A 65,665-nucleotide genomic window follows, 5' to 3' on the forward strand; every position below is an offset into this window, starting at 1 on the left:
TCTTGTGTCTTTATTGATACTGTACCCAATAAAAATGTTTTTTATTACTTACCTGTTTCCTTGTACACTGTATACCTATGTTACTAGTACCGTAATAGTCCAATAATGGCCCAAACCCCCCCTTGTTGGCTCTTTGGTTCGGGGACCTCAGAGCCAAACTCTATTTATCTAGATTCTGGATGATGGTACGCCCCCCTTAAATGTTTTTCTATTTTATACCTTCAGAGGTTACATATCAATTATATTTTTCAGGGATATTAAGCCCTCTCACATTTAAGGAAGTAACCCGTATTTTATCCATCTATCTTATCACAGTAGTTCAACAGAGGGGGAGAGAGAGACAAGATGAGGAAGAGAGAAAAAAAAATTAAATTAAAATTTTTTAAAAGGGATTGAGGAGCACAAGTCTCCTCTTTAGGGGTCTGAATGAATGAATGAAAAATTTATAGAGCGCAACACATGCGAACTGAATCGCTTCTGGGCGCTAGTTGTTTGTGACTCATGACCTCAAAAGAGCAGAGTTTTGATCCGTCTTCTGAAAATCAGGTGGTTTTCCTCCAACCGAATGCTGGTTGGTAAAGCGTTCCATAGTCTAGGACCCTGGAAAGCAAACCTTCTTTCTCCTTTGGATTTGTATTTAGTTTTTGGTACCCTGACCAGATTTTGGTCGGTGGATCGCAGAACGCGATTCGAATTGTGAGGTTCTATCTTGTCGCAAAGATATTGCGGAGCCTTCCCATGGATGCACTTATGTGTAAGGCAGAGTGCTTTAAATGCAATTCTGTCTTTTACTGGCAGCCAGTGAAGGGTTCTCAGCGAAGGTGAGATTGATTCCCATTTTTTTTTCCCAGTCACCAGTCTGGCGGCCGTATTCTGTACGACTTGCAGACGGGAGATTTGGTACTTTGGGAGTCCGAGGTACAGTGCGTTGGCATAGTCCAGTCTGGAGTTTATGATTGTTCCCACCACGACTGCTACGTCTTCTTTAGGGATAAATGGAATAAGTCTGCGTAGTAGGCGCAACAGATAGTGCGCTCCGCTGACTACTGACCCTATTTGTGCGTCCATTGTCATGAAGGTGTCAAAGATGACCCCGAGACTTTTGACTTTGGAGCTAGGGTTGATGATTTTCCCCAAAATGGGCGGTGGAGTCCAAGTTGTTACCACTTGACTCTTTCGGCTGGCCTGAAACACAAGGAGTTCTGTTTTAGAACTGTTGAGTTTAAGATGGCTGTTGGTCATCCAGTTGTCAATCAAAGCAAGACATTTCTCTAAACTTGGATGATGATTCTTTTTGTTGCCGATGCGCAAGTACAGTTGCGTATCGTCTGCATAAGAGTGATAGAGTAGTTCTTGGCTACTGATAATATCAAAGAGAGGGCGAAGATAGATGTTGAAAAGCACCGGTGACAGGGGGGATCCTTGGGGGACTCCCCATGACACCGTGCGCCTCTCAGACGTGAAAGAACCCAATTTAACTGTTTGTGAACGGTTTTCAAGAAAGGAAGAAAACCATGGTAAATCACCTTCTGCAACTCCTGCTACCGAAGCTAGTCGCATCAGTAACAGTTTGTGATCTACCGTGTCAAAGGCTGCGCTTAGGTCCAGCAGAATTAGGAGACAAGATTCTCCTTCGTCTGCGGCCTCGAGGGCGTCGTCCCATATTTTAAGTAAGGCCGTTTCTGTCCCGTGTCCAGGACGGAAGCCTGATTGTAATGGATCCAGTAGGTTATGGGTATCTAGATGCTGTTGCAGCTGTTGTACCACTATTTTCTCCATTATCTTAGAGAGAACGTTTAGGCCTGTTATGGGGCGGCGGTGAATTGGGTCCTTGGGATCCAGATTCGGTTTTTTCAGGATGGGCTGGATTATGCCCTCTTTCAGCATGGATGGCACTATGCCTTCCTTAAAAGATTGATTTATAAGCTGTGTGATGGGTGGTGCCAGAATGTCGGCACAATCCTTCAACAGTTTAGTAGGGATGATATCATTGGGCGATGTGCTGTTCCGCAAGGCACCGATGATATTTTTTGTGGTATCGCTGGAAATAGGCTCCAGAGTGAATTTTGTAGAGTGCAGAAAATTTCTGCGGGAATTTTGTGGCTGATTGACAGCCGGATTGAGGTGGGTATTGTTTTGCAGAATACTTTCCCAGGTTCTTTCAATTTTGCTAATGAAGAAATCCGATAGTTCATTACAGAACTCTTGGGTGTCTGAGTTGGGGACTTCAAGACATCCCGGATTCATGGTCTGGGTGACCATTTTGAATAGTTCGCGGGGGGCGATTTAGGGAACTGTTAATCGCCATAGAAAAATGATGTTTCTTGGCTTTGAAAATTTCTTTGTGATATCGTGTTGTTATTGCTCTGTAGAAGATAAGATTATCCTCTGCAGGGTTTCTTTTCCAGGCGGCTTCCGCCCTCCTGCGCTCTTGCTTCAGAAGCGATAGCTGGTTGTTAAACCAGCCAGACTTTTTCCTGCGGCTGCCGAATTTGCGTTTCGGTGCTACTAAGTCGGCTGAGTGTAGCAAGGCTGCGTTTATGGCGTCCAGTGTATCAGCGGCTGTTTGCTGAGGCTGGATTGTTTTGATTTTGTTTCTCAAGGTAGATTTGAAGAGTTCCGAGCGGAGCTTCTTCTGAGACCTAGCCCAGTGTATTGTCACCGGTTTGGGTGCTTTTGACACTGGGGGGATTTTGGAGATTGTGAACTTGATTGCATGGTGGTCTGTCCATGGCAATGGTTCATTTTCTAAAATGCTTATTTCCAGATTTTGTCTGAAAATTAGGTCAAGTGTGTGACCTGAAGCATGAGTGGGCCCGCATATAAGTTGCTGTAGTCCTAATCTATCTAGGTGATCAATGCAGGCGTCCGCAATGGGATCCTGTGCGGAGTTAGCCCACAGGTTGAAATCCCCGAGTAGCAAAAGATGTTTGCTATTGAGGGTATAAGTGGATATAAACTCCGTTAATGATGGCAAAAACTGCGATTTAGGCCCAGGTGGCCTATAGCAGAGGAGAATGTGAACAGTCTCCTGGGGGGAAGTTTGGAGCTGAAGAGTAAGGGTTTCCATGAATGGAAGAGGATTTTGCAGGGCTGGTTTAGTGATTGCGATGTGATTCTTATGGATCACCGCAAGGCCTCCTCCTCTTTGCCCTATTCTGTTTTCTGTTATTAGGTGATAGTTTTCTGGCACCAGTTCATCGAGAATGGTGTTGCAGTCGTCTGAGAGCCAGCTTTCTGTAATAAAGAGGCAGTCTAGATCGTTTTGTAGTAAGAAATCGTGGATTTCTAAACGGTGTTTTACTGCCGATCTTGTATTAATCAAAACACATGATATGTGTTTTAGCTGTGTCAAGTGGTTAAAATTTTTGATGATCGATCGTCGATCGACTCTCCAGAGTTGGTCTATTTTTAAGGCCTTTTTGGTGACGGCTGGTAATGTAGTTGCGAATTGTCTCAGATCCCGAATGGAGTCCGCAGAGTAACGCAGATTACCCATTATTGCCTGTCACTATAGGGGGGGGGTTGATGATTTAATTTACAATTGGAGGGAGGATTCACAGAGTCCTTCCTCTTGATCTTGGTCCGGAGGAAGGCGAAAAAACCCCTGGCAGAGCTGAGCCAATATGCTGTCACGGGGAAAAATTCCTTCCTGATCCCCGAGGGGCGATCGGCTGCAAAGCCCTGGACCAAGTATCGTAGGGTAGAGGGAGGAGAGGAGGGTGACAGGTGTCTCTGTTCTGAGGGGGTACCAAGGCCCAAGCCTCAGATTTGTCTAGGCAGTGTTACCTTTTTTCTTTTATTAAAAAGTAAAAAATACTGCTGATTGCTAATCCCGGGAGGACGGGGTCCTCCAGGGATATGGGGGGGGGAGTTTCTTTCCTAGGCCTAGCGCAATTCCGGCTGGATTTGTTCCTGGCTGCGGCGCGCCGCTAGGCCGCGGCTGAAGCCGCGGTGTTTCCTGATTTCGGCGGCCGCGAAAGAGTCAGGCCTGGCGCGGATGCGGAGAAAAACGGCCGCCCGCGCAGTGCAAGAGACGTGCGAGATGCGGGGCGATCGTGGGTGGTTGTATGGGGACCGATGTGGGTTTGCAGTAAGCAGTGTCCACAGTTGGATCGCTGGGGTAGCTGTCCTTACAAGGACGGCTCTCAGCGATTCCGGGGGGATAGACCTGAGGGGGTCTGAGGGGATTATATATTACGACTCCTACTTGGGACTACTATTTTCCTGTAGGTGCCGAAAGATGGGGTACTGGCCTCCAATAGCAAGAGCGACTGAGCTCCCGTTACCTCCCCTCTCCTCTTTTAGCTCTTATTTTATTGTTTACCCTTTTATCCATTAATAACAAGCCTTTATTTTACACTGTCTTTTCCCCTCTACCCCCCCTCCTTCCCTCTCTTCCTTCCCCTACTCGACTTCCCCTCTAAATCTCCTCCTTCCCAGTATGCATACCCTTTATATATCAAAATTTTCTGTACTAGCTATTCACATTAATATCCCTTAAACTATTATTTCATATAGCCCGTTTACTTTTTATTCCAGGTTAATTCTTATCCTGTCCCCCTTCCCACGTCCCCCCCCCCTTCCTTTCAACATACATCCATTCTCTCTATGTTTCACAGGTTCTTCCTTATATTACAGGTACTGCATATAAGCTTTCTAAACCACCTTATTGCTTCACAACGTGTTGCCCTCTTCCCATATGTCCTTCTCCTTTCTATTCCCCCTTCCTCTCCTCTCCTCCCCCCTCTCCCTCACTTCCCTTTCCTCAACCAAAAAAAAGTGATTATTTATTCCCCTCCTCAAACCCCATCCCCCCAACCCCCAAATGTATCATTTTATTTCTGACGGATCTTGTGGAAAATGTGTATTCTATATTTTGTGTAATGTTATGTAATTTTGTGTGAAGTGTTGTTGTCGAATTGTGGTATGTGCGATTTGTATAATAATTATTCCCACATGTTTGCCCCCCTACCCCAATCTCACCCCCTTTCCCCTCCCTCACTTCTCCCTTATTAATGCTTAATCCTCCCCTTTCCCTCCCCCCCCCCCCGTGTTCAAAATAAGATTAAAAAAAATAAAATAAATTTAGAACCCCATGATCATGTTTAGAGAGGAGAGAAAGAAACAGAAACTAAACAGTCCCTGATAGGGATGACTCCAACATTTAGGTATTTATATATATTCCAAAAAAACAAAAAGGGGGGGGGGGAGAAGGGAAGAAAAGAAAAAAAAAATTCTCCCCCCTCTCTCTTGCTCTTAAAAAAGTACATTTCAATCTTCCCAAGCAAAAATAGGAGATCTGGGTACACGGAGCAAGAAATATCCATAAGATATAGTTTCCCTAGTGGGAGAAAAAAAAAAAAAAGGGGGGGGGCAGGGGATAATGAATTACATCTATATCCATCCTATATCTATTACATCTATATCCATATCTCCCCCTCCTCTCCTCCCCTTAACTCCCTATATTGAGCCTAAATAAAAAAATAAAAAACCTAGAAGAGGAAATGATGGAGGGAAGGGGAGAGGTAGATAGCCCAGCAAGGCATTCCTTGGACCAATATATATCTCTAATCACCTAATCGTAGTTTCCCTTTCTATCTTCTACTTTTTTAGTCTCTTTTTCTTTCCCGCCTGAGTTTTCTAATATAATTCTCAGTCTTTCGTTGTTTGTGGGCCCCCTTTCTGGTGTGTTCTCGCAATAGGTTGAAGCCAGTCTGGTACCTCAAACTGTTCTATACCCACAAATTTAAATAATTCCGGAAGCTCCGACGGTTCCGATAATAGAAATGAGACTGATCCTTTCTTCACTAGAAGTGCAAACGGGTACCCCCAGCTATAAGTTCCACCAGCGGCTTTAATTTTTTCCAGAAGTGGTCTTAATTGTGCCCTCTGTTGTAGCGTAGCCCATGAAATATCTGGTAATATTTTTATTACCATTTCTTGAAGTTTTATTGACTTTACTTCCCATGCCTTCCGACTGATCATTTCTTTATGGGCGTAATGATGAAAACGACCAATAACGTCTCTGGGCTTTATAGGATCTGTGGGCCGTGGCCCCAGAGCCCTATGTAATCTGTCAAATTCAATCTGCTTCTGTATTGATTCCCCTCCGAGCTGCTTGCATATTGTATTTATAACTGTACATAGGGATTCACCTTCAATCTCTTCCGGAATCCCTCTGAACCTCCGACTGCGATCTTCGATCTCTTCAAATTTCAAGTACATCACTGAGTTATGTGTGCCATGTAGGGATTGTTTTTTTTTCCAAACCCTCAAGCCTAGACACCCGGTCTTCCAACTCCAACATTCGCGTCCCTTCTGACGAGATTTTTTCTGATAAGGCTTGAACCTCTGATCTAATTAACTGAAGTTCCTTTCGATGGCCTTCCTCTAGTCTCGATACTAGCGTTTCCATCTCATCACGTGTCGGAAGCGCTTGCAAAATCGCCATTTCATCTCGTGTGGGGATGTGCCTGTAGTATAGCCATCAGGTCTATTTCAGAGGAAATTTTTTCAGCCATATTTCTATAGTCCTTGCTGCTTATTTCTACCGGCTCTTGCCCCCCTTGTATTACTACTGACGAGCTGAGGCTCATTCGAGGTGCTGCTCTTGGTATCTCCGAATACTCTGCCCCCCTTATTTTAATCACAGATGCCCTCGCTACAGCCGTAGCGGACCGTGTACATAGGAAATAGTCTTTTATCTCACTTTCAAGAATTTTTTATTAAGATTAAGAATAAGGTTACAGCAGTTACAAATAATATCAGAAATATTAATAGCCCTAATGGGCGATGCACATCTTTTTGTATAAGAAGAACAGCCAATATTGTAGAGGTAAATAACATTTTATAAACTATTTGGCATGCAGTCTGAGAGGGTAAATAAAAATAAAAAAAAATGGGGGGGGGGGATTTTTTTTTTCAAAAACTATTACATGCATCAGTTTCACCCCAATGAGAAGGACTGGAGCTAAGGGTAGCCCCGAACCAGGCCCCCCGGCACCCCACTTGGGATCAAACTGTGCCAAGAACATGGTCCCGGCTCCCCATGGCTCCCGCCCCACACCCAAGCTACTGTTACTGATGTGGGTGAGAAAAATATACTGTCAAAGAGGAGAGATTAAAAAAAAAAAAAAGGGGGGGGGGGGAATCTATATGCAGACAGTAACCTTGCAAAAAAAAAGCGCATATATTAAAAGGTAAGAACACACCAACTGACAGATAAGTTAAGAGAGGGATAGAGAAAAAAGAAATAGAAAGAGAATGGGAAGGAGGGAATGCTTAGTGCCTATCTCCCCATGAAATTCCGGTTAAACGTGTACAGGATCATGGTTAAGGGGGATATCAATATAAACAGCCCAAGAAATCCAAACCTCATGGAACTTAGTAACGGAGTCATCTAATATGCTGGATAATTTTTCTTGCATCATGATCCATGAGATTTTCTTTTTAACAAACAAAATGAGTGGCTTGGGCTGTTTCCAGGATTTGGCAATGGCTATTTTGGAGCCAAGTAAAATAAAATGAATTAGTTGTTGTGTAGATCTAAGAAGCGAGGGAGTAAGGGCATTTAATAAGGCTACGTCAGGGGTCCTAGGGATCCGAAATCTGGTCACTCTGTAAATCATGTTGAAGATGAGTCTCCAGAATGAGCGGATCCTAGGGCATTCCCACCAGATGTGGGCCATGGTACCTCGAAGCTGGCAACCCCTAAAACAGAGGGGATCAGCATCAGAAAACATAGCAGCCAACCTGGAGGGAGTGAGGTACCATCTGGTTATGACTTTTACATTTGCCTCTACCAAAGAAATATTCTGAATGCCCCTGAAAGATCTAGAGACAGCCTTATGCCAAGACTCCAAGTTAATGGATCTCCTAAAATCAGACTCCCAAGCCTTCATATAAGTTGTTTTATCATTTGGGTGAGTGAGGGCCGAGTAGATCGATGAAATGCCTCCCCTCCGCCCCATGGCTTGTCCACACCAAATCTCATATGAAGTAAAATCAGGGGGAGGGGTTTGGTTCTCCAGATGCTATGCAGGAAACTTGAAATTTGTCTAAAGTGGACCTTCTCTTCATCGGGGAGTTTCAGAGTGTGGATACAGTAGTTCAGGGAGATAGGACCACTAAAGGTGAAGTATTGGCCTATCCGATATAGCCCTTTATCCAGCCACATAGTCTTATCTCTGGCTGTACCAGTGGTATCTTTGTATGTGTTTTTTGCGGGTTCACTTGTAGATGTACTTCCGTTTTTTTCCTAACATTCATTCCTCAGCACTCCCCACAGTATACTCTGACCGGAGATCCTCTCCCTATGATAGCCTAGCTGAGACTGATGTTTGCGTCGATACTTGACGTTTAAATATGTCACGTGACAGGAGTGAGCCAATAGGATGTGATGGAGGCGGACCATCTCATTCCATGGCAAATCTCATTTCGTGGCAATGCACCGGCCCCCTGAGTTCAAGAAAAAAAAAAGTTCATATTTATCCTTTGTGCTCATCTCCAGCATACCCAGCATGTATAACTTATAAAACATACACCGCTCCTATACAGTTTATATAGGACACGTCTCTCGGTCTCTTAAGAGCTATTCAAAAGCATTTTCAGGCACCAGCTTCTTCCAGCATCTCTCTCTAGCACTCATTAACAAAATACTCCAACATAGTTAGCAGACCTCAGTCTAATCCAGTCCATGTACAGTCCTATCCATCAATACATACACAGTTCCCCAATGAAACTTTCTCTGGGACTCACCGATTCTCTGGAACTGTACTGAGCTTTCCGTGGCTGACCAAGTTAAAGCGGTTCTCCACCCTAAAGTGAAGTCGCGCTGATCGGCACCCTCCCCCGCTCCGGTGTCACATTTGACACCTTTCAGGGGGGAGGGGGGTGCAGATACCTGTCTAAAGACAGGTATTTGCACCCACTTCCGGCCCGGCATTCACGGGCAAAAGACGGGCATTGCGTCACATCCCGTCGCCCCCCCCCCCCGTTGTGCTCTGGAAACACTCGGCTCCCAGCATACAGCGGGAGCCAATCGGCGGGCGCAGCGCGACTCGCGCATGCGCCGTAGGCAGGGGTCAAGTCCTGGAGAAAAAAGTGTGGGAACTCACTCCCACCCAAGATCCACTCCCCCACCAAAGGAAAAAAAAATGATACGCTCATATGCATAATTACTAAACCTCATGTTTTTTCTAAATCCCGCGATAACTTGCGGCAGACCTCCGCAATGTCTCCTGGGAACCATGACAAAAGCTCCTAGGAGACATTGCGGCATCGAGGAAGTGACAGAATACACGCACACTACCTGATGAATCCATATACAGGAAGCAGCCAGTAACATAAAGGATTTCTAAGGTTCGCCTGCCCCTGATAGTGACTCGAGCTGGGCATCGCCGCTTAGTGAAGGATTGGCTCGGGCGGCTCGGCTGCCCCAGTCCTGCAAAGGGAACTGCGTTCCTGCTGTGAAAAAAGTGCAGGAACTCCGTTCCCATGCGTTCCCGCAGGACTTGAGCCCTGGCCGTAGGGAACCGGGCAGTGAAGCCGGAGCGCTTCACTTCCTGGTTCCCTCAGCGTGGATGGAGGGGGGAGTAGCAGGGTGACGAGCGATCGCTCATCCTTTGCTGCGGACGCCGCTGGACTCCAGGACAGGTAAGTGTCCTAATATTAAAAGTCAGCAGCTGCAGTATTTGTAGCTGCTGGCTTTTAATATTTTTTTTTGGCAGAACATCCAGTGCTGTGCAGATCTATCAGGACTGTACAAAAACTATACAGGGCTATCTGGTCTGTACAGGAGCATCCAAGGATCCTATGCTGTGCAGGACTGTCCACAACTATGCAAGACTGTATACTGTAATCTGTGCAGGGGATGCACAAAGCTGTTTAACCCTTCCGAAGGTATGCAGGGCTGTTTGGTAACACAGAAGATCCGAAGCTGTGCTAGAGGTGTGCAGGACTGTCCACAACTATACAAGACTGTATAATCTGTGCAGGGGATGCACAAAGCTGTTTAACCCCTCCGAAGGTATGCAGGGCTGTTTGAACAGTTTAACACAGGTCTCAGCTGTCGGCGTTGCATGGATCTATCCACTGTCTTCCATGGCTACTCTAGGTCTATTCAGCGGTGTGCTCAGTCTTTGATGTCTCGTTTTACCTCAGCATTCATGGGTATATCTGACATGCAGGAGAGGCTCGGTCAGGTCAGTGCTCAGCGTGTCTCCTCTACTCCTCCATTGCTAAGCCACACCCCCCGACGGACATGGTAATATACAATGGTAATAGGTCAAGGGGCAGGACACCAGGTGCTGGAATAGAGCGTGAGGAAAAAAAATGGGAATAATGTGTGAAGGTAAGTGAGTGGTCATAGCCACAAAAGGGAGCCTCCTTTCATTCTTTATCGTAACGAATTCTTCCCTCATTTAGTTAATACACTCCCTACACCCCTTCCCTCCTTTTCATTCCATTCCATTTTTCCTTTCTCCCCACACCCCTTTTCTTCTTTTCTCCCTTCTTCCCCCCCCCCCCATTCCTTTGTCCCCCATCAGGGGGTATTTTTCCACCTTTCTTCTGCTTCCATACTTTTTTTATTTTGGTTTCCTACCCTTCCTCCCATTTTCTTTTTCCCCCCCTTGTCTCCCTTTTTCATATCCTTCCCTTCCTCCCCTTTGCTCCCCTTTGCCCTCTTCTTCCCTTCTCCTCCTCTTTTGTCTTTTCTTTTCCCACTCTTTCCCCTCACTCCCCCCCTCTTTCTGTTTTTTCTCTTCTGATTTCTTTTAGCTTTCCTTTCCTTTATTATTCCTTTTCCCCCCCTTTTCTCCTTTCCCTCCTTTTTTTTCACATCTTATATTTCTATTTTATCAAAAAAACAATGCAGGATACATATTCCATAAAATTCAACGTCCAAATAATACAGGTATACAGATTATTCTATCTATCTATACAACATAATCGGACACTTAATCTATACTTTATATATCTCTCTCTCCTTTCTTTAACCTCTTCACCCCAACACACAACCCCCCCCTCCCAAAAAAAAAAAAACCCCTCCCAGTTCACACTACTCCTTGAGATGTAAGGCTTACGATCTTATATAGTCCCTTTATACACGTATGCAGATGTTCGATTTCAGAAGAGTTTACATTTCTCCTTGTATCTTTCTTCCAACATTCTCTTCCTCCGAGTCAGTAAATGCTTTCCATCTTATACCATTACTAATCAAGATTTGTTTTCATTCACTCATGTTGGAAGGAAAGAAATTTGCATGATCTATGGCCTTTCTAACATGCTCCTCCAGCCACACTAATGAGGTAGATGAATCTACCAACTGAGACACTTTGTTCTGATAGCAGCACCCATCGCTATCAGAATACACTGATCAGTGGTTGCAGCTGATTGATTTGCAGTCACTGATCGACAGAATTTTTTCCAAAATGTCCCTTTAATAGAAGTCAATAAATAAGCAACTTCTGTTAAGTGGGGGAGGCCACACAATTGAAATTTGGCCAGTGCCTGTTTTAGATCAATGTATGGCAAACAGAAGACGTATCTGATGAGTAGGAGAGTGGGCTTCCGATTTCCCAGGAATGAAGATCAGTGGCAGACAAATGAATAATAATGGTGTTCTTTACAAAAACATTTGTGTTGAATTTTATGACGAAGTAACAAAGTAAGTGACAAAGTAACTTTCACACTGAGGCGCTTTGCAGGCGCTATAGCGCTAAAAATAGTGCCTGCAAAGTGCCCTGCTCCTTTCACTCCAGTGTGAAAGCCCAAATGCTTTCACACTTAAGTGGTGCTCTGGCAGGACGCTCAAAAAAGTCCTGTTAGCAGCATCTTTGAGGCGCTATAGGAGCAGTGAATACATCGCTATTAAAAGCCCCCCTGCCCATTAGAATCAATGGGCAGCGCCAATGAACCGCCGACAAAGCAAATTTGCCGATGGTTTTAACCCTTTTTAGGCCACTAGTGGGGGTTAAAAGCGCCCCGTTAGTGGCCGAATAGCGCAGTAAATCGCTGCTAAAAATAGCGGCGCTTTACCGCCTCAGTGTGAAAGTAGCCCAATTAAGGTAATAGGATAAATCATTCCATATACGCACCTGAAATTTGTCAGTCTTGTGACATTAGAAATCTGTTGTCTTTTAGAAATAAATAACTAGAAACTCGATTATTATGAGCTGCTTAATCACTTCCCGTCCGGTCAATAGCAAATTGACATCCAGGAAGTGGTTCTGTTATCCTGACTGGACGTCTATTGACCATCAAGGCGATCGGTGGTGTGGCGTGCCAGTCTGACACACCGCTACACCGATCTCGATAAAGAGCCTCCGACGGAAGCTCTTTACCACGTGATCAGCCGTGTCCAATCACGGTGTAAACAGATAGAGCCATTATTTGGCTCTTCCTCACAGACAGACGCGAGTAGAGGAGAGCCGATCGGCAGCTCTCCTGATGGGGTGGTTCATCAGCCCAGCCCCATCTTGGATGCCCGCCCAGGACCACCAGGGAAGTCGCCAGGACCACCAGGGAAGCCTTCAACATGTGGATGGCCAAGTACATTCCCCATGGCCATCCACATGTTACAAAACATGCCCAACATATGCTAATCAGTGCCCACAAATCGGCACTGACTGGCACCATAGTAGCACATAAAAACAGTGATGCCCAGCAATGCCACCCACCAGAGTAACCAGTGCCACATACCAGTGCATATCGGTGCCCATCAGTGCAGCCATATCAGTGCCCATCGTTGAAGAAAACATTTACAAAAAAAAAAACAATAAAAACGTTTTATTTTTCTAAATTTTCTGTGTTTTTTTATTCGTTGCGCAAAAAATAAAAATCACAGGAGGTGATCAAATACCACCAAAAGAAAGCTCTATTTGTGGAAACAAAATGATAAAAAAAATTGTTTGGGTACAGTGTTGCATGAGCGCGCAATTGTCATTCAAATTGCAACCACACTGAAAGCTAAAAATTGGCTTGGGCAAGAAGGTGCACAAGTGCCTGGTATTGAAGTGGTTAACAACCCATTACTAAATAATATTTTCTTTGTTCTTTCAGGTCAGTAAGTTGCCAGTGACCATCACTAATGCTTGGTACAGGCAATCAGAAAATCTGAAATGATAATCTGATTGTTAGTAGCTAGTTAATTATGTTAGTTTGTTAGGAGTAGTTAATCACACTGCTGTCCACCTCCCTAGAACTTCACAACAATTGATCTCCCTGGAAGCATCTTTCACAAACCTACAGCCATGGCCAAAAGTTTTGAGAATGACACAAATACTAATTTTCACAAAGTCTGCTGCCTCAGTTTTTGAGATGGGAAATTGCATATACTCCAGAATGTTATGAAGAGTGATCAGACGAATTAAATTTCATGGCAAAGAGGAACTTTGCAATTAATTGCAACTTAATCCCATAAAAAAATTTCCACTGCATTTGTGAAGAAGGCTTCAGGGTGCCCAAGAAAGTCCAGCAAGCGCCAGGACCATCTCCTAAAAGGGGATTCAGCTGCGGGATCGGAGTGCCACCAGTGCAGAGCTTGCTCAGGAATGGCAGCAGGTGTGAGCGCATCTGCACGCACAGTGAGGCGAAGACTTTTGGAAGATGGCCTGGTGTCAAGAAGGGCAGCAAAGAAGCCTATTCTCTCCAAAAAAACACCAGGGACAGATTGATCTTCTGCAGAAAATATGGTGAATGGACTGCTGAGAACTGGGACAAAGTCATATTCTCCGACGAAGCCTCTTTCCGATTGTTTGGGGCATCAGGAAAAAGGCTTGTCCAGAGAAGAAAAGGTGAGCGCTACCATCAGTCCTGTGTCATGCCAACAGTAAAGCATCCTGAGACCATTCATATGTGGGGTTGCTTCTCATCCAAGGGAGTGAGCTCACTCACAATTTTGCCCAAAAACACAGCCATGAATAAAGAATGGTACCAAAACACCCTCCAACAGCAACTTCTTCCAACAATCCCAACAACAGTTTGGTGAAGAACAATGCATTTTCCAGCACGATGGAGCACCGTGCCATAAGGCTAAAGTGATAACTAAGTGGTTGGGGGACCAAAACGTTGACATTTTGGGTCCATGGCCTGGAAACTCCCCAGATCTTAATCCCATTGAGAACTTGTGCTCAATCCTCAAGAGGCAGGTGGACAAACAAAAACCCACTAATTCTGACAAACTCCAAGAAGTGATTATGAAAGAATGGGCTGCTATCAATCAGGAATTGACCCAGAAGTGGATTGAGAGCATGCCTAGTCGAATTGCAGAGGTCCTGAAAAAAAAAAAAAAAAAAGGGCCAACACTGCAAAATACTGACTCTTTGCATAAATGTCATGTAATTGTCGATAAAAGCCTTTGAAACGTATGAAGTGCGTGTAATTTCACTAAATCACAGAAACAACTGAAACAAAGATCTAAAAGCAGTTTAGCAGCAAACTTTGTGAAAACTAATATGTGTGTCATTCTCAAAACCTTTGGCCACAACTGTACACCTGAACTCTCCCCTTAATATCCCCAAGCCACATTCCTCCGGAAATCAGCCTCCACCCTTTAATAGGTCCTACCCTAGATTGCTTCCACCCAACGTGCAGAAAATCCTCAGTTTCCTCCATATCCGGTCTGCTGACCCCAATAAAACTAAACCCTGCCTTCCCGCCAGGCATGCACAGCTCCTTCCTCTCCAATAACTGGCCATATGACCATGTTAGATCCCAACAGTTCTTCCACCAAGGCAAACTCCTCTCCGCATCCCAAATCTCCACCCAGCTGGAACAGCCACCAATCCCAACCTGGACATACCTATTGCTCGCCCATTACCTAAAATCCTTAGATAAGGATTAACAGTGTTCGAGACAACTTACGCCCTTTGAAAGGCTTTGCACACAACAGTCGTCTCAACCTCATCTAATATCCTTGACACACAATCTTATCTTTGCTGACATAAAAGCCAACGAGAACGAGAAAGGGGGGGGGAGCTATGGGCGGAAGTGACATTTTGATGTCGCTTCCACCCTGCAATGGTATGGAGACAGGTGGGGGGCATCTTCCCCCTCACTCATCTCCATACCACACAAGAGAACAGACGCAATCGCTTCAGCCACTACTGACTGCTCCCGTAAGCGCCAGGGGACATCGGATCGCGGCAGGAGGAGGGCCCTCTCCCACCACTGATAAAAGTGATCTTGTGGCAAATCTGCCAAAGAGACCCCTTTTTTTCTGAAAGACTGCCCTCTGAAGAAGAGGATACTGGGGTTATGGTAGCTATCTGCGACCATAACAATGATATCCCTCTTCAAAGTACCGACGTGTAACGACGACGGCCGGTCCATAAGTGGTTAAACACAGCTCTGTTCAAACAGACACTAATGGAGGTTGTCATGACTGCTTAGGACTGTTCTAGCTTTTTTTTTATATATCTGTAGTAATAGAGCTCAGCAGTGATCTGTGTCTTGAGATGTACCCAACTTACCAGTATCAATGGGCATGTAAAGGCAGGCCATACATTAAGTAATTTTCTTACAACCATGGGTTGCAGGACAGAAAAGTGCTCAAATTCCCCTCATCAACGCAGTCAGTGTTGGAGGAATCCCTCCCGCAGTGGCATAAAGTTCTGCCAATGCGGTTCCTTCCCTACTTGGAAAACACAATTATTACTGCTGAAAAAAAGTCCCTGCTGAATGAGGCAAGATTTGATCCATCTATGGGTTGCTTAAGGTGCCCGTAATAAAAAATATAAATGAACAATCTCATATACCGTATTTATCGCAGTATAACGCGCTCCCGCGTATACCGCGCACCCCTAAAGTTGCTGTGAATCCTGTGGAAAAAAGTTTTTTGTACTTACAGTTTTGGCGTCTTGCGCGGCGTCCATCGGCGGCCTCGTCGGGTCCGGCGTCCGTCTGCGGCTTCGGGTGTCCTCTTCGTCGGGTCCCGGCGTCCTTCTGCGGCTTCGGGTGTCCTCGTCGGGTCCGGCGTCCTTCCCGCGCCAAGTTTGAATACTGCGCCGACATATACCAAGCGCAGTACACTCGTGTATCGTCGGGCAGGTTTGGCAACTCTCGCGCTGACGTCCTGTACGGTATATAATACAACACTGCATTACAGTGTACACCAAAACAAATAGGAATATGTGTATGATCTATATCAGGATCTCCAAACTTTTCAAACAAAGGGCCACTTTATTGCCATCAGGCTTTAGGAGGACCGGATTAGGGCCAGCAAGGGAAGAAAATGTCATGGGCCCGGAATCAGTAAGAACAAATATGGCCTCAGGGTTGGTGGTCAATAGGAAGAGGAGCATTCCCCCTATTAGTAGGAGGAATAGTATCCTATCATTGGCATCAGTGGTTATAGTGCCCCATTTTGGGGTCAATGGGAGGAATTGTGCCTCATGTCAGTGGGAGGAATTGTGCCCAAGGGCCGGATAAAGGCTAGCAAAGGGCCACATCTGGCCCTCGGGCCGCAGTTTGGAGACACCTAATCTATATGGCCACAATAGGCTGCACATAGTCTATTTAGTGTCCAAAAAAGTTTATTTTGTTATCAACCTTTTTTCCTTCTAAAGTCTTCCGTGCTCATAAAATTATTGAAAAAGGTGCTTGAGCTCTCAAGCACTCCTCTCATATCCTAATGCCGCGTACACACCATCACTTTCTGCGATTAAAAAAAACGACGTTTTGAAAAACGTCAATTTAATTGATCGTGTGTGGGCAAAAACGTCGTTTTATGTCTTCTAAAAAACGACCAAAAAAAAATTGAAGCATGCTTCAATTTTATGTGTCGTTTTTGGCCGACGTCGCTTTCTGTGTTCTAAACATTGACCGTGTGTACGTAAAAACGTCGTTTTAAGCACGCGCATGCTCAGAAGCAAGTTAGGAGACGGCAGCGCTCATTCATGTAAAACGACTGTTCAGAATGGAATAAGCACATTCGTTAGGTCTTTTTCAGCTTATATACAAGAAAAGAAAGCGCTTCTTTAACCCCTGCTTTTAACTGCTACCCAAAAATGGACGTTTGTTGCGGCTGATCTTGTTACATAGTTATGACAAGCTTTTAAGTAGTTCCTTTATTGTTTGATTATGTTTGTGTTCTGTTATTTAGTTGTATCTTCCATCTTCAAAATTTTAAATATATATATTGGGCAACCTTTTTTTTTTTTGATTTTTATTTTGTCACCAATTTTATTGGAAATCTCTATTTTGTGTTGATTTGGGAGTGTGTGAAGTGGCTGCAACCAGGGCTGTGGAGTCGGTAGATAAATGTTCCGACTCCGACTCCTCAGTTTTATGTACTTCCGACTCCGACTCCTCTGTATTAATATGCGAATGTGGAAAGTGATGGTGAAGCGCTGTGAACTAAAAATAGAAGGGGATCTCAATACCTAACAGGTAGGTAACCCTAAAGTGAAATACATAAATAAATAAATAGATACTAGGTGACTATTACAGAGAAAGAAAGGTGAATAAACAATAGGGCTGTTGAATATAATCGTAGCATCGATGCATCGAGATTCGACCGCCGGCGATTCTGCATCGATGCTACGATTTGCAATAATCGATTATGCGATGACGTCACCTGCGCGCCGCTATTTCCCCTGCCAAAGAAGTGAGAACAGCCGAAGGCCCCTTTTTTCCCTGCCCCCGATAAACTCAAAGCGGCCAAGTGTCTTAGGCGGTAGACGCGCCTCTTTTCCCGCCCCTCGACGAACTGGAAGGAGCCGTGGGCATCCCGCCCCCCCTCGCTGACAGCATCCCCAGCCGCCCAGCGCCGTCAACATGGGAGACACGTGGAGTGAGTGTCTGTGTATCCCCAACGATCGCTCCCGAGTGAACTCCCCAGAGCCTTCCTCCTTGGCTCACCTCACGCTGTGTGCAGTGTGCACACACAGGCTGCCTCAGCTGCTGCGGAAGACCCGAGATGCCAGACAGCGCGGTTGTCCTCTGTCCCATTTCCACTGACAGGCTGCTCGAGAGTCATCATCATCAGGTACATTGCACACTGGCAGAATTTAATGGGGCACAGTAGCGGCAATAGATGGGCACACTGGCAGCAATAAATGGGCACACTGGGAGCAGAAAAAGGGCACACTGGGAGCAGAAAAAGGGCACACTGGGAGCAGAAAAAGGGCACACTGGGAGCAGAAAAAGGGCACACTGGGAGCAGAAAAAGGGCACACTGGGAGCAGTAAATGGGCACAGTAGTGGCAGCAATAAATGGGCACAGTAGTGGCAGCAATAAATGGGCACAGTAGTGGCAGCAATAAATGGGCACAGTGGCTGCGTTTGGCACAGTGGTGGCATTTGATGGGCACAGTGGTGGCATTTGATGGGCACAGTAGCTGCAATTGATGGGCCCAGCGGTGGCGTTTGATGGGCCCAGCGGTGGCGTTTGATGGGCCCAGCGGTGGCGTTTGATGGGCCCAGCGGTGGCGTTTGATGTTTTTTTTTTTTTTGTTTGCGCCCCCTCAACATTGAGCACCAGCCGCCACTGACTACTAGTGATAACATAAAATATTATACAGTATATCATAAATCTGATGCACCATTATGTGAACTGAAAATTTGCCATATTATGAAAACATTAAAGTGACCAATGAGCATGACAATGCCATTTCCACATTAATTATGGTTTATGTATGCCTTATTGTCTTGGTGATTGATTATCATCACAACTTCATTGATTTGAAATTGATCCCCTTTTTTGTACACTTTTTTGATTTTTCACTGCATGTGTGGGGCAGTAATGAGCAAAACCAGGAATCATAAAACAGAAAAAAAGGGATCATTGAAGTTGTGATGTGAATCAATCACTAAGACAATTAGACACTATACATAAACCATAATTTATGGAATGGCATACATAGTCGTTTGGGGGGACGTTATGAGGACATTGTCTGCAGTCTCTGACCCTCTCTTGTATCATGTCTGCAGTCTCTGACCCTCTCTTGTATCATGTCTGCAGTCTCTGACCCTCTCTTGTATCATGTCTGCAGTCTCTGACCCTCTCTTGTATCATGTCTGCAGTCTCTGACCCTCTCTTGTAGTATTTTGGGGTCAGTCTGGAGCTCTTCTTTAAGTTGTCTGTGTTTCCACTTTGCTACATGCAGAGTTTTTTTTATTTTTTTTTTTAAGACCAGATAATTAAAAAAAAATCTGACTGCTTGAATTTTTTCGATGAAAACGCGTGTAGTAATCTTGATGCATCGTGATGCATCGCGGAATCGAATCGAATCGAATCGTGGACTTGATAATCGTAATCGCATCGAATCGTGAGACCGGTGAAGATGCGCAGCCCTAATAAACAACATATAATGTGAACATAAAGTGACACGAATGTACCAGGCTGGATGAACCAGAGACACAGTGGTAAAGGTGCACGGATGTGAACCAAACAGTAGCTTACACAAACTAAAATAACTGTGTACAGAAACAATGTATAACAGAAATACGTGAAAAATGGTCTATTTAAAAAAGTGACATCCCAGAAGACAGTCCGGTGTGGCACGAATGTACCAGGCTGGATAAACCAGAGACACAGTGGTGAAGGTGCACGGATGTGAACCAAAATAACTGTGTACAAAAACAATGTATAGCAAAAATGCGGAAAAAAAAAGTCTATTTAAAATAGTGACGTCCCAGAAGACAGTCCAGTGTAAAAGTAGGCAAACTTCGGTGCGCACACCTCTTGTGGTACTAGATGCTCACCTCAGAGCCATAGCACGGATGGCTCAAAGTACCAAACAATGTCTCCCTAGGGGGTGCAGTCACACGGATTGAGGTTGAGATGAAGGGGGCTCCTCATCAAATATTCATACAAACATGGAAGCAAAAATCAATGGATAATAGCATAATCCTGTGGGAAACCTTGCAAATGATATATAACGTATACATGCACTCACATTGAGGCTGTGAATAGTGGACCTATCTCCACGAACACCGCGTTCGTATCCGGAACTGGTATGCTGGAGGATCACTGACAGACAAAACAACTCTCACTTCCACCTTCTCTGTATCTTCCACCTCCTGTCCGTAGTATCAGCCAGTGCTCAGGGGGTACAAGATGGAAGAAAAGAGAGGAAGGCCCATGGTGCAGTATCTTGTGAAATTTATTAGAGTACAAGTAGCAGCAAAGTAAAAACTCACATTTAAAATTGGGGCAGAAGCAAAACACCTACGAGCGGTGAGCTCGTCTCATCGCCGTCGGTCTGTGTCGGCTCTGTAACTCCTATTCCCTTACGCGTATTCGTCACATCCCCTGAAGAAGTCATGTGATGTGACGAATACGCGTAAGGGAATAGGAGTTACAGAGCCGACACAGACCGACGGCGATGAGACGAGCTCACCGCTCATAGGTGTTTTGCTTCTGCCCCAATTTTAAATGTGAGTTTTTACTTTGCTGCTACTTGTACTCTAATAAATTTCACAAGATACTGCACCATGGGCCTTCCTCTCTTTTCTTCCATCTTGTACCCCCTGAGCACTGGCTGATACTACGGACAGGAGGTGGAAGATACAGAGAAGGTGGAAGTGAGAGTTGTTTTGTCTGTCAGTGATCCTCCAGCATACCAGTTCCGGATACGAACGCGGTGTTCGTGGAGATAGGTCCACTATTCACAGCCTCAATGTGAGTGCATGTATACGTTATATATCATTTGCAAGGTTTCCCACAGGATTATGCTATTATCCATTGATTTTTGCTTCCATGTTTGTATGAATATTTGATGAGGAGCCCCCTTCATCTCAACCTCAATCCGTGTGACTGCACCCCCTAGGGAGACATTGTTTGGTACTTTGAGCCATCCGTGCTATGGCTCTGAGGTGAGCATCTAGTACCACAAGAGGTGTGCGCACCGAAGTTTGCCTACTTTTACACTGGACTGTCTTCTGGGACGTCACTATTTTAAATAGACTTTTTTTTTTCGCATTTTTGCTATACATTGTTTTTGTACACAGTTATTTTGGTTCACATCCGTGCACCTTCACCACTGTGTCTCTGGTTTATCCAGCCTGGTACATTCGTGCCACACCGGACTGTCTTCTGGGATGTCACTTTTTTAAATAGACCATTTTTCACGTATTTCTGTTATACATTGTTTCTGTACACAGTTATTTTAGTTTGTGTAAGCTACTGTTTGGTTCACATCCGTGCACCTTTACCACTGTGTCTCTGGTTCATCCAGCCTGGTACATTCGTGTCACTTTATGTTCACATTATATGTTGTTTATTCACCTTTCTTTCTCTGTAATAGTCACCTAGTATCTATTTATTTATTTATGTATTTCACTTTAGGGTTACCTACCTGTTAGGTATTGAGATCCCCTTCTATTTTTAGTTCACAGCGCTTCACCATCACTTTCCATATTTGAATTTTTTCTGTGTAAGGCAGACTCTAAGGTGATTGCAGCAGTGCCCCCCGGTGTCCAGTACAGATAGCGCAAGAGTACTACCATTTCCTAATATGCAAATGTATTTTATACATTCCTTGAGGGAAAGAAACGCAACCTACCACAGGACTACTGGATGGGAAGCCAACAGTCTACTGTATTGCACAGTTTAAGCAAAAGACAAACACAACGAAAACAAAGTTTTTTATTCTAAAACATGATTTTCCTAGGAGAATCCCATAGTCATGTTTAAAGTTTAAGCTAACAATCAGAGTTTACAAGTTTTTATAGCCTTAGCTAAATGACAACAGTTTTTCCAATGGTTTACAGCAGGGCTCAAAATTTCAAGTCCTGAGCTACTAGCCAGGCCTCAAGAGTTACTCACCACCAGTTGCCCCACCTAATTCATACACTGCCCTGCGCCTAATTGCACCTGTAAACACGCCCTCGTAGATTATGTCATGGAATGACAATGTTTTATGCAGAATCAAGTTACAAAATTAAATATTACCAACAACAACTTTAACAAAATGGGACAGGGCACTGGGGGCAGACCAGAGGGACAGGGCACTGGGGGCAGACCAGAGGGACAGGGCACTGGGGGCAGACCAGAGGGACAGGGCACTAGAATTGGGTCTCTTCCCCATTCTCATGCTGTCTCCTCTGCAACTCCCATCCATCCTCTCTCTCTCTCCCTTTCATCTCATCATCAGGAGCCTGTAGGGGTGCAACGGATCAAAAAACTCACGGATCGGATCGATCCTCGGATCATTTTCGGATCAGCAAAAAAAAAAAAAAAAGACAAATCTTGTTACACCCACCAGAGTTTTAGATTTCACAGTTCTTCTCAACACAAAACTGAGCTTATGTGCTTAAATACAGTGTTTGGAAATCCGACGGACTGTTTATTGCTAATATGACAGAACACCTCTGATTTTCACATTTAAACAGTCCGTCAGATTTACAAATACTGTATTTAAGCGTATAAGCTCTGTTTTGTGTTGAAATAACTGCATCTCGCAATACTTATATGTGCAGCCAAGTGGAAGTCGCAGCCCCATGTACGAAAGTGGTGTCACCAGTTCCCTACTGTGACCTGAACTATCCCAATTATCAGATCCCTTTAGTGTCATTGATCGGCGGGCTGAGTGTCTAGTGAAAATCCCCCCTACGTGCTCAGTCCATACAGATCCCCCCGATCGCCTCCTCTCTCTTCTCTGGCAAGCAGCAGGACGCCTGGTGTGGCGGCGGCAGCGGCTCCCCGTGTGGATTCCTCAAGGTGCAGCATGGAGCTCATCGCTGGGCTGTTAGGAGTCAATGACATATTGAGCTCAAGTGCCCACAAACTTCCGAGGAGCAGCCTGCATCCCCCGCGCCGGGTGGACCTCGATGGCCGCCGCTTCGATAGCTAGGCCGACGCCGCGGCCTTTCCTATGGACCGGGAGGCCCGTGGATCGCCGTGTGTCCCGACCCGAAGGTGCTGATCCGTACGGATCAGTTGCACCCCTAGTGACAATACTTGATGTGTTCCCACTGTCATATGGCATTCTTGTGCCACAGTGCCTACACACCGTCACGGTTTTATCCACTAACCTCTTTCCTTCATCATTATATTTGACAGGGAAGCCAAAATGCTCCCATACAGGGGATTTAAATGACGCGGGGCATTCAAGCTCCTCCGTTCGCCATGACCACGCTGTGTGTGGACTGAACATGCGCAAATTATTATTATTATTTTTTTTTTAGAAAACAATCCTCGGATCACGTGTGTGCGGTTCGGATCAATCTTTTTCGGTTCGGATCACGGATCAATGACGATCCGTTGCACCCCTAGGAGCCTGTGTGTGCGGCTCCACGCTTGCATGTCCCCACTTCCCCCTTTTATTCAGGCTGGCAGAGAGGAGAGGAGCTGCAGCACAGTGGGAGGGAGTACAATCCAGCGCTGAGATCCACACAACTGCACAGCCATTGACACCATAGCACAGCGCACACTGACAGCGCACAGCACACATTGAGACCAGTCTGCTCACAGTGCTCAGGCTAAACTGTTGGACACTTACATAGAGCACAAGGAGAAGAAAACTGCACAAACTAGAAGGCTGCTGCTCTCATGTCAGGGCAACTTTCAGTGAGCGCTGCACCGGAGTGGTAATTTTGGCAATCCTCCACCTCACTCATTACTTTCTGCTCTCCAGCTACATTGGTTGGGGCCCGGGGGAGGGGGGCAGGCTCAGAGAGGTCATACTGTTGGGTCCCATGGCTTAATGAGAATTGTAAGGAGAGCACCTGTGTACTGCTCTGCCTGTGCGCGGCTCACCAGACTACTTTTCCCGAGCATGCACCTTTCCTCTTCGGCCGCCAATCTCATCGGGACTCTAAGTGTAGGCACAGATTGGAGGGAGATTGGTCCAAGAACTTTTCGGGAATGGGTCTGCCCACTCACTAATGATCTCTCAAATCTACAAAAAAGAAACATGGTCAAATTTGGCTGAAAACCTTAAAGTGCATTTATTCTGCCCAAAAATTAACAAAAAAAATGGTGACAACCCAAAAACACAACATAATAAAAACAAAGATGCCAAGGAAGGCAGCACTTTAGAGCGTGCTTGAACTTTGCTGAAAACAAGGGTCCCCGAAGCCACCAATTCAGCCTGTGAGTCAACATAAAATTCCATCAGGGGCACCGTTTTATTTTTTGGGCTTTTTCTTCCCAGCAGCCTTCCCTGCAGTCTTCTCTGCAGTCTTCCCTGCAGCCTTCCCTGTAGCCCGAGTCCTTGGGGGCTGGGTTCCTGGAGGCGATGTAGTGCCAGGAGCCAGAGCAGCCTCATGAAGAGGAGGAGCAGGAGCAGGAGGAGCAGCAAGGACAGGAGGAGCAATCCGCACAATGTCGGTGTCGTCATCGAGCTGCCCCAGGGATGCCATGCTTATGGCTTTGAAGATGAGTTTTTCGCAGCGCACACGCTGGCTCTGCTCCAGATTGTGGAGCTTGGCTGCAATGAGCGCTGCGAACCCCTCAACTTCACTGGGTGGCTCTCGGATGGCCGCAGTAGCTTGGTGAAGCAGGCCCTGGGTCTCCTCCTCCATTTGGCGCAGACTCCTGACCCGTTTAGCGGGATTGCGGAATGGAGGGATCCGGGAGATGGTATCCCGCCGGCGTGCCTCCTGGGTCCCACTGGGGCCTGCCACCTCCTGGCTCCCAGTGGGTTCTGCCACCTCCTGCCTTGCAGTTGGCCCTGGCTCCTCCTGGCTCCCTGTGGGCCCTGGCTCCCTGTGGGCCCTGGCTCTTCCTGGCTCACTGTGGGCCCTGGCTCTTCCTGGCTCCGTGTGGGCCCTGGCTCTTCCTGGCTTTGGTCTGCCTGTGTATCAAAAAAAGGAACATAGTTTATTTGTGTTTGTCATTAATCACACACATTTTTAAAATCATGAGTGATGCAAATTGAATGTCAATATATATTACACACAGGGTCGCCATCCCTAATTATGTGGCCCCTTACACACCTTCAGACATGGTCCCCCTGGAATTATGTGGGTTGTTGCAGGCCTAATTTTGGAAATAAGTGGCCTTTTCCCCCAAAAATTAAGTAGTCAATTTCGTGTCAACTAGATTGTACTCAAAAAGGGCGTTTTCCATCTGGGACCCCTTGCAGGTGTATTGCGTTACCCCCCCCCCCCCCTACTGGCCTCTCCGAAAATGCCACCCACTCCTTCTGAAACATTATTAATTGGCCAATTTTGGCCCCATCCTGTTTTGCCACTACTGACTATTGATCTTATCCCAAAACTTTGGAGATTCACTTAGAATTTCGAACAATAGTAACAGAAATTTAACATTATTACTAGACTTGTCATATACTAACTAAATTCATACAAAAAACACATACCATGCTCCATGGGTCACAATTGGGGTCCTCCAGGAACTTGTGCTCTTCCTCCGAGCTTGCCTGCTCTTGTCTGCAGAGAAGACTGGAGGATTGGCTGCTGGGAAGCTGGGAGCTACCTCTTGGGGGAAGGGTAGACAGGGATGCCCTGGTCTCAATGTGGTCGTCCAGGAACTGCAGCTGACTGTAGTACCACAGGGTTGGTTTGTAGATGGAGTCAGCTGCAGCCCCAGACCTCATTGAGGCCAGGACTTGGACCCGTTGGGCCCTGTAGGTGCCCCTGATGGAATTAATTTTGCTCTTCACTGTGGCTTTTGTGGCGTTGGGGACCCTTGTTTTCAGAAATTCAAGCATGCTCTCTTTTGCTTTTTCCCTGGCATCTTTGTTTTTATTGATGGTATTTTTGGTTTGCCACAGAACAGGATGTTCCTTCCATTTTTGGATAAATTCTGTCAGGAACTCCGCATCCTTGAAGGGATCCATTCTTTCTGCACTTGAAACAGAAGCCAAAACCTAATGTAATTAAAGCCACTAGCTTACTTCCCCTAACTAGCCCACAAACTCATTCCCTCTTCACTATAATAAAGTCGTAAAAAATAACTTGCGTATCGTCGTTAGCAAAGATCGTGACTTCTTCAACAGACTATGCACGCCGTTTACAAACACGTCCGATCCCTTTTTACACTACGCACGCGTGACGCTCCGCACGACACCCCACCCCTGACGTTCGGTATCGTCCTTTCCACGCCCCTTCTCTGTCGTTTGGTGAGGGAGAAAAGATGGACAACATGGAGGTCTATTCCAGCTCAAGCCAGGAGGCAGGCCAGGCCCAACCACGCCGCAGATTCAGATGCAGAGCCTCCAACATGTCATTCAATGAAATGGTGGAGATGGTCACCATATTGAGGAGGGAGGACTATGATGCCAAGCATGGCCCCTACATGCATCCAAATAAAGTGAAGGCAACAATAATGGAGAAGGTTATCCGTAGGCTCCAGCGGAAGTTTGGAAGATGCAGGAGCAGAGACCACCTGCGCAAAAGGTGGTCAGATTTAAAGAAGAGGGAACCCCACCAACTTGCCAAAATAAATAGGGTGATTCGAAGAAGAAGTAAGTTTTTTCCATGTGTATTAATTATTTGGGTGTGTTCTTTGTGCCATGTGTTGTTTTTTTGCAGGTTGACCAGAATTAATATTATGAATGTGGACGCATGATTCAGTCGTCGTAGTCGTCGTTCATTCGCTGACTTTCAATAATCCAATACCATATTAGTGCGAAATGGCATCATGCCTAGTTTGCATGTGCAAAGGGGGAGTTGAAGCACTGTATCATAAATAAAAACGTAATTGTAGGAATTGGGGGCGAATGAACGACGACTCCTAGGACCAATTATTCGACACAAACATGAAAGTTGTGACATTTTTTGGGCTTAAAGGTGTCTTCAATTCTGGTATTGATGTAAATGTGTTTCTGCTTATTTTTGCACAAGCTTAAATACCTTGAGATACCGAAAAAGGAGCGTTTGCTCATCATTTTTTTATTGAACATGTGTACTCAGTAGCACAATTGTTTGTCACAATCACAACCTATGTTGGGTGACATACAGGGGTGAGCAGATCCAGGGGATACTTGGTTAGCTTACATATAGAAAAATACACCAATTGTACCCAGATTTTAAATTACTTTGTGAATGGATTAAATACTGGTCTATCTTCTTTGAACGCTTTTTAAAAACAACAATATTGCCCTCTTTTATTTTCTTTAAAATATTTTTGGGTCCTTTCAGGCCGCTCTAATGTTTTAACCTCCTGTTTTCCCTTTCTTAAATCTTGTAGGGCACAATGAAGCAGCAAGGCAGGAGGCACAAGCCAACCAAGCCACACCCCCGAGGGATGTAGATGAAGGGGAACCTGCCACAACATCCGGTAAAGTAACATATACCACATTTTCAGGGAATATAGATATAGGCATACAATCTTTTAACACATGTTTTGGTTCCACATTTCAGGAGGAAATCGGGCTGGTCAGGGACTGGACACGTATAGTGCCCAGCTCCTCATCGCCGAGGTTCTGACATGCAGGGCCCAAGTCGAGGACATACGTCTGGCCTGCCGGGAAATTCGCCACAAAGCGAAGACGCTGGAACGTCAGCTCAAAAATTTTATTAATGTTTTGGGGAGGGTTTAATTGTTTGTGGTCCTTTTATTTTGTTTGTGAAAAAAAGGCCTTTAGATGTTAAAAAAAGAAAAAAAAATCTATTTTGTACGAATTTAAAAAAAGACAAAAAAATAATAAAAAGATTCTATTTTGTACTAATTAAAAAAAATAAAAAAAATTGTACTCCAAAAAACGTGTGTGTAGTTATTGGTATCAATGCTGACTCATTAAATTACTCAGGCATATTTGTAGAGTTATTAAGATTTACACTCATGGGAATTTAGGACATCCCAAACACATGGCTGGATGAGAACCTAGGAAAAAGAAACAATACACAAAATAAAAAAAGATACAAAATAAATTTACACTGTTTAATCAAGAAAAAAAGAATATTTTATTATTTAATGAAGATCGGGCATTGCAATGGCCCCCCTCCCCATAAAATAGTCCACATAGGATTGACGCACTGCACGTGCGGTTTGGGGGGCCAAGCCTCTATGGCTAGCCTCACGTCCCGGCTCCGGAGCCACAACATCTGCCTCATCAGGCAATACCGTGAGGTAATTGTGGAAATGTCTTTTTAAAAAATTGTGGAGAATGCAACAACATAAAATAACGTGATTCCACTTGTATTCCGCAAGGTTGATTGCTGTTAAAAACAAACAATCGGAATCGGCTGGCCATGATTCCAAAGGCATTCTCTACCACACGTCTTGCTCTGGCCAGCCGATAATTATAAACCCTCCTCTCGTGGGTGAGGGTGCGTAGGGGAAATGGCCTCATGAGGTGGGGACCCAAAGCAAAAGCCTCATCTGCAACAAACACGAAGGGCAGACCCTCTTCGTTCTCCTCCGCAGGTGGCAAGGCAAGGTCCTCCGACTGAAGTCGTTGGGCGAACTCCGTCTCCGCAAAGACACCGCCGTCCGACATCCGGCCATTTTTCCCAACATCCACATACATAAACTCATAGTTGGCAGAGACCACCGCCATCAAAACAACGCTGTGGAACTCCTTGTAGTTGTAGAAATGGGATCCACTATGGGGTGGGGGCACAATGCGGATGTGCTTGCCATCAATGGCTCCTCCGCAGTTCGGAAAGTTCCAACGCTGGGAGAAGTCCGCTGCCACAGTCTGCCATTCCTGTGGCGTGGTGGGGAACTGGATAGAAAGATAAGAAAAAATACATTCAAACAAACATTGTGAACAGAATATATCTACAATTTCAAGGGATCCCCCCAAAAAATGAAAAAAAAGGTTAAGATTAAAAAATAACATGTGAACACTAAGCATATTAATCACCCCCTCTGATGTTCAAAAACTATAATTAGGGGGAGGGGGGGCCCAAGGTGAGTTTGTCACCTGAGAAACCACCCCCCAAAAAAATAACCAAAAAATAATAAAACTAAATATTAGTATGTAGTCAAACAATCTGGGGGGGGGGTTTGGACAATGGAGGCCACAAATAAACGGGGATATAGGGACACACAAAATGCAGCACTACAATGGAGGCCACAAATAAACAGGGATATAGGGACTATGCTAGGTGGGTTTGGCCACAAAATAGAATGATGGACAGGTTGGCTAAATACAATAAACATGTAGGGCTTTACAAATTGTGTAGAACAGCATACATGGAGACAAAGTGAACATTCTGAGCATATTAGAAACAGGTTAATTATTTATTTTTGGGCCATAGTTTGACCATTGAAAGAACACCACTTACCTTAACATAGTCCTCCTGAAGAACCTGAATGATGGCCGAACAGGTATCCGGGATTATGAGGCCCAGAGCCTGGGGGGAGATGCCCGTCGAGAACTTCAAGTCCTGCAGACTTCTCCCTGTTGCAAGGTAGCGCAACGTAGCAACTAGCCTCTGCTCAGCAGTGATGGCTTCCCGCATAACGGTGTCCTGCCTGGTGATATATGGCGACACCGAAGCCAAAAGCTGCTGAAATACGGGGTCAGACATCCTAAGAAAATTCCTGAAATCATCAGGGTTATTTTCTTGGATCTCCCGCAGCAGAGGCATATGAGAGAACTGGTCCCTGCATAGCAACCAGTTCTTGGTCCACAACCTCCTCCTCACCCTGTTCATGGACCGTCGCCGGGATGCAGCACAAATCCTAACAACAAGCACAGCACGATCTCGGCGACAAGTTCGTACCCGCAACATGGCTAGAAAACGGTCGTCAAATCAGATCAGACTAAAAATTACGCCCTGAAGTACAGAATGGCCTCTGAAGAACGACCTGCTAAACAGCACCGTGCACACAAAACGTAATGCCAAAACAAATACGTCCTTAGTACAAGCACTGTATCACAGATCCGACGACAAATACACAAACTGTACGACAGAAAACGAAATTTAAAGCACAAACACTGAAAATCACGAATCGTCTCTCACCAAACTTTTACTAACACGCAGCAACACGATATCAGCAAAAGAGGCCGTCTTCCGCATGGAAACGACCCTTTATAGTGACGTCGTGCGTGATTGACGGAACTGCGCTTTGCTAGAGCGTTGTGAAAAAGTGATGGTGTGTATGCTACGTCGTTGTTCAAATTGAAGTTTGAAAAATGTCGTTTTTTTCCATCACATAAACCGTCGCATTTTTTCATCGCAGAAAGTGATGGTGTGTACGCGGCATTACTCACCAGATCAAATGGACCCCCCAGCCATTAGACTTGAGAGTCTAACACGCATGTTCTAGTGAGGGGTTGATTCTTTCCTCCTGGATATCTGGTGGTAGTGGGATATGCAGCTAGCCAATAGTGATGTCGCTTATAACCAACCAGGATCAATAGAGGAAAAAATCAGACGCATCTTCTGCATTGATGGAATTTCCGGTTCCTGGTGATCTCATGTCCACGGAGCGCACCTGAAGATACGGTGTTCCCGGATGGTGTTCACTAATCACTGCCCGCACAACACCTTGTGCCTTTCTAATCAATTACTTGTATTTCAGTATGCAAGTGTAATTTTTATCGCAATAAACAAAATTACTGCACTGAGAATCCCCCCCCCCCCCCCTCTATTGATCTTGGTTGGTTGGTTGGTTGGTTGAACATCACCATTTGCTAGCTGCATATCCCACTACTCTGGCCTGCTGGATATCTAGAAGGAAAGACTCGCCCCCTCACTAGGACAAGCATGTTAGATTCTCAAGCCTACTGGCTGTGGATCAAACAACATCTGGTGAGTAAAAATATGAGAGGGGTGTGGGCCACACTTGACTTTTATGATGTTTTTTGAGCACTCAAGCACCTTTTGAATAATTTATGGAGCACAGAACCCTTTAGAAAGAAGGATGATAATGGAACTTTTGTGGACACTAAACTCAAACACTCTACTTTCCAAAAAGGGAGCAATTGGGGATCCTGGCATTTTATAAGGGCCCCAAAAAATGAAAAAGGCAGCCAGAACATCAGGATTGAACATCTAATTATATTATATATATATATATATATATATATATATATATATACATACATACATACATACATACATACATACATATACACACACACACACACACACACACACACACACAGTACAGACCAAAAGTTTGGACACACCTTCTCATTCAAAGAGTTTTCTTTATTTTCATGACTATGAAAATTGTAGATTCACACTGAAGGCTTCAAAACTATGAATTAACACATGTGGAATTATACATAACAAAAAAGTGTGAAACAACTGAAAATATATTTCATATTCTAGGTTCTTCAAAGTAGCCACCTTTTGCTTTGATCACTCTTGGCATTCTCTTGATGAGCTTCAAGAGGTAGCACCCCATCACTCTCCTTGGTCAAATAGCCATTACACAGCCTGGAGGCGTGTTTGGGGGTCACTGTCCTGTTGAAAAATAAATGATGCTCCAACTAAACGCAAACCGGATGGAATAGCATGCCGCTGCAAGATGCTGTGGTAGCCATGCTGGTTCAGTATGCCTTCAATTTTGAATAAATCCCCAACAGTGTCACCAGCAAAGCACCCCCACACCATCACACCTCCTCCATGCTTCACGGTGGGAACCAGGCATGTAGAGTCCATCCGTTCAACTTTTCTGCGTCGCACAAAGACACGGGGGTTGGAACCAAAGATCTCAAGTTTGGACTCATCAGACCAAAGCACAGATTTCCACTGGTCTAATGTCCATTCCTTGTGTTCTTTAGCCCAAACAAGTCTCTTCTGCTTGTTGCCTTTCTTTAGCAGTTGTTTCCTAGGAGATATTCTACCATGAAGGCCTGATTCACACAGTCTCCTCTTAACAGTTCTAGAGATGTGTCTGCTGCAAAAGGTGGCTACTTTGAAGAACCTAGAATATGAAATATATTTTCAGTTGTTTCACACTTTTGTGTTATGTATAATTCCACATGTGTTAATTAATAGTTTTGATGCCTTCTGTGTGAATCTACAATTTTCATAGTTATGAAAATAAAGAAAACTCTTTGAATGAGAGGGTGTGTCCAAACTTTTGGTCTGTACTAATTATATATATACCGTATTTATTCGAGTATAACGCGCACCTGTGTATAACGCGCACCCCTAATTTTCAATTAAAAATCGGTATAAAATCATTGTAATTGCCAAAAATAATTTATGTCCAGCCATGCCCCCTGTATGTCCAGCCATGCCCCCTGTATGTCCAGCCATGCCCCCTGTATGTCCAGCCATGCCCCCTGTATGTCCAGCCATGCCCCCTGTATGTCCAGCCATGCCCCCTGTATGTCCAGCCATGCCCCCTGTATGTCCAGCCATGCCCCCTGTATGTCCAGCCATGCCCCCTGTATGTCCAGCCATGCCCCCTGTATGTCCAGCCATGCCCCCTGTATGTCCAGCCATGCCCCCTGTATGTCCAGCCATGCCCCCTGTATGTCCAGCCATGCCCCCGTATGTCCAGCCATGTGCCCTGTATGTCCAGCCATGTGCCCTGTATGTCCAGCCATGCCCCTTGTATGTCCAGCCATGTGCCCTGTATGTCCAGCCATGTGCCCTGTATGTCCAGCCATGCCCCTTGTATGTCCAGCCATGTGCCCTTACCTTTAATCACGCGGCGCGCGGGAACATTACAGACAGCGTTCGTTTGAACAGCTGTTTTCCCTGCCACGCATAGACACTCCCCCTTGCTCGCGATTGGACAGATCCGTCCAAGGGGGGAGTGTCTACGCGCGGCAGGGAAAACAGCTATTCAAACGAAAGCTGTCTAATGTTCCCCCGCGCCACGTGATTAACGTTGTAGCGGCTTCGGTAGCAGCGGCGTGTGCGGCGGCGGTAGCGGCGGGGGGGATAAAGTCCTCGAGTATAACGCGCACCCAAACTTTGATCTTTTTTTTGGGTATAAAATTTTGCGCGTTATACTCGAATAAATACGGTATATATATATATATATATATATATATATATATATATATATATATGAACATCGAGGTTATTGGATATACTTTATAACCAAAAAGTATAAAATCAATTTATTTGAATTTTGTTTTATTTATATAGAAAAAGAAGTAATCAAATACCACCAAAAGAAAGCTCTATTTGTGTGGAAAAAAAATCCAAATTTTATTTGGGTACAGTGTTGCATTGCTGCCCAATTGCCAGTTAAAGTAACAGAGTGCTGAATGGCAAAAATGTTTTAGTCATGAAAGGGGTAAGACCTTCCAGAGGACAAGTGGTTAAAGTAACAAAAGCATGTTTTTATAAAGTCCATGTTTACTTAACTTAGTGAATGACGCTAATCGATGTTCACTACTATCATTCAATGCATCAAATCAGCTTTGTGTGGATCTTCTGGTGTGAAAGAAGATTTGTCTTTTGTCTGAAGCACTTGCCACATTCCAAACATTTAAATGGTTTCTCTCCACTGTGAGTCCTTCGGTGATTAGCAAGATATTTATTTCGCGAGAAGCATTTGTCACATTCTGAGCATTTAAAAGGTTTTTCTCCTGTGTGAGTCCTCTGATGTCTTTCAAGGTGGCTCTTACTTGTGAAAGGCTTGTCACATTCTGAACACCAATGTGTTTTTTCTCCTGTATGAAACCTATGGTGACGATTAAGGTGTGCCTTTTGTGAGAAACATTTGTCACATTCTGAACACTTATACGGTTTTGCTCCTGTATGAATCTTCTGGTGCTCAGTAAGAAATCCTTTGTGTGAGAAGCATTTGTGACATTCTGAACATAGATGTGGTTTCTCTCCTGTGTGAATCCTCAGGTGTTCAGTAAGAAGTCTTTTTCGCGAGAAGCACTTGTCACATTCTGAACATTTATATGGCTTCTCTCCTGTGTGGATACCATGGTGACGTGCAAGAGAGTCCTTTTGTGGGAAGCACTTGTCACATTCTGAACATTTATACTGATTCACTCCTGTATGAATCCTCAGGTGATATGTAAGCTGGATCTTGAGTGAGAACCTCTTGTCACACTCTGAACATCTGAATGGCTTCTCTCTTGAGTGAGTCCTCTCATGTCGGGTAAGATTTCTCATTTCTGTGAAACATTTGTCACATTCTGAACATTTATAAAGCTTCAGTCCTGTGTGTCTCCTTAGGTGTAGAGTTAGATATCTCTTTTTTGAGAAGCACTTCTCACATTCTGAGCACATATATGGTGTTTCTTCTGTAGGAGTCTTCTGATGTTGTGTAAGATTTGTCTTGTGCATGAAGGACTTTTTATATTCAATACAATGAAATGGTTCTTTTTCTATGCAATTCTTCTCAGGTGTAATGAACTGTGATCAAACATTAAAGAAATTACATTTGTAGTAAAAAAAAAAAAAAATGGTTTATGTCCAGTATGAATCTTCTGCCGAGCTGTAGGATGCGACTTGGGATCAAAAGTTTTCACACTGAAAGCATTTATATGGCTTGTCTCCCACAGGGTTTATTGGAGGGTTTATGAAGATCTACTTAGCTGAAATATGTTTGCAAATGGAAAAATTTGATAATTATGGTAAACGTCTGAAATAAAAAATAAGTAGATTATGGATTAGTATTAACAGCAGATGCAGATGAATCTTAAAAATGCAATAAATATATGCTTGCCTACACTAAAATAGGTTGTTCAGACTTTCAGTTAAAAAAAAAAAAAAAAAAAAAAGTGCTCATTGTTTATTTTAAAAATACTCGCTACAGGTGACCTAAGGACCAAGCCTCTTCTTGAGATCTGTGGTTTACAAGTTAATATAAAAATTTTTTTTTGTTAGAAACTTACTTATAACATAAATATTTTTTTTCCAGACACCCTGGCAGTCATTGCAATACTGTGTATGTATGTATGTATGTATGTATGTATGTATGTATGTATGTATGTATGTATGTATGTATGTATGTATGTATGTATGTATGTATGTATGTATGTATGTATGTATGTATATATATATATATATATATATATATATATATATATATATATATATATATATATATATATATATATATATATACATATATATATATATACACACACACACACACACACACACACACACACACACACACACACACACACACACAGTAAAAAAATATTAGCCCAATTTTTTGGGGGAAGATTACACTGAGTAAATTGATACTCCACATGTCATGCTTCAAAATTGCGCCCGCTCGTGGAATGGCGATAAATTTTGACCCTTAAAAAATCTCCATTTTAAAAAACATTTAAAAAAAAAAAATTCTACAGGTTAAGAGTTTTGAATTACAGAGGAGATCTAGGGCTAGAATTATTGCTCTCACTCCAACGATCGCGGTGATACCTCACAAGTTTGTGGTTTGCTTCTGCGCGAGAGCCATTTACTGTTTTTAAGGGACAGTGTGAAAATATAAAAATCTAAAGTAAAGGGAAAAAAAATTGGGTCACTTTTATTCCCATTACAAGGAATGTAAATATCCCTTATAATAGAAAAAAAAAAGCATGACAGGACCTCTTTAATGTGAGATCTGAGGTCAAAAAGACGTCAGATCTCACAGTTACACTTACATGCAATATAAGAATAAAAAAAATATTCCCCTTTAAGACCATTGAGCGAAAGGGAGGTTTGACGTAGTTTCCGTCATCCACTGGTATGGACCCTAAATGTTACTGAGGGAAAAGGACCCGATCAGCTCCGCCGCTACGGAAAGTGGTTGAGACCACCAGGGAGCGGCACCTCTCCAGCCGCCGATAAAAGTGATCTTGCGGCGAATCCGCTGCATAGACCACTTTTATCTGAAAGCAAATAGAGAAAACAACAAAACAGGCGCCACTTAGATAAAAACTGTAAACTTTAAACTGTAAACTTTAATGAGTAGACAGCATCAAAGCACTCACATGCTGTCTGCTCAATTAAGTTTACAGTTTTTTCTAAGTGGCGCCTGTTTTGTTGTTTTCTCTATTTGCATGTTTGGAGTTCGACTTCAGCTCCCCAACAAGGCTGCCCAGAATATCAGACTGTTCTTCTCACTCTAGAGCTTTTTTTTTGCTCAAAGGACTTCATTTAAGATCTGTTATATCTTCCACTAAAACGTGCGCCATCATTGTATATAATTTATCTGAAAGCAGACTGTTCCCTGTGACATTATAAATGTGCTAGCATTTCTCCATTTAAAATCTCCCAAATACTTATTTTCCCCCCCTTTTAAAACATTCTAATATTGGTGATCTTTTCTTTAATAAAACTATGAACCAAGGTGTCTCTTAAAGTGAAGGCCCTGCCAAAACTATTTTAGGTTGATCAAGTAAAATTAGTCTTTACACTACTTGAGTCCTCAGTGCCATTTTAAAAAGGACACTGGCATAGCTTCTATTCCTCCCAGAGGCTTAAAAAAATAAATAAAAAAAAGGCACTTTGAAATCAGTGGCTTAAGTGCGAGCTGCCCGGTGTTAAAGTATAACTAAAAGCTGCCATTAAGGAACTTTACCCTCTCCATTTGTCCTGTTTAGCCATATTGGTGAAAGTATAAGTAAAAGAAAATCCCACATTTTTGTGTTTTTCCCAGAAAAGTAATTAAAAGGAGAAATGTTCCCAATGTGGACACTAGGTCTGGTGACCTGGAGGTCCCGAAAAATTCCCTTAATGTTCAGGGATTTCCTCCCACTTCCTGTTCTAGCTATGGGGCAGGAAGTGAAGGGAAATCTCTGCAAGGGTACACAGATCGCGGGAAAAAAATATATATCTGACAGGGGTCATAACTCTCCCTTACTCTATAGAAAATGTTTTGCCTAGAGTTCTACTTTAGCAGGAAAAAAAAAACACACAGAGCTGACAAAAAAGGTACAGGCTTTGTGTATGAGGAGAGAGAGAGAGAAGTGTTTTAGATGGTCTGGAGGACCAAGGTATGAAGCCTGAGCAGTAGTTAACAAAATCTAGGAGGCTGAATACTGTTCTTTTCTGTATTTATGGTGGAAACCCCCCTGTGTGAGAAGAGTTTGTGAATGGTTTTAAATAAAAAGTGGGCATAAGCACTAAAAAGCACATCTGAAGGGAAGTGGACTGGACTCACTGGGGAATTTACTAAAACTGAAGCTTGCAAAATCTGGTGCAGCTCTGCACAGAGACCAGGTTTTAATGTCAAAGCTTAAAAGTGATTGTAAAGGCTTGTTCAAAAAAAACAAAACAGAACAAAAAACACACGTGTTATACTTGCCTCTTCTGTGCAGCTGGATTTGCACAGAGCAGCTCAGATCCTCCTCTTCTTGGATCCCTCTTCTGTTTTCCTGCCCCCTCCTCCTATTGAGTGCCTTTCAGCCAGCAGCTTGCTACAGGGGACACCCAAACCAAGTCAGAGCTCTGTGTATCCATTCAGACATGAAGCCCTGACTTGGCCCTCCTTTCCCCTGACAGGTTTCGATTGAGAGCCGAGAGAGACAATGTCACCACGGCTCAAGCCCTGTACACACGGGGCCAGAATCTCATCAGGAAAAAAAAATAGTTTTTCCTGATGCGATTCTTGGCAAGAGTCTCTTGCCGCCCGAGTGTACAGGAACTCCATTCAAAAGAACCACGAGGCTTTAGTCTCAGCCAATCAGAGGAGTGTCTGGGACAGCTAAAGCACTCATAGACGGTGCTGTAGAGAAGGTAATTAAAGCGGATGTGCCACTAAAACAATATATTAAAAGCTAGCAGCTACAAATACTGCAGCTGCTGACTTTTAATATAAGGACACTTACCTGTCCTGGAGTCCAGCGGTGATCGCAGCAGAGGATGAGCCGATCGCTCGTCACCCTGCTGCTCCCCCCTCCATCCACGGTGAGGGAACCAGGAAGTGAAGCGCTGCGGCTTCACTGCCCGGTTCCCTACGGCGCATGCGCGAGTCGCGCTGCGCCCGCCGATTGGCTCACACGCTGTGTGCTGGGAGCCGAGTGTTCCCAGCACACAACGGGCGACAGACGGGATGTGACGGAATGCCCGTCTTTCGCCCGTAGCGTGTGGCCGGAAGTGGGTGCAAATACCTGTCTTTAGACAGGTGTCTGCACCCCCCTCCCCCCTGAAAGGTGTCAAATGTGACACCGGAGGGGGGGAGGGTTCCGATCAGCGGGACTCCACTTTAGGGTGGAGGACCGCTTTAATTAGGGGGGTGCTGGGGTGGCTGCTACACACAGAAGTTTTTTTATGCATCAAGATATAAAAAAAAAAAAAAAAACACCACACACACACCAAACACCCCTTCTGCATTTACAACTCCTTTATTTCAACAACCTGAAGTTAGAAGCCAATTGGCTACCATGCACAGCGACACCAGATTCTGAGTGCTACAATTTTGTTAAATCTCCCTCACCGTTATGCACTACCTTCGAGTTAAACAACCCCCATGTTGTCACAATAGATATATACTAAAAATATATGAAAATATTTACTCCCCAGATTAATCCATGGGTCACAACAATGATGTTGGATGATATTTTCATCCACTGTGCATACATCAAAGGCTCACATAAGTAAATACAGTGTCTTTTGAATTTTTTGCAATTGCAAACATGTAAAAAAGTCACCAACGTCCCAACTTGTGCCTTCATCAACTTGTCTTAATCTGATCTTAAAAAGTTGCACTAGCATATGCATGTATGCCATCCCCCCTCCCCCTCTTCATGTATTTCAATGTTGCATCACAAAGGGAATAAGGCTCTCCCAACGTAAAATACAGGCATTCCCCAGGTTACAAAACATCCAACTTACAAAATGGAGGGAGACACAGGAGTGAATTTCCTCTCACTTCCTGTTAAGAGAGATCATGGGACTCCATTGAAGCTTTAAAACCAAATTCTTGTTTCCACAACAACCCAACATTTTCAAAACCCAACTGTCATAGGGACAGAAGGCGAGGTGAAATCTTCTGAACAGGGGCACAGACAGCAAAACATAACAGGGGTGGCAACTCTTCCCTATGCTAGCCAAAATAACGTAAAATAGTTATTATTTTGGCTGGAGCTACACTTAGAATACATGGCACTAAAACAGAATGACTGTTCCCCTTCTTACTGACCTCATAACAACTTTGATTTGGCCAAAAGAGTTGAATCCACCCAAGAGAAAATTTGTTGCCAATAGTCTCATGGGACAGTACAGCTCACTCTTGCAAATAAGGAAGAGAGTGTTTGGGATTATGACAGATAGGGTAAAGGCACAAACCAACTCCATCATAAAATACTAAGAAAGAAGGTTTGTGTTTATGACATAGACGGCACAATAACATGGAAGGAAGGCACATACAGACACCGCCAATGATGGCTTATGTCAAGGAAATTGTTGGACAAAGATTTCTAAACTGTCCAGTAACTTCACCCCCCCCCCCCCATGAAGTCTTGGTTGGTGGTGGCTGCCATGTTCACTGTGTCTACGGATTCACTATAGATACCTCAGCAAATGTCATCTCATGTCTTTTTGTTCACAATTTAAAGCATCCAGCTATTTATCTGGCAAAAAAAAAAGAAGTCTTGAGTTTAAAACCGATCCTTGTAAATTACCATGACATAAAACCATCACCGGAATGACTGCTTCCATTCTTGCTGACCTTATAACAACTTTGATTTGGCCAAAAGATTTTTTATCTACCCAAGAGAAATATGGGACAGTACTAATGTCTGTAGAGTACAGCTCACTCTCACAAAATACTAAGGTAGAATATTTGTGTTTTTGACATAGGTAGGCATCTACAGACACCTCCAATACAAACTTATCTCAGGGTACTTCGTACTGGGAGCAGACATGCTGATTTGAGGCTCCGACATGATTCCAACTATGGACTGGATTTTGTATTGTGTCAGTTGAAGGTTTCAGTTTTTATTTTTTTTAGGTTCACCATCTTAGCTTATGCACATTTTCAAAAAGAGGTCAGCAGTAGTATTACTAATCCCTCTCGCTAGGGGTTTACTTTAATTTAAAATGCAAACAAAATAGTCGGCATATCATTAACAAGAAGATTAGGACTATTTGAGATTTGTCTTTTTATCCTGTTCTTTGCACATTAAATAGGTCATAGTAGGAATTCTCATTGGAGGCTCTGTGGTCACACACGTTAAATATTATATATTTTTAAATTTAGCTGCCATGGTCATATTACAATTATAGGGGAATTTTACAGAAGATCTGCTTCTGAAGGCACACTGAGCAATACATTTAAAATTTGTATATTCACAAGAAGCATGCCATATATATTGAGAATGTTCTTACAACTATTAACCATTTATAACCAGGCATTTTTTTTATTAAATCGTAATAGGATAGGTGAAATAAATAAAAGAGTAGCCTTATTTTCATCACACACCTTTAATATGTTTATGTGTTGATGTGTATATCGCAAACATGAATGCATTTGACTTATTGAGCCATTTTCAAAGTTTGACCCTGAAAAGGCCTGTGTGTGTGTATTGCTCACTGCTTGTGTAGCATAGGGAAATGTCCATTCCCTATTCACTTCTCTACCAGTGATGCAGCGGAAAGTTAGTAAACCTTTTTAAAAGTAGGGAGAATTACCCACTTGGAAAGCTGTCCCATGAATCTTATCTCAGTGACAATGACTACCAGAGAGGGCAAATCTTCCCAATTGGGACACAGAAAGCAGATGAGATTGGCAAAGGGTCTAGTCCTTCCCCACTCTATCCAAAACGAAAGAGTTTTTTTTCCTAGGAGATGCACCAACAGTGTTACCACTGTATAGTATAAAATTGTCTTTGCATATAATTATAATGAAGTCTATTGTTCTCTTACATCTCTTTATCCCCTATGTCCCACCAAACAGAATAGAGAAATGATACACTTACAGTGGTGATCAGGGGTGTTGGTATAAAACAAAAGGTGTGAAGGGGGATTTGCCCCCTATACAATTTTGTATTTACTATGCTGGAGGCATGAGTAAACCTTCTTCCACACAAAAGGCAATGTAAATATAAATGATCACCACAACAAAAGGATAAAGTTTACACAGTTAAAATTCTACAGTGTCAATTTCTCTTGTTTTACTCAAACATTATAATCCGCTTTAATATAGATAGCTCTCACAACTATCAATGTATAGAATAATTTATAGAATTTCTCTTGTTACACCAGTAGAATTCTAGGGTTAGCACTTTTTCATGTAGTCCTGGGATTTAGTTACTATCAAAAGACTGCATCCTCAATTCACAAAGCCAACATACAGAAGAAAAAAAAAAAAAAAAAAAGTGACAACCAATTTCAGAGAAGTCCAATAAGATTAAAACAATTATATTCATGTGGCTAAAGTAAAGCTCCTGATGCTTGGGTTTAAGATTAATTCCAGGTGTGGCTTTGCAAAGTTAAATACACATTGGTTCAGCTTGGCAATCAGCGGCAACCCTGTAAAAGTGGAGAATCCCTGTAAGTCACCACTACTACAAGGATTGGTCACCGTCTCACCCACCCATCACTCTTTATAATAAATACAGTGGAACCTTGGCTTACGAGCATAATCCGTTCCAGGAGAATGTTGTAATCCAAAGCACACACACATATCAAAGCGAGTTTCCCCATAGAAGTCAATGGAAACGAAAATGATAGCATGCAATACCGCATGTGGCCAGAGGTGGGGGGGAGCCGGAGAGACTCAGAGACAGCTCAGCTGCGCTCAGAAACGGAGTATTTCCGAGTGGCTCAAAACGGTTTTGAGTGTCACCGGTGCCCACGCACCTCTGGCCAAATGCGGTTCTTCACACCACAGAGGCTTGAATCGTTCTCATTTTGTGAGACATTCACAAACAGAGTTAGGTTTAAAAAAAAAAAAAAAAATGTTTGTATTGCGACACGTTCGTTAACCGCATTCGGAGGTTCCACTGTATCTTGAAATATGAAATCTCTGCAAAATGACTGTTTTCAACTCCCCTCCAGAGATGGCATAATATGGTCTACTTATTCTTTATTCCAATACATAAAATTACTAAACCATAAACATCTTAAAATCCAGGCAAACTTTTTTTTTTCCTATAAAAAAAAAAAAAAAATTATATTTATATCAAACATAGCTAGTAGATATATTATCAAATACATTATTTTCCAATTTTTATAAGACAATTAGAAAAGTAAATCATTATTTTGCAAACTGAATCTTCTCTACTCCAGCCCATTTCCCAACGTTTTCAACTCAAACTAACCATTTAAATAATTAAAATCATTTTTTTTAAATAATTTTCAGGCCTCAAACAGTTTTACATCTTCAGCACAAGGTACATTAGCATGATGAGCAAGGTATAGATACAATCATAAAAAAAAAAAAAAAAAAAAAATCTATATAACCATAACATTAAAGATATTTTTTTTATTATTAGAAAGGGAAGGAAGACAGTGAAAAAATGTCATGTCCCTCTTCAGTTGGGGGGGGGGGGGGGGGGGCAGTGGATAAATGCCCCCTTAAATTGGTGATCAATGCAAAAGTGCTCCCAGCATCAATGGTCAGTGTAGAAGAGCCCATCTTGCATTGGTGGTCATCAGAGAGTGGTCCCTTACAATTATGGTCACTAATACAAGTCACCCCTCATAATTGTGGTCAGTTAAAAGAATAATGCCCTTTACTTTTGACATTGAATGTAATGGGCTTATGTACTGATCACTAAAGTTCCCCCCACCCCCTGACATTAACTGTAGAATCATATAGGACATGGGTGAAATAATGTCCAATACATTAGTTGATACTCAATGAGCCTCTGAACAATATAATTCAAAAGGAACCCAGGCTACTTCTTTAGTAAATGCCTTTTGAAATGTATTAAGCCTATAACAATACAGAAGGAAACAAGCCTAGCCTTGTGAAGCACAATGACAAACAATAATAAATAACCCCTACATATGTAAATTATGCCACCCAGGACCTCCATTTACATTAACAGAGCATATGAGAAACAAATTCCACAAACCTAAGAACATACACAATTCCATACAGATAATGTGGCCGATTTACTAAAGTTGAGAAACACAATAGATTGTGTGCATATTCACATCAATTATCCAATAATGCACAGATGAAATAAGTAAACATAAAATCAACTTTTAATACAAAAATACTACGCATGTGAAAAATAATAAAAAAATATTGGAAAAATAAATAAAAAGTACAAATAAAAAATCCAGAAAAGTAATCAGTCATATGGAGCATAATGGTCAAATGGCAAACTCTGTGATTCAACTGAATAAGATGCATCCAATCCCTTCACAAAATAAAAATAATAGTGTGTACCAGGCTTTAAAGACCACAAAACATTCCTTTAAAGTAGAACTATAGGCAAAACTTGTTTTCTAATTTTTTTTAGCCATCTGTTTTTAATCAGGGAGATTTCCCTTCACTTCCTGTCCCATAACCAAACAGGAAGGGTCTTGAAATCTCTGCAATTTAAAAGAAATTCCCTGGGGACCCCCAGATCTAGTGTCCCCATTGGAAAAATTTCCCCTCCATGACTTTTCTGGGGACAACCCAAAATTTGTGATTTTTTTTTACTTTCAATAATAATGGTAAACAGGACAAATAGAGAGGGTGAATCTCCTTAACCACTTGACAACCGCCCCATAGCCAAAGTACGGCTACAGGGCAGTTGCTTAACTCTGGAATCACGCTCCAGAGGACCTGGCGCATCACGGTAAATCGCCGCCGATAGCGGCGGTTTACCACTTGATCGCTCCGTCCAATGATAAAGCGATCACTTGTAAACAAACCGGCGTCATGTGATGACGCCAGTTCTGGGAGAGATTGGAGGCAGCAGCAGTGCTGTGGGCTGGATCTGTGACTGCATTTGCAGTCACAGATCCATCCATCCCTGCCCAATACTCACAATACCCTGCAATACTCTGCCCCATACTATGCAATCCCCACAATTAGGGTTGTCCAGATACCGATACCAGTATCGGGACAGATACCGAGTATTTGCGGGAGTACTCGTACTCGCGCAAATACCCCCGATACCTAAATAGAATACTTCCCCCCCCCCTTTCCCCCCCTTCCGCTCCTGCCGCATCATGCCGCTGCATCGAGGGACATGGCTAGAGGGACATTTCTGCATATGTGAGGGACATGGCTAGAGGGACATTGCTGCATATGTGAGGGACATTGCTGCATATGTGAGGGACATGGCTGCATATGTGAGGGACATGGCTAGAGGGACATTGCTGCATATGTGAGGGACATGGCTGCATATGTGAGGGACATGGCTAGAGGGACATGGCTGCATATGTGAGGGACATGGCTGCATATGTGAGGGACATGGCTAGAGGGACATGGCTGCATATGTGAGGGACATGGCTGCATATGTGAGGGACATGGCTAGAGGGACATTGCTGCATATGTGAGGGACATGGCTTGAGGGACATGGCTGCATATGTGAGGGACATGGCTAGAGGGACATGGCTGCATATGTGGGGGACATGACTGCATATGGGGGGGGGACATGGCTGCATTTGGGGACACATTTAAAAAAAGTATCGGTATTCGGTATCGGCGACTACTTGAAAAAAGGTATCGGTACTTGTACTCGGTCCTAAAAAAGTGGTATCGGGACAACCCTACCCACAATATGCCCCCCCCCTCATGCTTCTACCGACTCAATGCTACGATCAAATCCAGGATTGTTTTTTTTTTCAGGCTTCCCAGCCTAGAGGTGAGATGTGGGGTCTTTTTGACCCCATATCTCACTGTAAAGAGGACCCGTCATGCCATATTCCTATTACAAGGGATGTTTACATCAACATTTTTATTTTTTTGCGGAAAAACGTGTCAAACTAAAATAACGTAAAGTAAAGTAAACAATAAAAAATATATATTTTTTAAAGCGCCCCTCTCCCCGTGTGCGCGCATGCAGACGCGAACGCACACGTATGAAAACGGTGTTCAAGCCACACATGTGAGGTATCGCTGCGAACGTTAAGAGTGAGAGCAATAATTTTGGCCCTAGACCTCCTCCAACTAAAAACATATAACCAGTAAAAATATTTAAAGCGTCGCCTATTTTTAAGTAGCGAAGTTTGGCGCCATTCCACGAGCGTGTGCAATTTTGAAGGGTGACATTTTGGGTATTTACTCAGCGTTACTTCATCTTTCACATTATGCAAAAACATTGGGCTAACTTTACTGATTTTTTTTTTTTATTTTTTTTTTTTAAGCACAAAAGTTTTTTTTTTGTAAAAAAACACGTTAGAAAAAATTGCTGCGCAAATACAGTGCAAGATAAAAAGTTGCAATGACCGCCATTGTATTCTCTAAGGTCTTTACTAAAAAAAAAACATTATAATGTTTTGGGGTTCTATGTAATTTTCTAGCAAATAAATGATGATTTTTAAATATAGGAGAGAAATGTCAGAATTGGCCTGGGTGCTCCAGAACGCCTGAAGGTGCTCCCTGCATGTTGGGCCTCTGCATGTGGCCACGCTGTGTAAAAGTCTCACACATGTGGTATCGCCATACTCGGGAGGAATAGCAGAATGTGTTTTGGGGTGTAATTTGTGGTATGCATATGCTGTGTGCGAGAAAAAAAACTGCTAATATGAAAATTCTGTGAAAGAAAAAAAAAAAATCTTGAGTTTGCAAAGAACTGTGGAAAAAAATTACAAACTTTAAAAAAAACTCACAATTCCTCTTTCTAAATACCTTGGAATGTCTTCTTTCCAAAAAGGGCTCATTTGGGGGGTATTTGTACTTTTCTGGCATGTTAGGGTCTCAAGAAATGAGATAGGCCGTCAGTACTTCAGGTGTGATACATTTTCAGATATTGGCACCATAGCTTGTGAACTCTAACTTTCACAAAGACCAAATAATATACACCAATTTGTACTTATTTTTACCAAAGATATGTAGCAGTATAAATTTTGGCCAAAATTTATGAAAAGATTCTAATTTGCTAAATTTTATAAACAGAAACAAAGAAAATTATTTATTTTTTTTTACCGAATTTTCAGTCTTTTTTCTCTTATAGCGCAAAAAACAAAACAAAAAAAAAACAATGGTGATTAAATACCACCAAAAGAAAGCTCTGTGTGAAAAAAAGGATGAAAATTTAATTTGGGTACAATGTTGTATGACTGAGTAATTGTCATTCAAATTGTGAGAGCACCAAAAGCTGAAAATTGGTCTGGTTATTAAGGGGGTTTAAGTGCCCAGTGGTCAAGTGGTTAATAGGTGCACAGACAGCAATAAAAACTGACAAGTGCTCCAATTTCTCTACACTGTCCAAAACTGGGAAAAAAAAAAAAAATTTTTTGCCTTTAGTTATACTTTAAGCCTAGTTGACACGATGAGCTTATCATACGAATGTCATCCATATTTTTATTTTGTATGCTAGTAGCCATATCGAAAACGAATAGGTTACTAAAGTACAAAAATTCTCATACGAAAGAACAATTCGGAAGTGATGTAATGCATTTGTATTGCATTTTCAGATGAAAACTGTTCTGATGAAAATGAAAAATCTTACGATCTGGTATCGTAGGAGAAATATTTGTGTTTGTCCCTTTGGAAATTTTTGTACGGAAACTGTGCATTAACGATCAGATTATCATACGATCGCGTTGAAAGCAGTATTTTTTTGTACAATATTCTGATGTGTGTACGGGTCTTTACCAACACCAGTAGCTTTTGTCTTGCAAATACAATTATAGTATCACCAGGCAAATGTTAATGAGGGAAGGCAATTTTTTCAACGCAGGTTCCGTCCTATTGTCTTCCCTTCACAGATTTAGAATATCAATGAACTTGTCTTGACTGTGTCTGATGGAGAGGCGAGACAAAGAGTAGCTGAAACCTTCTAAAGAATACATCTAATTGTCCAATTTGTTAAACAGAGCTTATCTTTTCAGCCAATCAGAGGCCACCACATTTTAATCAATGGGAATGAAATAAAAAGGAGGCGAGAGAGAGAGCTCAGTTCATTACAAGAACTGCCGGTCAAGAGCACAAGGAGCTTTTAGGAGGATTCCAATACTACATTATACCAGGTAGGTACACTTTGTTTTTATGATTGCATATGCAAAATTAAGATGGGGTTCTTCTCTATACACTGACAAGGGAAATTTGAGGGTGGACTTTATATCTGTGGTATTTTTTCCTGGTGGGTTTAAAATGTGAAGGTCAACTTTGTATTTTTTCTTTAATCAGTTAGTGGACTGCCAAGCAGGAAATTTTTTGTATATTTATATATATATATATATATATATATATATATATATATATATATATATATATACACACACACACATACACACACACACACACACCTTGAGTTTTTTTTACAATCTAGTGCATCAACATTCATCTTTCAATTTCTAGGTGTGATTTACTGTACACACACATTTTTTTAATTATTATTATTATTTTTTTTATTTACACACGTCTCAGTACTAGTGTTGCTCACGAATATTCGTATTGCGAATATTCGGCTCGAATATGGCATATTCGAGTATTCGCGGTGAATATTCGCTATTCCGAATATTCGCATTTTTTCAATTTTATTTTTAAAACAGATCACATCCTATCGACGTCTAAAAGCATTGCTGGTATGATTAGAGACCCTGGGCCGAGTAGCTTAGCTGAGGCGATCCTTTTATGTTGCCGAATATAAAAAAAAAAAAAAAAAAAAATATTGCGAAATTTCGCTAATGCGAATGCGAAAATGATTGCGAATTTTCGATAACTGTGGTAGGAGAACTCTGATTGTCTCTGATGCAAAAGGGGGGGGCTTTGTGTATGTTTCTGTTATGAATATTTGTATGTTTGATATTATTTTTTTTTGTAAGAAGGAAAAAATTGCGCATACCTTAAAAAAAAAAAGGGGAGAATACAGCAGCAACTCAAAAATGTTATACAACATAAATTAATACAAGACAGAAAATGGAGTCGCTCTACAAGAATAAAAAATATGTCTAGTGACAAGACATGTGGGCAAATTATAAAATAAGCAAGCGCAAATAACTTGTGAAATACACAGTGAAACAAATATATAAAGAAATATAGTCCCAATAATAGAAAAATAATCTTTCATAAAAATGTCTGATATGTGAAGTGAAAAAAAGTCCAAAGCATGCAGCATGAACGTGTTCAATCTTCAAGGTGTTTGATTGACAAACGGCTGTGACAGATGGATAGGGTAAAGAATCACCACCAATGCAAAACACTTTATTTTCTATTGTAAAATATCACGAATATTCTGAGCCAGAGTGCTCCTTCCGCATTTGCCGAATATTCGCAATTATTTTGTATTGTAAAATATCACGAATATTCTGAGCCAATCAGAGTGCTCCTTCCGCATTTGCCGAATATTCACAATTATTTTGTATTGTAAAATATCACGAATATTCTGAGCCAGAGTGCTCCTTCCGAAATTTCGCCATCAATATCGCATTCGCATTTTGCGAAATTTCGATACAATATCACGAATATTCTGAGCCAGAGTGCTCCTTCCGCTGTTGTCGAAATTTCGCAATTATTTTCGCATTAGCGAAATTTCGCAAAAATTTCATTTCGATAAAATATCACGAATATTCGAATTTAGCGAATATTTCTCGAATATTCGGCAATATATTCGTGATATATCGCGAAATCAAATATGGCGTATTCTGCTCAACACTACTCAGTACCAGAGCCTGTCCAATATCAAACTACAGTATACAAATTGAAGTCACAATCATAGGTCCAATGGGACAACTAAATGAAAGAATGACATGTTTGTTGCCCTGCTTTGACACTACATTGCTTTTGAGCTTGTTACACAATACTGAAGAAAATACAGCGAGTGATATTTACAGCATTTTTACATTCTGCTACTCTGCTCTATGAATCACCAGTTGGCAGCAATTTTTTTGAAACTATACCCTTGATGGAGTTTGCTACACATTTTTGAACTTTTTAAAAGGTATTTTGCAATGTTGTACATATGTTCTGCTACTATATTACTGATCTTTTTTTTTATATACCGTACATAATTTCAAGGGATGTCTGTTGCATATACTGTATGTTGTATTCCTATAGTTTTGACAAGTCTCTTTTACATCATTGATTGCAACAAGACCTGGCCTGCTACGTTCAACAAGTTCTATCTACATGCTATATGGATTTTAGATGCACTCGGAGTTGTTTGCTGGACATACAAATACATTTATAGGATAAAAAAAAAATAATATAGTATGTAAAAAGTTAGAGATAAGGGAATGTGGAAGAATTATTTTGGTTCGTCTACGAAAGGCCTGTACCAAGAGCCACCCGTCCTGAGTCCCTGGTCCTAAATAAAAAAAAATAAAAAAAAAAGTTGCTGTAATTGGCGGTGTAACTGCAGTGTTAACTGAGGTTTGGCTTGCATTTGTTAGTGTATCCAAAACTGTTCCTCCTACACTGACAATGGTGCTGTCCAAAGGTGCCCCCTTGTGCTAATTTTCCAAAGTGGGGGGCACTCTAATACAGGAGGTGTTTTACTAGCCAGATTACCAGGTGAAAAAGTCTTAAAAAAAGAAAGCGAATGAAACCACCACATCGAAGGATTGGTAAGCTGCAATATGTTAAAACTTTTGGTTTTGGGTTTAGTGCAACTTTAAGACTCCACTCTTAAATACAAACCTGTCTTCAACCATTTAAAAAAGGTAAATGTCCTGTGTGTCTGAACACAGTCCTTTCACATCTACAGTTGTGGCCAAAAGTTGAGAATGACACAAATATTAGTTTTCACAAAGTTTGCTGCTAAACTGCTTTTAGATCTTTGTTTCAGTTGTTTCTGTGATGTAGTGAAATAGAATTACACGCACTTCATACGTTTCAAAGGCTTTTATCGACAATTACATGACATTTATGCAAAGAGTCAGTATTTGCAGTGTTGGCCCTTCTTTTTCAGGACCTCTGCAATTCGACTGGGCATGCTCTCAATCAACTTCTGGGCCAATTCCTGACTGATAGCAACCCATTCTTTCATAAATCACTTCTTGGAGTTTGTCAGAATTAGTGGGTTTTTGTTTGTCCACCCGCCTCTTGAGGATTGATCACAAGTTCTCAATGGGATTAAGATCTGGGGAGTTTCCAGGCCATGGATCCAAAATGTCAAAGTTTTGGTCCCCCAACCACTTAGTCATCACTTTTGCCTTATGGCACGGTGCTGGAAAATGCATTGTTCTTCACCAAACTGTTGTTGGAAGAAGTTGCTGTTGTAGGGTGTTTTGGTACCATTCTTTATTCATGGCTGTGTTTTTGGGCAAAATTGTGAGAGCCCACTCCCTTGGATGAGAAGCAACCCCACACATGAATGGTCTCAGGATGCTTTACTGTTGGCATGACACAGGACTGATGGTAGCGCTCACCTTTTCTTCTCCGGACAAGCCTTTTTCCTGATGCCCCAAACAATCGGAAAGAGGCTTCATCGGAGAATATGACTTTGCCCCAGTCCTCAGCAGTCCATTCACCATATTTTCTGCAGAACAGCAATCTGTCCCTGATGTTTTTTTTGGAGAGAAGTGGCTTCTTTGCTGCCCTTCTTGACACCAGGCCATCTTCCTAAAGTCTTCGCCTCACTGTGCGTGCAGATGCGCTCACACCTGCCTGCTGCCATTCCTGAGCAAGCTCTGCACTGGTGGCACTCCGATCCCGCAGCTGAATCCTCTTTAGGAGACGGTCTTGGCGCTTGCTGGACTTTCTTGGGCACCCTGAAGCCTTCTTCACAAATGCAGTGGAATTTTTTTTTTATTGGATTACGTTAATTTTCATGGCAAAGAGGAACTTTGCAATTAATTGCAATTAGTCTGATCACTCTTCATAACATTCTGGAGTATATGCAATTTCCCATCTCAAAAACTGAGGCAGCAGACTTTGTGAAAAATTAGTATTTGTGTCATTCTCAAAACTTTTGGCCATGGCTGTAGAACTATAGTGTGTTTTTAAATCCTTGGGCTGATTACAGTTTTTATTACAGGTATTTATTTTATCTGTTTAAATTTCTATTTTAGAAGACTTGAAGCGGAGAAGGTCTTCATCAGCACACAATGAGTCTGGGAAATGACAAGCCATATCTGTGCTCTCACTGCAAGAAAACTTTCCTTTGTAAGGCACATCTTACAATTCACCAGCGGGTTCATACTGGAGAGAAACCGTTTTCATGTTCTGAATGTGAAAAATGCTTTAGTGTTATATCACATCTCAATAATCATAAGAGGATTCACACAGGAGAGAAGCCTTTCAGATGTTCAGAATGTGACAAATGCTTCACAGAAAAGGGTCATCTAATTAACCACCAAAGGATTCACACAGGAGTGAAGCCATTTCAGTGTTCAGAATGTGATAAATGCTTCTCACAGAAGGCACATCTTACGCAACACCAGATAACTCATACAGGAGAGAAACCATTTAGATGTACAGAATGTGACAAGTACTTTTCAATGAAGAAACTTCTTGAGCGACACCAGAAAAGCCACACAGGAGAGAAGCAGTTTAAATGCTCAGAATGCAACACGTGTTTCATGCGGAAGGCACAGTTTATCCTGCACCAGATGACTCACACAGGAGAGAAACCTTTCGAATGTTCAGAATGTGAAAAATGCTTCATAGAAAAGAGAAGTCTTACTCAACACCAAAGGATTCACACAGGAGAGAAGCCATATGCATGCCTGGAATGTGGCAAGTGCTTCTCTTATAAAATAAGTTTTGTTCAACATCAGAAAACTCACACAGGAGAGAAGCCATATTATAGATGTTCAGAATGTGACAAATGCTTCTCACTAAAGACAAATCTTACCCGACACCAGAGGATTCACATTGAAGAGAAGCAGTTTATATGAAGTGGAATGTATTAGGTAGAATTTAACGTGGCATAAGTTTCCCTTACTTCAACTGACTTGTTTGGGCCTTCTCTGCCTGCTTCTGACAGCGTATCTGAGTCAAAGTTCTCCTGCCCCCCCCCCCCCCTTACCTTTTCTCTGATAAAGGATATTTTCCCCAGTGGGGCTTTGGACAGCAATATAAATGTGATCAAAAAATTGTTTGTCGAATAAAACATATTTATTTGAGGGTTGTCAAATGTCACAGTTAAATTACAATGAATAAAACATGTAAAACGGTCTGACCAGATAATATCCTGCATAATCCAATATTGCCATACATGCAAAATGTAAAACAAGATTGCATAGCATATGTATGTATCCCGAATTGAATCTTTGCCCTTACTTTTTATCTTTTCTTCTCTAGACTTTGACTTTCCCTTACTCCTCTTACTTTCTTTCTGGCTCTTCTTTTTTATCATTCTTATGCCCTGTACACACAATAGGATTTTCCATAAAAAAAAAAAAAAAATATTTGAATGTGAGCTTTTGGTCGGATATTCCGACCGTGTGTATGCTCAATCCAACATTTTCTGTCAGAATTTCCGGCAGCAAAACACCGAGAGCAGGTTCTCTATTTTTCCAACGGAAAAACTTCTCGTCGGAATTTCCGCTCATCTGTATGCAATTCCGATGCGCAAAAAAAAACCTGCATGCTCAAAATCAAGCAGAAGAGCCGAACTGCCTATTGAACTTCATTGATCTTAGCTCATCGTATGTGTTGTAAGTCACCGCGTTCTTGACGGTTGGAATTTCTGACAACATTTGTGTTACCATGTGTATGCAACACAAGTTTGAGCCAACATTCCGTCAGAAAAAAAAATCCACGTTTTTCTTGTCGGAATTTCCTATCGTGTGTACGGGGCATTACAGATGGTATCTTGAGATTGGTCGCAGGAGTTGGGCCACCCCTAAGATGACTGCGAATAGGCTGTGGAATATGCATTTTTCCCCCATTTAATATTCTTCAATATCATCCCAATTGCATAAAGGTTTTGAACTACGATTGTTCTGTTCAAATTATTTTTGGATTCCTCCAATACCCAATCATTCTTTAGCCCCTGTGACCTATATTCCTGCTTCTGATTTCTTATGTTGTGTCATAAAACCAATAAATACATTGAAACAGAACATAACGAGACAAGTACTTTCTCACTTAAAGTGATTGTAAACCTAATTCCATCAAATTTGAGCTGGGCACATAGATCTGCAGAGTTTTCTAATCGTTCTTCAAAGCCCTGTGTCTAGTAGCTGTCTCTTGCTGCGTTCCTCTGTTATCAACCTGATAAGTTTCCATCCCATGATGAGAGCAGCCAGAGTTGAGTCAAGGGTTGCTATAAATGGATTAGCAGAGCTCTGGTCGATAGAAAGAATGGAGCCGAGAGTCTCTACCTATAAGAAGCTGGCTGTGTGCCCAGGCTTCTCTGCAGAGCCAAGCAGGAAGAGAAAAAAATCCTAACACGATCTACACTTTCTAAAAGGGTCAAATGATGATTTGCCAGGGGTCACCAAATTCTGGGCTGTTCCCGCACCACTCTTACAACAGTTTTGCAGCTGCCCAGCAGGGCTATCCCTGAAGCCCACGGCCACCCACTCAGCCTCTTCACAGTCGCATATTCAGTTCACGGCATGGCTGGGGGGCAGAGACTAGAGGTAAGTTGACTGGTAAGGAATGTGAGGTGGGAGGGGCTGGAGGAGACTTGACTTCAGCATAGATGTCACTGCTACGAGACACCACAAAGTCAGAGACACAGTGAGTAACACTACCTGTGATTTTAGTTGCCATTAAAAATCCACTACAGTTCTCAGATCAGCAGATGACTGATCAAGAGCATTTAAGTTGGCTGAACAGAACTCCCCCCAGCATTGCCTCTCATTCCATTCCCCCCCCACTTAATAAAGTGAATAAAAATAGAGAATACATGGAAAGGAGGGAAAAAAGGAAGAAAAAAAAAAAAAAAGGAAGGAGAAAAAGAGGGATGGGTGAGAAAAAAAAGAAAAGAAATTAGGATAGAGAGAGAGCTACAAGGGAAAGAAAAGAGAAGGAGTGTTACATCCTAAAATGTACAATATGAGGTTTTAATACTGTACGAGTGGAGGGGAGGGTACTCAGGGAGCGCCACACTACGAAAATAATTTTACCGTTAGGGGTCCCCACAACTTGGGAAATGTTATCAAGGGGTCACGGCACTAGTGGGGTTGAGAACCACTGCTGTAGTCGATCGCCTGGGACACGCGACAGGTCTCAGGCGATCACCTGTCCAATCGGATGGCGCAGCTCCGCTCGCGCATGCGCAGTGGGTGCCCGGCCGTGAAGCCGAAAGCTGTCACGGCCGGGTGCCCAGACTTAGAATGAATACGTGGAGCAGGTCAGTGTAGGTTTATTAAAAGCCAGCAGCTACACTTTTTGTAGCTGCTGACTTTTAATAAACATTAAAAATGATTTGAACACCCCTTTAAGATGAGCAGACGATTCATCCAAGTGATCAGTGCTGTTTGATCACTCAGTTATCAGTGCAGAGCACGGATGTAGCATCGTATCGAGGCTATATATATTTTAAACAACTCTATACTTTTGTTTTAACTTCAGATACAGTAATTCTATGGAGAGAGAGAATCTGTATTCATATTCTGAACCTTTTAAAAGTTTTGTTTTAAATATTTGCTTATGATTAAATACAAGGGTCACTCAGTACAGAAACCATATGAGCGATGGCGTTTTACACTTTAGTATTCTTTTGTAATGCAATATTGGTAGCTGAAAATAAATGTAAAAAATGTATAAAGATAAAAAGGGGCTGCCTTAACACAGTGCAGAGCAATACTTAGTATAACCCTCTTTAATACACCTTAAAAATATCAATGTAAAAAGCAACCAATGCTGGTATGCTGAACATAAAAGCAGGCCGAAAGAAACGCTCGGATGGCATTCACTGGATTGACACGGATGACTTCATTGGACACCGTGTTGACCAAAATGACATTTGTTGGATGCCGGGATTGACGCAGACGACAATGGCTGGACACCGCAATTGACACGGAAAATATTTTCTTGATGCGGATGACATTTGCTGAAAACAATGTTTGGCACAGATGACATTCACTGGGCACCATGTTTGATACAGACATTCCCTGGACATTGAGGTTGATGTGGACGACATTCTCTGGACCCAAAGAAAATATATACTTGTGCTCAAATCCCAATAGCTTGTACATGCATTTTAAACCTTGCAAGAAGAGCTGAACAAATTAATGGGGTGGGCAACTACAAATGAAGTTTAATTGAGAAAAAAATTTAAAATAATGCATTTGGGTGGCAAAAATATGAATGCAGTTTACTCACTGAGGAGAGAACATCTGGGGGAATCTAGGATGGAAAAGGACCTGTGGCACCTCTTCTGGCTAGTCCTACACTGCCAGAAGAGGAATTACTTTGACGCAGTTGGTCAGCTTAAACATGTATTGCAATATATATGAACTAAATATCTGTGTTTTTCATTGCATAGTTTGCAGGGAGGGGTGCAACAGTGCACAGGCCATTCCTGAATTCTCTGGAAACCCGTGACAACATTCACTGGATGACATGAATGATGCACATTACATTAGCTTGACTCTTGATTGACGATGGATGTACATTGGGGTAATTTAAATGACTTGTCAAAAATTGTGTTGCGTTTTTATTTTTTACTTGATTTCTTTTGGTGAATACTTCATACCCCTAAATGTTTTACATGAGGGGGCAGGATCTGGGGAATGGTTGAAGGGGGCTTTCTGATAAGCCTACGACTTGCAGACCCCCCACCGCCACTGGGCCAGGGTTGTGGGGAAGAGGCCCTTGTCCTCATCAAGATGGGGACAAAATGCTTTGCCAGGACGGGGGTCTGCCCTGGCAAAGTACCCCTCTCCCCCATGTTGAGGGCATGTGGCCTGGTATAGTTCAGGACGGGGGGGGGGGGGGGGGCACACTCGCCCCCACTTTCTTAGCCTGTCAACCTGCATGCTCGGATAAAAGTCTGATATGGATTTTGGGGGGACCCCATGCCATTTTTTGTGCCATGAGAACCCCCTTTAAATTTATACAAGACATTTGCTTTGGGTGTTCACTGGGTGACACAACACTATGGGGCTACTGGGTGACAATGCTGTGGGGTCACACGGTGATGCATAATGCCATGGGTCACTGTGACACAGAACTCTGTGGGGTGACCCGTAATGCTCTGGGGTCACTCGAAATGCAGTGGGGTCATCAAGTGACACAATGATCTGGGGTCACACCGGCACACCATGCTGTGGGATCACAGGGTTCTCTGGGGGGGTCTGGATGACACATAATACTAGGGGGGGGGGGGGGATTCGGTGACACATAATTCCATAAGGTCACCGGGTGACAAACTGTAGGGTCACTGGTTGAAACAGAAAACTAGGGGTCACAGGGTGACACCCAACATCTTGGACACATTGGCAGAAAAAATAATGCAGTTGGGGGGACTAGTTGATGCATAACATTGCAGGATCACTAGGTAACATCTAATGCTGTGGGGGGAGGGGGGGTCCACACCTAATGCAGTTTAGGGACCAGGTGAGACAAAGCCGTGAGGTCACTGGGTGACACAAAACACTGGAATGTAGCTGGAAGCTTGTGGACCCCAATGCAAAAGTTGACCTGGGGCGGCTATCAACCTCCGCTTCCACCAATGCGCAAACATACTTCCAACATGTACCAAGATACTCCAAGTGGCTGAACAGTTATGAGTCCCTATAGCTTTCCCTTGCATCAGAGTCTACAGGGTTCTCCTTTACATCAGAGTCCTCAAAGTTCTCCTTTACATCACAGTCCCCAGAGCCCACCCTTACATCAAAGTCTCTAGAGTTTTCTCTTGCATCAGAGCTCTTGGAGTTCTCCTTTACATCAGAGTCCAGAGAGTTCCCCTTTACATTGCAAGGGGGAATTCTTCAGAACCTGATGTAAAATGGAACACTGTGGACTAATGTAAAAAAGAACTCTGTGGTGTCTGATGTGGAGGAGAACTCCAAGGACTCAAATGCTTTGATGTAAAGGGAAAGTCTGATGTAACGGGGTTTCTGGTCACCAGAGCCCCCTCTTGCACAGTAGTCTCCAGAGTTTTCATTCTCCTTTACATCAGACTCCACAGAGTTCCCCCTATAAATCACAATCCACTGCATTCCCTCTTACATCACGTCTACAGCATTCCCCCTTACATCAGTCTGCAGTGTTCTCCCTTGCACTGTAAGTAATCCTGCAAACTCAGAGTTTCATTTTATATTCAGAGGACAGTGATTTAAGAGGGAAGCCAGGAACTCTGATGTGTCAGATTTTTAACCCGAATTTTGAGCTGAAATCAAACCTGAAACACACAAAAAAAAAAAGGCACCCATTTTTCCTGGCACACCGCACCGACCCGCTGTGGATATATGTGAACTGGCTCCATAGAGAGCCAGTCACATTCTCCTATGTGAATTGAATGCGGGGAAACGCGCATTCAATTTGCATAGGTGTGAAGCCGACCTAAGATCAGTGTCCTCCCTTACTTTAGTGTATTCACTCCCCCCTTACAACAGTGACCTGAACCCCATCCCCACAGGCTGTGTGACCTCCTGACTAGAATGGTCATGTCATTCACACTGACCTCTATAAAGGTTTCGTCAGGTGCAGAATAGGGATGAGCCGACCACCCCCACGGTTTGATTTACACCATAACATGCAAAAAATTTGCGCAGACATGCAACCCTATCAAAGTCTATGGGACACGAACATGAAAAATCCAAAAGAGCTAATGTTAACCAGTTAACAACCGTGCCATAGTCAAATGACGGCTACAGCGTGGCTCAATAACTCTGGGAGGGCATACTATGACCTCCTCCCAGAATCACGCTCCCACACGCACCCGGAAACATCCGTGACCACTGGGTCCCGGCATCATCATGATAAATGGCCACTGACCGTGGCCAATTACCACGTGATCACTCTGTCAAATGATAGAGTGATCACTTGTAAACTAGCCGGCGTCATGTCCGGTTCATCTCTTCCCCTCTCCGTACAGTGTGAGGGGGAAGAAGGAAGAAGAAATGATCAAATGGTGCAATTTTAGGCTCATACAGACAATCACTGCAGCTTTCATCCTGTACCTCTGATAAAAGCTGACTGTTTACAAGCAGCATGGCTCACCAGTGCCCCTGCAGTCCATTCGGAACTACAAGCCATCAGCCATAAAGGCTGATGGTATTCGTAGTTCAAATCATTCACAGAAAGCTCTGAATGAATGCTATGCTGTGTGGGCAGAGCCCCACACGGCCACGCTGATTTTTAAATTGTAACAGTGCAGGAAGAAGATCCCCAGGTCGCTGTCACAATGAGGGGGGGGGGGGGAGTACATGTTCCACCCTTAATATGGTGGAAACATGTTCTGAAAGGTGAACTTAGCCTTTGAGGAAATGGGACATTTGAAAGTGCACTATATCTCTGGAAGCTTCTGAAGATGCCCATTGGGAGGGGGTAAATGAGTCAAGCGGAGGTTGGGTGGAACACATGCCACTGCGGCAAACAACTATTACATACATGCCCAATTTTTTTTTCTTATTGCTCAAAGTGAGTTTTTAAACATTTCCAATAAGCCAGACAGTACTTTGCTATGAATATCTCTCTTCATTGGTATGTTTAATACCACCATAATGGGAGCCTTGTAATTAGAGGAGAAGAAAGGAGCTAGATTCATCCGCTGGTGCAGGACAAAGACCATGTGGTTTTGAATCATATTGCTGGTGAGTGAGGACTCAGGAGATGAGCATAGAGTGGCACCTAGGGTTACCACATCATACCTTTAATCCAGGACACTTTAATTACACAGGTTCTGTGGCTGATTAACCACTTTGTATCCAGGCCATTGTAGTTTGACGGCCACAATGTGGCTCTACAATGCCGGGAGGCCATCTATTGAAGGCCTCCCGCCACTGGTGGGTACACGCACCTGCCGCATCACTCAGGTGACGATACGCGTGCCTGGTGACCACGATGTCTTCCAGGCACCCGCGATCGGCAGTTACAGAGCCAGGATGGGATCTCTGTGTGTAAACACAAAGCTCCACGTCCTGTCAGGGAGAGGAGACCGATGGTGTGTCCCTTGTACATAGGGACAACCATCGGCCACCTCCCAAAGTCAGTCCCCTCCCCCCACAGTAAGAATCACTCCCAGGGAACACATTTAACCCCTTCCTCGCCCCCTAGCGTTAACCCCTTCCATGCCAGTCACATTTATACCGTAATCAGTGAATATTTATAGCACTGTTCGCTGTATAAATGTGAATGGTCCCAAAAATGTGTAAAAAGTGTCCACCATAATATCACAGTCCTGACAAAAAAAAAATATATAAAAAAAAAAAAAATTATAATTGTTATACCTGAAGGGTTTCACATGTACTGGCACTTTAAGGCTGGCTCCACCCAGCAGTGATGACAAGGGTCAAGGGGCATAGTAGCCATCTTAGAGAGACCACATGTAGGAAGCAGAGAGATATGTAATGTCCTGAGATGCATGTTGCAGTGTACAGGCTGTACTGAATAAACATCCATTGTTCCAGCCCAGAGTCTTGTCTCCCTCACAACACAGAGGATATAACAGTGGCGACGAGGATGGGATTTACAAAGTGTCTATCAGTCTGAGAGAGAGACAAAGACATTGTGGATTGTCACCTGGATAAAAGCAATCACAGATCCCAGCAGGAAAATGTCATTAATCGGGACATTAAGTGAGTTTGATGGAGAACAGACATCCTGGACTTCCTGGGTTGAGAGGCTGGAACAGTATTTCAGTGCAAATGCCATCCCAGACAACAGGCAAGTAGCAGTGTTTCTGACAGTGGTTGGGGCCAAAACATATGACACTCTGAGGGATCTGCTTTCCCCTGTAAAACCAGCAGCTAAGACATTGGCAGAGCTGCTGACACTGCTAGAGGATCACTTCCAGCCTAAACCATTAGAGATTGCAGAAAGATTTCGCTTCTATCAAAGGCAGCAGCAGACAGGTGAAGAGATTAAAGTTTATGTGCTCGCCCTTCGCAGACTAGCCTCGACCTGTTCTTTTGGGGACTACCTACCTACTGCACTGAGAGATAAGTTTGTCATGGGACTGAATTGTGAGTCAACACAAAAGAGACTGTTAACAGAGAAAGACCTTACCCTTACAAAGGCAATTGAGATAGCTTCAGTGATGGAAATGGCAGTGAAAGATACAGAGGAATTGAACCCCCAGAGCAGAAGGGAAGAGGTGAAGCAGGAAGTTTTCAGAACAGCAGTCAAGCCAACTGCTGCAAACTGGAAATACAGACCCCCACCAAGCCGGGAGTCAGCTTGCTACCGTTGTGGCAATACAGACCATGACCACAAAGTCTGCCGGTTTAAGGATCAGACCTGTCATAATTGCGGTAGGACCGGCCATCTGAAACGAGTTTGCCGTAGCAAGAAGGTGCGAGATAAACAACCTCTGAACCCCAAGACTAAGACATATATGGTGGGAAGATATACATCATCATCTGAGTCAGAGGATGAGGAAATGCTCCACAGGTTGGACATACATCATATGCATTCAGCACCCTCCGCAATGACTGTAGATGTAACCGTTGAGGGAAAGAAACTCAGGATGGATGTAGACACAGGAGCAGCAGTTTCAGTTATCACCCAGAAACAATGGAGACAACTTCAGACCCGAAAAACTGTCCGCCCAACACCAATCAAACTGCAGACATACTCAAAACAGATACTCCACCCACTGGGTTACGCAAAAGTAAAGGTATTGTACAAGGGTCAGACAAAGAGACTGCCATTATATATCCTAGAAAATGGGGGACCCCCTCTCTTTGGGAGAGACTGGATTGCTCACTTTGGATAATAATAATAATAATAATAATAATAATTTGCAGATAACCATCATTATTAAGAAAAAAAAAAAATCATCATAATTCTATCCCCTATTTTGTAGGCGCTATAACTTTTGCACAAACCAATCACTATACAAAAAATATGTAGAAGAATACGTATCGGCCTAAACTAAGATTTTTTTTTTTAATATATATTTTATTATAAAAAAATTTAATTGGGATTTTTAGTATAGCAAAAAGTTAAAATTCTAACTTGTCAGGCTTTTTTGTTTACAGCGCAAAAAATAAAAACCGCAGAGATGATCAAATACCACCAAAAGAAGGCTCTATTTGTGGGGGAAAAAAATTAATTTGTTTGGGAGCCACGTCACACGACCACGCAATTGTCATTCAAAGCATGACAGTGCTGAAAGCTGAAATTTCGCTTGGGCAGGAAGGGGCCATGTGCGCCCAGTAAGCAAGTGGTTAAGGTGGTAATTGAACTCACTTGGTGCCTTATCTGCATCTGTATTAGAAGCAGTGCCAAGTTTAAATTTTGTTTGTAATTTTCTGTTTTTTTTTTTTACCTTACAGCTTCAAACCACAATCGCAATTTAATTTTTCCCACCAAATATGGATGTTTATTATTAGTCACAGTTAGTGCATTACATATAACCATAGCACAGGTACACTTATCACTTCATTAACATTTTACTATACAAGAGTTGAAGAAACCAAAGAATCATCCATCATAATAAAATTTTACCCATTATGACTGATGACTCCAACACAAACTAGTCAATTACAAGATTATTCCCCAAGTTAGAATATAATAAAGTGATTGGTTATTAACAGCCCCCCCCTCCATGATACATAAACTATGTATCCCATCATCCATACCTCCCAACTTTCTGAAATGGCAATGAGAGACACCCATTAGCAAAATGGTCTAAATAAAATAAATGGAATGAATTCCTCCATCCACATTAACAATCTGGATGAAAAAAAAAAAAAAAAAAACTCCCACTGTGGGCTATTGTACCCAGACAAGCGGCTGTCAGAATTGCCAACAATTTTCCACCCAGCTTCTTTCACAAAAAGGCGCTTAAAAAGAAAATCAACTTTTTGTCAATCCAGGTGTTGCCAACAGGGCCCACAGGGCACATTTCTTGTGTGTAATCAACAGTTTAACAAAGGCAGAATTTATTAAAATCCAGTCTTGTTCTCAACCATGGACTTCCCCATAGATACAGCAGAGAATTTAACATAGCAATCTAGGGGCAGATAGTGTGTTTGATGGATTTCCAGTTAAAAAAAGAAAAAAATTATTACAGCCACCACCTATGGTCTAAGCTGAAATATATTACCTTTGCTTTTGATGAATACACTGCCCCAACCATAGGTGTGCGCAGCCTATAGCATTAGGGCGTGCACCTCAAACACACGTCTGTGTGTCTACAGACTGTTTATATGGTCTGGGCACATTGCTCTCCCTGCCAGCACAGTGAAAAGTGCGTAAGCATCTCTTATGGCAGAGTCGGTAAGAGGGAAATCTTTCCCCATCTCCCCACCGCCACACAGAGCTATAATACTAATGCACACTAGGGGATTAGGGTGTGCCTAGGCACACACTGTGCGCATGCCTATTGCCCTAAAAAGTATGTAGAAACACTTACTAATACATAGGCCCAAATTAATGTAGGGCTATTGGAGCTGCAGCCCAAGGCCCCTACTTTAAACCACTTCCCTACCTACCCAGAGACATATGATGTCCGCAGGGGGGGGGGGATCTCCCATCCTCGGCGCGTGTCATATGATGTCAAGGGGGCGCACGCTGCCGCATCACTTGGGAACTGGGGCGCATGCTCGGAGCCCGCGATGTCTGCCGGGCACCCGCAATTGCAGGTAATAGAGCAGCGACTAAACCAATCAATAAACGCTTATTGCAATTGTTTTAACCAAAAATATGTAGAAGAATACATATCTGCCTAAACTGAGGAAAAAAATCTTCAGCAAGCGGTCTGCTACAAAATAAAGGTGGTCTCTGCGGCGGATATGCTCTCCAGTGCCCTCTGCCGCTTACCGGATTTGTCGTCAGCGGCGATTGTGTCTTCTTCCTTGCTGCGTATGGAGACGAGTGGAAGATGGCCCCCACCAGTCTCCATATCACTGCAGGGCGGAAGCGATGTCAAAACGTCAATTCCACCCAATGCTCTTAAAAAAGGACTTTTTTTTTTTTTAGAATGACATAATTTTTTTTCTCTTTATTTTTTATTTTTTTTTACCAAATAGGAGATCTGAGGTCTTTTTGATCCCAGATCTCACACTTGGGAGAACTTGTCATGTTTTTTTCTATTACAAGTGATATATATATTTTTTAAAGCGCCCCGTCCCGATGAGCTCGCGCACAGAAGCGAACGCATATGCGAGTAGCGCCCGCAAATGAAAACGGTGTTCAAACCACACATGTGGGGTATCGCTGCAATCGTTAAGAGTGAGAGCAATAATTCTAGCCCTAGACCTCCTCTGTTATTCAAAACATGCAACCTGTAGAATTTTTTAAACATCGCCTATGGAGAGTTTTAAGGGTAAAAGTTTGTCGCCATTCCACACGCAGGCGCAACTTTGAAGCAATTTACTCGGCGTAACATAATTCACAATATTAAAAAAATAATTGGGCTAATTTTACTGTGGTCTTATTTTATGAAAAAAGTGATTTTTTCCAAAAAAAGAGCGCCATTAGAACGGCTGCGCAAATACAGTGTGACAAAAAATATTGCAACAAACGCCATTTTATTCTCTAGGGTGTTAGAAAAAAAATAAAGTATAACGTTTGGGGGTTCTAAGTAATTTTCTAGGAAAAAAAAAAAAAAAAAAAAAGCAAAATGTTTAACTTGTAAACACCAAATCTCAGAAAGGAGGCTTGGTCCTTAAGACCCCTTTCACACTGGGTCGCTTTGCAGGCACTACAACTCTAAAAATAGCACTTGCAAAGCGACCTGAAACAGCCACTGCTGTCTCTCCAGTGTGAAAGCCCCGAGGGCTTTCACACAGGAGCGGAGCGCTAGCAGGACGGTAAAAAAAAAAGTCCTGCTAGCAGCATCTTTGGAGCGGTGAAGAAGCGGTGTGTATACTGCTCCTGCCCATTGAAATCAATAGGGCACCGTGGCTATACCGCCGGCAAAGCAGAGGCGCTTTGCTGTGGTTTTAACCCTCTTGGCCACTAGCGGGCGAATAGTGCAGCGAAAATTTACGGTAAAGCGCCGCTAAAAATAGCAGCGCTTTACCGCCGACGCCCCCGTGTGAAAGGGCCTAAGTGGTTAGAAAAAATAAAACATAAGGAATTGGAATATTATAGCAAAAAATAAAGTATTTTTTTCAAACTTACCACTCTTTTGTTTATAGCGCAAAAAAATATTCTTTTGTTTATAGCGCAAAAAATAAGAACCGCAGAGGTGATCAAATACCACCAAAAGAAAGCTCTATTTGTGAAAAAAAAAAAAAAAATAATAATCGAAAGTTTTATTTGGTTACAGTGTTGCATGATCGCGCAATGTCATTCAAAGTGTGACAGCACGGAAAACTAAAAAAATAGCCTGGGCAGGAAGGGGGTGAAAATGCCCTGTATCAAAGTGGTTAATTTGGGCCCAGCCAAATAAAATGAACAAGCTCCCTGTCAGTACCCCCAGCCAGGGCCGCCATTAGAAATTATGGGGCCCCTTACACAGCTTCAGGCATGGGCCCCCTAGAGCAGAGAACCGGGGAGGAGGTTGCTGCCACCTGAAATTGAGAAGCGTGGGGGTGCCGCCCCCAATTGAGAACCGGGGGGCCCCACCCTTTACAAAAAAAGGGGGGTAGCCCTCTGGACCCTTTAATATTAATTTTTATATATAAGGGGGGTTGCCATCCGGGCCCCTTACAGATGTACTGCCCGTACCCCATCCTGATGGCGGCCCTGCCCCCAGCCCACCATATCACAGCTGTGTCCCCAATGCAGACTTTGATCCCCCCAGTGCCACCTCGTGGGTATCTTTGGCTGTATCTTGCACTAGGCACTGATGCAGCGCCAGAAAAAAAAAACCCACCAAAATCCTCAGCACATGGGCCACAATGCTCTTAATCTGGCCCTGCTAATACATTCCAACAGTATGAACTGGACCTCTAAAAAATACCTGGTAACCTTGTTATGATGGTCCTTGTTTGATATTTTCTTGTTATAAGATGACAGCACTTTGTTCCTTTCTCCCAATTCCTCTCCTGGGTTGTCACCCTTCCAGCAAACACTATGAGATTTACTAAAACTGGTGCAGCTGTGCATATTAACCAATCAGCTTTTTCTTGTCAAACGTAATTGAACAAGCTGAAGTTAGAAGCTGATTGCTCACTATGTACAGCTGAACCAGATTCTATGTGCAGTAAATCTCCCCCTATAAGCAGCTATGTATCTTCCTCCAGTGTCACTATCATATAGCATAGCATAACCAGTACTATAATATGCAGTTGGCACTGGATCACATGCATTTAAACATGAAGTGGCTGCAAATAGACTGTAGGAGATCAGCAGCACTAGGAGGAATTAAACAACAAAACATAACAAAAAAATTAACAAATAAGAACTATATTTTCTAATACTAACACATGCTGATTATTTATGATACATAGTGTTTTAGCAAACTCCATGGGGGTTATTTACTAAAGGAAAATCCACTTTACACTACAAGTGCACTTGAAAGTGCAGTCGCTGTAGATCTGAGGGGGACATGCAAGGAAAATAAAAAACAGCATTTTAGCTTGTATATTTGAATGGGTATGATTGGACCCTTTCCAGAATAGACACGGCTCTCCAGTCCTTGAAGTGTTAAAATAAAAGGAAAATTGGACTGAGCAGGCAACTGCCTGCTCAGTCTAATTTTCCTTTTATTTTAGCATTTTAGCTTGCACATGATTGGATAATAAAATCAGCAGAGCTTCCCCTCATTTCAGATCTTCCCCTCAGATCTACAGCGACTGCACTTCTAAGCCTCCATTCACACTAATGCGTTTTTTGGTGCATTTTGCATTTTGCAGAAAAGCAGGGAAATTTTTTAACATGTTCACATCAATGCTTTTTTGTGCCTCTGCG

The 65,665-nt window shown here is 42.9% G+C and overlaps 2 protein-coding genes across 4 annotated transcripts; one reads left to right on the plus strand and one right to left on the minus strand.

Moving 5' to 3' along the window:
• The first annotated feature begins 9,919 nt into the window (after window positions 1-9,919).
• Window positions 9,920-51,913, plus strand: LOC120933409 (gastrula zinc finger protein XlCGF71.1-like). Of its 3 annotated transcripts, none has more exons than XM_040346623.1 (3): window positions 9,920-10,354; window positions 46,684-46,821; window positions 50,809-51,913. In XM_040346623.1, the coding sequence occupies exon 3, from the start codon at window positions 50,842-50,844 to the stop codon at window positions 51,631-51,633; it is 792 nt and encodes a 263-aa protein (XP_040202557.1). In that variant the 5' UTR covers window positions 9,920-10,354; window positions 46,684-46,821; window positions 50,809-50,841; the 3' UTR covers window positions 51,634-51,913. The 3 variants fall into 3 exon arrangements, with proteins under 3 accessions (XP_040202557.1, XP_040202555.1, XP_040202556.1); XM_040346621.1 differs by having other exon boundaries at window positions 9,921-10,354; window positions 50,806-51,913; XM_040346622.1 differs by having other exon boundaries at window positions 9,921-10,205; window positions 50,806-51,913.
• On the minus strand, window positions 33,166-34,160 carry LOC120933408 (gastrula zinc finger protein XlCGF7.1-like). Its single transcript, XM_040346619.1, has one exon. The coding sequence runs from the start codon at window positions 34,084-34,086 to the stop codon at window positions 33,193-33,195; it is 894 nt and encodes a 297-aa protein (XP_040202553.1). The 5' UTR covers window positions 34,087-34,160; the 3' UTR covers window positions 33,166-33,192.
• Window positions 51,914-65,665: the final 13,752 nt, after the last annotated feature.

This window comes from Rana temporaria, chromosome 3 (genome assembly GCF_905171775.1).
Source record: "Rana temporaria chromosome 3, aRanTem1.1, whole genome shotgun sequence".
Taxonomy (NCBI): domain Eukaryota; kingdom Metazoa; phylum Chordata; class Amphibia; order Anura; family Ranidae; genus Rana; species Rana temporaria.

Bases quoted from the DNA above. Each gene is read 5' to 3' on its own strand.
- LOC120933408 (XM_040346619.1), bottom strand. From the start codon at position 34,086: ATGCACAAGACAAATCTTACACAACATCAGAAGACTCCTACAGAAGAA.
- LOC120933409 (XM_040346623.1), top strand. From the start codon at position 50,842: ATGAGTCTGGGAAATGACAAGCCATATCTGTGCTCTCACTGCAAGAAA.